The sequence below is a fragment of the Salmo salar genome, chromosome ssa19 (genome assembly GCF_905237065.1).
Source record: "Salmo salar chromosome ssa19, Ssal_v3.1, whole genome shotgun sequence".
Taxonomy (NCBI): Eukaryota; Metazoa; Chordata; class Actinopteri; order Salmoniformes; family Salmonidae; genus Salmo; species Salmo salar.
In genome coordinates, this window is record NC_059460.1 from 13459108 (window position 1) to 13531196 (window position 72089).

At 42.3% G+C, this 72089-nt stretch overlaps 2 protein-coding genes and 1 long non-coding RNA gene across 4 annotated transcripts; 2 read left to right on the top strand and 1 right to left on the bottom strand.

Moving 5' to 3' along the window:
- Positions 1-12716: 12716 nt before the first annotated feature.
- LOC106578495 (putative proline-rich protein 21) lies at positions 12717-14135 on the bottom strand. Its single transcript, XM_014157358.2, has one exon. It carries the CDS (start codon positions 14133-14135, stop codon positions 12717-12719), a length of 1419 nt encoding a protein of 472 aa, XP_014012833.2.
- Positions 14136-15455: 1320 nt separating this feature from the next.
- Positions 15456-47239, top strand: olfm3a (olfactomedin 3a). The gene is made up of 6 exons (XM_014157337.2): positions 15456-15919; positions 31361-31504; positions 39659-39814; positions 43765-43984; positions 45444-45550; positions 45968-47239. Exons 1-6 carry the CDS (start codon positions 15851-15853, stop codon positions 46643-46645), a joined length of 1374 nt encoding a protein of 457 aa, XP_014012812.1. The 5' UTR covers positions 15456-15850; the 3' UTR covers positions 46646-47239.
- Positions 37189-39596, top strand: LOC123728989 (uncharacterized). 2 transcript variants are annotated; one of them, XR_006760687.1, is made up of 3 exons: positions 37189-37720; positions 37857-37989; positions 38101-39596. It is a non-coding gene; the product is annotated as an uncharacterized lncRNA (long non-coding RNA). The 2 variants fall into 2 exon arrangements; XR_006760686.1 differs by having other exon boundaries at positions 37189-37989.
- Positions 47240-72089: the final 24850 nt, after the last annotated feature.

The window sequence follows — 72089 nt, forward strand, 5'->3', positions numbered from 1 at the left end:
GTGTCATGTAGTAGCCTAAACCTATTGCTGTTACATTGAACTGGGTGAATGGAATATGAATGACAGTCATCCAATATGCTGTAATAGAAATAAGGCCATGCTCATTATAAAAATCGTCCTCCGGCACTGACCGCAACTGGAAGTAAGGTTGGTGTTAGCTATCATACTAACTTTGCAGCATATAGTGTAGTTTGATATTCCAGAAGTGGTTCGTATTGATCATGGTCTTTTTTTGTTCCTCTGAAGTGTCACTGTACTTTACCTCAGTGGGAAAAAAGGTGGACATGTCCTGGTCGATGTTTCTTATTACCGTGTGTGTGTGTGTGTGTGTGTGTGTGTGTGTTTGTGTGTGTGTATGTGTGTGTGTCTGTGTGTCTTTGTGTGTGTGTGTGTGTGTCTGTGTCTGTGTGTCTGTGTCTGTGTGTGTGTGTGTGTGTGTGTGTGTGTAAGGGGGATAGATGATGAAATATAGCCACATTTTCACAGATCAGGACATTCTTTTATCAACTATTTACACTTTTTATCCTCAAAGGTCGCTATATTGTCTTCTTTCATGCTTCCTCTTTAAATAATATCCTCTCTTAAGTTAAACTTTGAGGATGTTCTTTCTCTCACAGTAGGTTAGCTAAGGGAAAACACGTGGAGCTACTGAAGGACTTCAGGAATCAAAGCTCAGTCAAGTTGTCAAGGTCTCAGAGACAGTCAAGTCCCTGTGATGAATTCAACTAAACATTCATGCTGGCTGATCAGAAGCATCATCTACAGTGTTGTCGTGGCAGCACGATCAAACAACAACACTAATAATATGCTACCCTGCTGTTTGTGAGTGCGGGTGTAACGTAGCTAAATGATCATCAGGGATGTGTTCCGTTTCACTTATGGTGACATTTTAAAGCTGATTAACATACTTCCACTATTTTCTCTATGTACATTTGTTCACTACTCTTAGGGGACATGTAACTACGGCCTTTATAAATTATTCGAAGAAGGTATTGACATTCTTCTCATTGGCATCCTCCTCCGCATGAAGTACATAAGGTCCCATTCCATCCCAGTCTGTGGTTGTTTTCCTGACTCCTCGGGTTGGACTTCAAGGGTAACTTTAAACAAGACGGGAGAGCTGATCAGAGAGGCAGACGAAGCGATGCTGAACAAGCCCCGAGGCACACGCCAAGGTTTCCCACTTTTCCTGTCAGAAACCTGAGAGACTGTCAACACGGCCACTCCACCGGGACCGCTAACAAAGGTCCCGACGCCATCGCTTCAAAGACACAAGCTCATTTAAATAACTTCAATCGGCCCTGTTGCTTCACCAACCCAGCCACCACTCCCCACCACCACCCCAGTCGTTATGTGAGGTAAAGTGTGTATCCAGCACCTTATCTGAGCCATATCTCGATGAATCACACTCAGAACAACAGGCTCCATGACCTCCCTATTAATGACTCCAGAGAAAGTGAGAGAGAACGAGGGAGAGAGAGCGAATGAGGAAGCCAGTGCGTTCTTTAAAACTGCAGGTGAAGGAAAAGTGTGGTAATTGTGTTTACCAGCCAAGGACAGAGCTATTGCTGGAATGCCGTGAGCAGGAAAGAGGACAACAGAACAAATAGGTAGTGTACCACACTACATGTAACCAATAACGTGGAGATAAATAAAGAGGAGCATTCTGGAACCCAAACGGTATTCTGGAAAATGTGAAGAGACCTTAGAATCTAAGGACAAGAGAAGACTGAGTAATTAGTTTGAACTGGTTTTGAACCGAAGACATAATTAGATAAAGTGATATTTAATTGAATCCCCCAGTCCTCAAACTAAAAACTAAAACCCCAGAATCTAAGTGTCTTTTTTCACATTTCTTTTCCACATGTTACATTATTCCAAATCTTTTTGAAGGCCTGAAAGCCCTGACAACTAAACAATCTGCCAAGAAAAATTGCAACTATAATGATATAATATTTTCAATATACTGCTCTGTTGCAAACCCTGCCTGTCTCGGAACGGCTTGTAATTGATACTAATTCCATGGATATCGTGTGTTTAGATGGGTGGGCAATTATCTGTGTGTGTGTGTGTGTGTGTGAGAGAGAGAGAGAGAGAGAGAGAGAGATTGCTAGAGACAAAAAATGTAGTTTACAGAAATTAGCATACCTAGTATTTTGAAGTTATCATAGTCTATAGCTCAGATAATATAAAGTTGTCCTTACTTGAAAATACCATCATTTAAGACAGCCAGGACAGGTGTTAACATGTCTGGTCCCATCCACAAGGGGTATAGTGCATACAGTACAGTAAAGCACAGTTATATTACAGCACTCACTCCTGCATTCATTGGAGTGTCTCCTGCTTAGCACATGATTGAGTCATACAGGATCTTGGAATCCCCAGGACACACATTAAAGGGGCATGTAGTAATATTGGCATCACCTTCCTTCTTTACTTCTATCTTCTCTTCCTCACCTCAGTGCGGTGCAGGGTAATACGATTAGTTTGTGATGGGCCCATATATCCTAGACGTAGTTATGTCAGAGCAGGCGAATAGGAGGAGTGAAAAATCAATTCTGTGTTTAGTAGACACGATGTGACTGGAATGCAGCAGTGTTTTTATGTATATGACGTGATTGCAGACTCTGAATCTATCTCTCCCATTCACATGTGCAGTGTGCAGTGGCAGCTACAGTGCCTTCAGAAAGTATTCACACCCCTTGACTTTTTCCACATTTTGTTGTGTTACAAGGTGGGATGAAAATTGATTGCGTTGTCATTTTTTGTCAATGATTTACACAAAATACTCTGTAATGTCAAAGTGGAAGACAAATTCTAACATTTATTTTAAAATTATGGAACCCCCTATGTCAGTGATTACAGATGTGAATATTTATGGGTAAGTCTCTAAGAGCTTTGCACACCTGGATTGCACAATATATGCCCAATATTCTTTAAAACATTCTTCAAGCTCTGTGAAGTTGGTAGTTGATCATTGCTTGACAGCCATTTTCAAATCTTGCCATAGATTTTCAAGCCGATTTCAGTCAAAACTGTAACTAGACCACTCAGGGAACATTCAATCTCACCTTGGTAAGCAACTCCAGTGTATATTTGACCTTGTGTTTTAGGTAATTGTACTGCTGAAAGGTGAATTTGTTTCCCAGTGTCTGGTGGAAAGCAGACTGAACAAGGTTTTCCTCTAGGATTTTGCCTGTGCTTATCTCCATTCTGTTTCTTTTTACCCAATAAAAACCTCCCTAGTCCTTGCTGATGACAAGCATACCCATAACACGACGCTGCCACCACCTTACTTGAAAATATGAAGAGTGGTACTCAGCGATGTGTTGTGCTGGATTTGCTCCGAACATAACGTTTTATATTCAGGACAAAAGTTAATTTCTTTGCCACAGTTTTTGCGGTATTACTTTAGTGCCTTATTGCAAACAGGATGCATGTTTTGGAATATTTTTATTCTGTACATGCTTCTTTCACTCTGTTATTTATGTTAGTATTGTGGAGTAACTACAATGTTGTTGATCCATCCTCAGTTTTCTCCTACCACAGCCATTAAACTCTGTAATTGTTTCAAAATCACCATTGGCCTCATGGTGAAATATGTGAGTCCTTTAGTCCTTTGTCTCCGGCATCTGACTTAGGTCTTCCCTGTGGCTCAGTTGGTAGAGTATGGTGTTTGAAATGCCAGGGTTGTGGGTTTGATTCCCACGGGGGGCCAGTATCGAGTATAAAGAAAAAATATGAAATGTATGCATTCACTACTGTAAGTCGCTCTGGATAAAAGCATCTGCTAAATGACTAAAATGTAAAGGAAGGACGTGTGTATATTTGAAGTGACTGGGTGTATTGATACACCATCCAAAGTGTAGCTAATAACTGCACCATGCTTAAAGGGATATTCAATGTCTGCTTTTTTTTTACCCATCTACCAATGGGTGCCATTCTTTGCGAACCACTGGAAAACCTCCCTGGTCTTTGTAGTTATATCCGTGTTTAAAATTCACTGCTCGACCGAGGGACCTTGCAGATATTTGTGTGTGTGGAGTACAGAGATGGGGTGGTCATTTAAAACTAAACGCAACTTATTATGTGACTTGTTAAGCACATTTCTACTTCTGAACTTATTTACATGACATAACAAAGGGGTTAAATACTTATTGACTTAGATCAGTGACACAAAATCTCAATTTTATCCATTTGAAATGATGTCTGTAACACAACAAAATGTGGAACAAGTCAAGGGTCGTGAATACTTTCTGAAGGTACTGTATATAACTATCTGAGGGGGAGAATTAGAGTGTCTTCACCGAGAGAACCCCCCCCCCCCTCCCTGGACAGAAGACGGAGCACATCTTGCTCACATTTCAATTTTAATATGACGACACATTTTCTTATGAAGGCTAGCGGTGAGTGGGTTCATGGCTACCTGATGCCCACAGTAGACATGTATTATTATTATATTATTATTATATCATTATTTCAATTGTACATTTACATTTTAGTCATTTAGCAGATGCTCTTATCCAGAGAGACTTAGTCAGTGGATTCATCTTAAGATAGCTAGGGGGGACAACCACACATCTTAGGCATAGCAAGTACATTTTTCCTCAATAAAGTAGCTATTAGCAAAGTCAGTGCTAGTAGGAATAAAATGTACACATGAAACTGCCTCAGCAGTAAAGATGCACAGGAGGTGGAATCAGTGGAATGGTATCAAATACATCAAACATATAATGAACATTCGTTTTGATCCATTCGCTCCCTTTCAGCCATTATTATGAGCCGTCATCCCTTCAATAGCCTCCACTGTTGAGATGAATTGGCCATTACAGAGTATGTGACCCTAAGCTGGCAAAGTTGACATTTTCATGACATGTTTAAGGGATAATTTGAGCCTTGTGTGGGTGGGTGACAGAAGTGGATGGTCACTTTCCTGCAGAAAGGGCTTTTTGTGAGGAGGAACTGACTTGAACTTCAACACACGCGCACACAGGCATGCACGCACGCACACACACACACACACAGACATGCACACTAACACACACACACAGACACACAGACAGACTCTCTCATGCACTCGCCAAATACACGCACTGCGCGCGCGCGCACACACACACACACACACACACACACACACACACACACACACACACACACACACACACACACACCAGAACTTTGTACGAATGAAAAACACCACAGGTGCAGACTCTCTCATGCACTCGCCAAATGCACACGCACATACTCACACACTGCGCACACACATACTCACACACTGCGCACACACATACCCACACACACACCAGAACTTTGTACGAATGAGAAACACCACCAGTGCACCTTATCACAGAGAGCTACTATGCATTGTCTGTAGGCCATAGAGAGAAGAAGGGAAGAAGGGAGAGACGGTGAGAAAACAAAAGGAGGATGATGAGTCAGTGTCCCTTACTAAGTTGTGGTGAAGGCCAGTCTCAGTGGGGGAGGTACAGCAGTACTGTTTAACATGAGCCTTTATTGGGACTATAGTACTGGGCGGTATCCCGGTGTTGAGAGAGGGTTGGCCGGTGGACAGTAGATGTATGCCATATGATAGGGGAGAGCGGGGGCATTTGTATCACTTTTAATCTGTACTCTTATTGCTCAGAGACTTGAACTAGGCAAGTCATTTTTATATAATACCATTCAATAGTGGGGTCACTTAGAAATGTCCTTGATTTTGAAAGAAAAGAAACAAAAAAAATGACCATTAAAATAACATCAAATTGATCAGAAATACAGTGTAGACATTGTTAATGTTGTAAATGACTATTGTAGCTGGAAACGTCAGATTTTTAATGGAATATCTACATAGGCGTACAGAGGCCCATTATCAGCAACCATCACTCCTGTGTTCCAATGGCACGTTGTGTTAGCTAGTTTATCATTTTAAAAGGCTAATTGATCATTAGAAAACCCTTTTGCAATTATGTTAGCACAGCTGAAAACTGTTGTCATGATTAAAGAAGCAATAAAACTGGCCTTCTTTAGACTTTGTTGAATATCTGGATCATCAGCATTTGTGGGTTCGATTACAGGCTCAAAATGGCCAGAAACAAATAACTTTCTTCTGAAACTCGTCAGTCTGTTCTTGTTCTGAGAAATGAAGGCTATTCCATGTGAGAAATTGCCAAGAAACTGAAGATCTTGTACAACGCTGTGTACTTCTCCCTTCACAGAACAGCGCAAACTGGCTCTAACCAGAATAGCAAGAGGACAAGCACATTTGAGTGTCTAGTTTGAGAAACAGACGCCTCACAAGTCCTCAACTGGCAGCTTCATTAAATAGTACAGGCAAAACACCAGTCTCAACGTCAGCAGTGAAGAGGTGACTCCGGGATGCTGGCCTTCTAGGAAGAGTTGCAAAGAAAAGCCATATCTCAAACTGGCCAACAAAAAGAAAAGATTAAGATGGGCAAAAGAACACAGACACTGGACAGAGGAACTCTGCCTAGAAGGCCAGCATCCCGGAGTCGCCTCATCACTACTAATGTTTTAAAATGATAAACTACGATTAGCTAACACAACGTGCCATTGGAACACAGGAGTGATGGTTGCTGATAATGGGCCTCTGTACGCCTATGTAGATATTCCATTAAAAACCAGCCGTTTCCAGCTACAATAGTCATTTACAACATTAGCATTGTCTACACTGTATTTCTGATCAATTTGATGTTATTTTAATGGACCAAAAAATTGCTTTTCTTTCAAAAACAAGGACATTTCTAAGTGACCCCAAACCCTTGAACGGTAGTGTAAGAAACGATCATCTGTCTCCTATTCATGCATATCATATAAGTCTGTTAAGGAATTAGCATATTATCATAAGCATATGTAATGATTTTGCAGGAAATATACACATTTTTATGAAAGTATGTAACATTTACAGTAACAGCTGTTTGTGCATGGCCAATCGATTCATTCCAAAACCTCTTGAATAGTCTGAAGGTGCCCATATTATGTATTTTTACAACTTCTATGGCACTCTACACAGGACCCCAATGCTATTTAAAGTTAGTGTTTGTATAATTCATGAAATGTATATAATTCATGTAAGTTAAAATCACTGGTTTTCATCATTTGACTGCTTGGCTCAGGGTAATTTTAACACTGCGTTACATGTGCCCCCAACCCAATTTTCCTAGCAAAATGAAACAATAGTGCCAATCATGCCAATGTTTATCCAACATATAGTCATGAAAATGATGCTAGTTTGAATTCTTGGACATTAATGCCCCCTAAGTAATGACATTTCAAACTGCTCATATTATTCTGCTATGTGTAACTGGACAATCAGCATAACCCAGTCTCATTGACATGTTGGTTTGATACTGACAACATTCTGCCATGCCCCCGTGGAAGCATGGAACGTGACTCGCTGTCTCTTCCTTTCCTTCACAAAGCAGAAACACAAAGACAAACTCACGCTGTTGGTGTTGGCTTCGGGCTGGCACTCCCCATCTGGCCCGATACGTCTAGCTGTCTGGTGCAAACCTGCCCAGCCACCTGCCCCATTACCAGTACCATACTGACAACATGACTGGGTAAGATAATCATCCTTGGCCTCCTTCTAACATTTTCGTCTCCACTCCCTCCCTAGTACAGCGAACGGTTGGTGAAGGCCAAATATACAGCTCTGCCACTCTGTCTCCATGCCTCTGCTGTCCAGGATGATAGAGACGGTTCCAGTGGGGAAAACTGGTTGGAATAACGCAATTACAACCTCATTACTACCATAATGATGTTATTTCAACCAGCTTTGTCTGCTGGCTTCTCTGCAGATGGATGGAGGCATTGGGGTCAGCTGAGGTTCCTGGCATGGGGCATGGCGTGAGGTTGGATGATGCCCTCTAGTTTGTCTTGGCAGGGAATCAAACACACACACACACACACACACACACACACACACACACACACACACACACACACACACACACACACACACACACACACACACACACACACACACACACACACACTCACACACAGATGTGGGCAAGCATGATGTGAGGTTTAATGATGCCCTCTGGTTTGGCAGGAGATGTGGAGCCTGCCAAGTCTGCTGCCCATCCAGGCAATGTGGCAGCCTCTACCATCTCTACCATCCACACTCCACAACAAATCACCACCCACACTCCACAACAAATCAGATTTAAACAGAGACACTGACAACCGACAGCGTCCCGAGACAGTTGAGTGGTCTGGTCAGAAAACCCTGATGACTGCACAGACGGTCACAGACAAAGAGAGAGAAATGAAGCATTCTTGGGAGATCAAATATTATCGTGATGGAGAGAGTTGAGCAGAGGCATACTGTATGCTTCACATCTGTAGGGTGTGATTTGTATTCAGACTACAGACACTCCAGGAAGGCATTACTTAACTTGAGAGACGTACTAGAGACTGAGAAGACAATCAGGAGTCTACTGAATGAGGTAATTGACCAGGTACTTTCTGATTGGTCTAGTAGGCTTCTCCATCTTCAAGCAGGACTTGTGTTTCAATGAGAGATGAAGCTGGTGGTCTCTTAAGTATTGTCTTTTCTCTCATTGCCTTGTCTTTGACTCACCTCTATTCTTCCCCTGTCTCTCTGCCTCTTGCTTTCTCTCGTTCAGCCATGTTGAACTCTTTCTTCCCCTGTCTCTCTGCCTCTTGCTTTCTCTCGTTCAGCCATGTTGAACTCTTTCTTCCCCTGTCTCTCTGCCTCTTGCTTTCTCTCGTTCAGCCATGTCGAACTATTTTTTTCCCCTGTCTCTCTGACTCTCCTTCTACCCCACGCTACCCCTTCAATGGCTCCCTCTCTGGCCCTCTCCTGCCCTCCCTCTCTCACCCGCTCCCTTTAGCTGACTCCTATGCCTCTGCTTGCAATCTCCCTAGCTCCATTGCCTGAGATTAAATATTGAAGGAGATTTACATTTTTACATTTTAGTCATTTAGCAGACGCTCTTATCCAGAGCGACTTACAGTAGTGAATGCATACATTTCATTAAAAAAAAAATCCGTACTGGTCTCCCGTGGGAAACAAACCCACAATCCTGGCGTTGCAAACACCATGCTCTACCAACTGAGCCACACGGGACCACTGTTTTCATTCCATGAGAATGAACAAGCTTTGGAAAACTAATTCAAACAACCATAGGAAGCTAGTCCCAATGAAACGGAGTTGTCTTTACCTTTTAACCTAGAGTCGATTGTTCGCGCCCGCATGTTAATCTAAATGGCATGATTTAAAAAAAACTCCCCATCAAAATCCGTCTGTTTAAACCAATGACTGTATATACAGTGTGTGTATGTACAGTGGGGAGAACAAGTATTTGATACACTGCCGATTTTTGCAGGTTTTCCTACTTACAAAGCATGTAGAGGTCTGTAATTTTTATCATAGGTACACTTCAACTGTGAGAGACGGAATCTAAAACAAAAATCCAGAAAATCACATTGTATGATTTTTAAGTACCGGTAATTAATTTGTATTTTATTGCATGACATAAGTATTTGATCACCTACCAACCAGTAAGAATTCCGGCTCTCACAGACCTGTTAGTTTTTCTTTAAGAAGCCCTCCTGTTCTCCACTCATTACCTGTATTAACTGCACCTGTTTGAACTCGTTAGCTGTATAAAAGACACCTGTCCACACACTCAATCAAACAGACTCCAACCTCTCCACAATGGGCAAGACCAGAGAGCTGTGTAAGGACATCAGGGATAAAATTGTAGACCTGCACAAGGCTGGGATGGGCTACAGGACAATAGGCAAGCAGCTTGGTGAGAAGGCAACAACTGTTGGAGCAATTATTAGAAAATGGAAGAAGTTCAAGATGACGGTCAATCACCCTCGGTCTGGGGCTCCATGCAAGATCTTACCTCGTGGGGCATCAATGATCATGAGGAAGGTGAGGGATCAGCCCAGAACTACACGGCAGGACTTAGTCAATGACCTGAAGAGAGCTGGGACCACAGTCTCAAAGAAAACCATTAGTAACACATTACGCCATCATGGATTAAAATCCTGCAGCGCACGTATGGTCCCCCTGCTCAAGCCAGCGCATGTCCAGGCCCATCTGAAGTTTGCCAATGACCATCTGGATGATCCAGAGGAGGAATGGGAGAAGGTCATGTGGTCTGATGAGACAAAAATAGAGCTTTTTGGTCTAAACTCCACTCGCCGTGTTTGGAGGAAGAAGAATGATGAGTACAACACCAAGAACACCATCCCAACCGTGAAGCATGGAGGTGGAAACATCATTCTTTGGGGATGCTTTTCTGCAAAGGGGACAGGACGACTGCGCCATATTGAGGGGAGGATGGATGGGGCCATGTATCGTGAGATCTTGGCCAACAACCTCCTTCCCTCAGTAAGAGCATTGAAGATGGGTCGTGGCTGGGTCTTCCAGCATGACAATGACCCGAAACACACAGCCAGGGCAACTAAGGAGTGGCTCCGTAAGAAGCATCTCAAGGTCCTGGAGTGGCCTAGCCAGTCTCCAGACCTGAACCCAATAGAACATTTTTGGAGGGAGCTGAAAGTCCGTATTGCCCAGCGACAGCCCCGAAACCTGAAGGATCTGGAGGTCTGTATGGAGGAGTGGGCCAAAATCCCTGCTGCAGTGTGTGTGCAAACCTGGTCAAGAACTACAGGAAACGTATGATCTCTGTAATTGCAAACAAAGGTTTCTGTACCAAATATTAAGTTCTGCTTTTCTGATGTATCAAATACTTATGTCATGCAATAAAATGCTAATTAATTACTTAAAAATCATACAATGTGATTTTCTGGATTATTTTTTTTTGATTCCGTCTCACAGTTGAAGTGTACCTATGATAAAAATTACAGACCTCTACATGCTTTGTAAGTAGGAAAACCTGCAAAATCGGCAGTGTATCAAATACTTGTTCTCCATATATATATATGACACCATTCATTCCTATGTTAAGACTCAATAGCGCATTGACTCATGAAGACATTACATGAGCAGTGTGAGCTACTACAGGAAGTGATGTTGCAGGCTAGCTCAGTGCTGCATCCTCTCATTGAGTAACTCAAGTTGATTTGATTTGTAGATTTCATGTTTAATTCCCGTTAGTTGACAATTCAACCAAATGTAAATCACAACTAGACGTTGAACCGAGGTCTGTACCCAGTGGGATCCTGTTTACTGCTAACAATGCCTGCAGGTACCGTGGTCGGCCTTGAACTTCCGGGGCTTCAATGAGAGGGGTTAGTCGTTCTCCCCTGGTTTAAACTATAGAGATCCGTTTTTTTTGGTTTCTGCCGATGTTGGCCCTCCACAGCTGTGGTGGAAGGTGGCAGAGCTACATGTATGAATGTGTTATTCAATGCCTTTCTATGGGCTAATAGAAGTAAGACCTTTTATAAATATATTTTTTGGGGGATACCTACAGGGCTCGTAAGATTCCAAGTGGAGTAGCTAAATGATCCATGGTATGAGTACTTTAAAACAATATGTTAGCTTAGTAGAACCCCCATCCACCCCATCCCAAAGGCTTAAACGCTTAGACGTTAATGTATCCTGCTGTCCATGATAAAACTCTCAAAGCACAAATCTGAATGTAATTAGTGGCTGGCTAGATACACATACTCCCACGCTGTAAGATGCAAGTTCTGTATGAAAGTACTTTTTGTAGTAAGAAGTGAACAGAGAAAGGACTTCTCAGTCAAAAAGTTATCTGTTCTCCTAATGTGAGCTATCGGACAGAGGGGTGTAATGTTGGGGAGAGGGGAACAGAGAGAGGTCAGATAAAGACAAACTGAATTGGGGAGGGGGAGCGAGAAGGTGGACAGAGACGGGAACAGAGAGAGGTCAGAAATAAACAGACTAAATGGGGGAGGGGGAGAGAGAGGGTGGACATAGAGGGGAACAGAGAGAGGTCAGAAATAAACAGACTAAATGGGGGAGGGGGAGAGAGAGGGTGGACATAGAGGGGAACAGAGAGAGGTCAGATACAGACAGACTGAATGGGGGAGGGGGAGAGAGAGGGTGGACAGAGAGGGGAACAGAGAGAGGTCAGATACAGACAGACTGAATGGGGGAGGGGGAGAGAGAGGGTGGACATAGAGGGGAACAAGTTAACGACAAGGTAGTGTGGTCCCTGAAGAGACAGAAGGAAGGTGAAATGGATGACTGTGTGTGTGTGCGTTTTTGCCCCAGCCAGCTGCTTACTGTGCACTAAGACTGACTCCATGGCAGCTGATCCACCCTCCCCAGACTGCTCATTAGAACTATGACCCCCCCCCCCCCACCACAACATGCACCTGAGTCACTACCGAGAGAGAGAGAGGTGTTAGCAAAGGCCAATAATACTGCTTTAGCAAATCCAATACTGTCAGATAAATAGGCAGTAATGGACCTGTGAATTATTCAATAGGTATGTGTATGGGCAAATGGCATCACATCTACAACAACACAGAAGGGAAGGCTCATCTAACAGATTTATCTGGGAATGTGGAGGTTGCCCACATGTCCTCAATGCCTCCTCAATATAATGATTTAGTGTGAATCCGTGCTCATGTTGCCTTCTGAACCAGGGCTCATAATTAATGGACTCATGTTAATGTATTCATTGTAAGTGAGGATGGAAAGGGCATCGTTAAAATACTGATAATAATCAGGAAAAACACAGTTACTGTTCAAATTTGTGGCCGATCAATAACCTTATTCAGTTACGGTTATTGTAGTTATTACGCAGGAAAAAAGCAGTTGGGCCGTTCTGTTGTGCCCGTTGTAGTGAGCAGGTTGTAGTGAGCAGGTTGTAGTGAGCAGGTTGTAGTGAGCAGGGTGTAGTGAGCAGGTTGTAGTGAGCAGGTTGTAGTGAGCAGGTTGTAGTGAGCAGGTTGTAGTGAGCAGGTTGTAGTGAGCAGGTTGTAGTGAGCAGGTTGTAGTGAGCAGGTTGTAGTGAGCAGGGTGTAGTGAGCAGGTTGTAGTGAGCAGGTTGTAGTGAGCAGGTTGTAGTGAGCAGGTTGTAGTGAGCAGGTTGTAGTGAGCAGGTTGTAGTGAGCAGGTTGTAGTGAGCAGGGTGTAGTGAGCAGGGTGTAGTGAGCAGGTTGTAGTGAGCAGGTTGTAGTGAGCAGGTTGTAGTGAGCAGGTTGTAGTGAGCAGGGTGTAGTGAGCAGGTTGTAGTGAGCAGGTTGTAGTGAGCAGGTTGTAGTGAGCAGGGTGTAGTGAGCAGGGTGTAGTGAGCAGGTTGTAGTGAGCAGGTTGTAGTGAGCAGGTTGTAGTGAGCAGGTTGTAGTGAGCAGGGTGTAGTGAGCAGGTTGTAGTGAGCAGGGTGTAGTGAACAGGTTGTAGTGAGCAGGTTGTAGTGAGCAGGTTGTAGTGAGCAGGTTGTAGTGAGCAGGGTTGTAGTGAGCAGGGTGTAGTGAGCAGGGTTGTAGTGAGCAGGGTGTAGTGAGCAGGTTGTAGTGAGCAGGTTGTAGTGAGCAGGTTGTAGTGAGCAGGGTGTAGTGAGCAGGTTGTAGTGAGCAGGTTGTAGTGAGCAGGTTGTAGTGAGCAGGTTGTAGTGAGCAGGGTGTAGTGAGCAGGTTGTAGTGAGCAGGGTGTAGTGAGCAGGGTGTAGTGAGCAGGGTGTAGTGAGCAGGGTGTAGTGAGCAGGTTGTAGTGAGCAGGGTGTAGTGAGCAGGGTGTAGTGAGCAGGTTGTAGTGAGCAGGTTGTAGTGAGCAGGTTGTAGTGAGCAGGGTGTAGTGAGCAGGTTGTAGTGAGCAGGGTGTAGTGAGCAGGTTGTAGTGAGCAGGTTGTAGTGAGCAGGTTGTAGTGAGCAGGGTGTAGTGAGCAGGGTGTAGTGAGCAGGTTGTAGTGAGCAGGGTGTAGTGAGCAGGGTGTAGTGAGCAGGGTGTAGTGAGCAGGTTGTAGTGAGCAGGTTGTAGTGAGCAGGGTGTAGTGAGCAGGTTGTAGTGAGCAGGGTGTAGTGAGCAGGTTGTAGTGAGCAGGGTGTAGTGAGCATGTTGTAGTGAGCAGGGTGTAGTGAGCAGGGTGTAGTGAGCAGGTTGTAGTGAGCAGGGTGTAGTGAGCATGTTGTAGTGAGCAGGTTGTAGTGAGCAGGTTGTAGTGATCAGGGTGTAGTGAGCAGGGTGCCTGCATGGTGGTTCATGGTTGTTCATATGGCCTTTTCTTTCGAAGCGTCACCAAGGACATCAGCTGCCAAGTGTCAATACTAGAACAACGCCGAAAAATACCCGAGGAGGCCATTCACATTAGGACACATTCTCTATTATAATGTCTAAAAAGGATACATCCGCTGGTGAACATGAGTCTCTCTCGGGTGTGAGAGGGGGACAGAAGCAGAGCGACGGGGAGAGGGAGAAAAAGGGGAAAGAAGATGGACATTTAGAGCAGGGGAGATGAAGAGAAAGTGAGGAGAGTGAGAGCAAGAGAAACAGGGAGCGATGGAGTGAGAGAGCTGAGAAGAAAGGAATCACGATCTCCCTATATCATACCCATCTGCATATGCAACACAAAAAGAGGATTGTGTCCTCCTCTCCTCCCATGTAGGCTATACAATGCATCGTCTCTCAGTCCGCTACAGAGCGGCAGGAACCCTTTCATCAAGCCAGCTCAGTACGATGTCTCTCTCCTCCAAGCACCAGATCTTCTCCAGCTGTAACTGTGGTGGTCGCCACTGGCAATCAAGCTCACTGGCATCTCCCGATCAGCCCTCCCTCCCTCTCTCCTGATGCGCGGCATGCGCCGGCCACATCCCACCTCTCTACCACTGCTCTGACGAATAGATTGAGAAATATCACAGGGAGAGGGAAGAAGGTAACTGTCTGATGTGTGATAGCCCTCCTGCTGCTGCTGCTGCTGTGGTAAACAAACCCCATTGGGCTTCAGCTTCAAACGTCAATGATTCATGAACACATAATAACACTTCATCTGTTTCAAATGCTACAGTTACACATTTCACCTGCCACACTAAATATGGCTGTTGAAGAAAGAAACTGCTTATCCATTGTAGCATGAGGTATGACCATGGTCTCTCCTCTCATTCTAGTGCCATCCCGCTTCTGGAAGGGGGGGTTGGTCTGACTGGAATTCAAACCAATTTCAGTTTGCTTTCATAGTAGTACTGTAAATGGAGGTACATGAAGTTTGGTGTGTGTGGTATGTGTATGCCTGATTGCACAGTCAATTGATGCACTGCACATTTCCATCTGAAGGTGGTGCGTTCTGAAAATTGGGACACTTGTAATGTATCACTTCATGCTTCATAGGATCGATTCATTTCAATACGGTTTATACCATCCTATACAGTTTGTTATGCACCTGTAATCATTAACAGTCAACGCACATGTTATATTTTCTTGCTACAAGTGGTGTCATGTTTTGGTAGTGAAAGCTCCAACACATACTAGCCTATCACAGAGGAAGGGTGTGTGTTTTGTAACTGTTGCCTGTTCTAATCTGTTGCCTATTCTCCGGGCACTGCGTGGGGAGTGGCAGGTCTTGGCACTGATCAACATCAATAAAAATGTCTTCCCAACACCCAGGACACACACCAACTGATGTCATATCCGTTGCGCGACTCCCCTGCAGCCTCGTACATCTGTCTCGTCCCCTGGCATAAACTTTTCTCTGTGGTGTCACTGGTGTGTGTTGATCAGACCGGCGCGTTGGCTCTGCTTCACACAAGAGTCCTCGGAGCGTTGGGAATGAACGCGGATCTATCCGTCTTGTTCCATTGGAGCGCTCTGAACGGCGGTGGGCACAGCCAATACGGCAGCGACGCGGACGCATTCCTGCAACCAGGGCTGTGCGTGAATAAAGCGAGAAAAGTGTAACTGTTCCGGATAGACAGAATGCGTGCTCTATTTAGTGTCCTGTACCCGGTGATTTCAATCACGGTCTTCGGATTATATCCGTCAATGGTGAGTTTCCCTCATTATTTTTCGGAATGCCATGCGGTCTTTGCATGTTTCAGTGTCTGTGTTTCAGGATCTGCTGTATTGTTCATAATTGCACCTGTATTAAACATAGCATTGTGTAATTGAGGTAAAGAAAATACATCAAAACAGTTCCAAATGATTTGATGTCCTCAATTATGCATTCTGCGTTTAATGGCATTCGATTTGTTTTGGCTTTGCCTGCAAATCAGTGTCGGAAAATATTCCAAATATGTAAACCATTCACAATATGAGTAAGTCGAGAAAGTCTTTGTTTTAGAGTGATTGAGAATTATGGAATAACTCGCATTTGAGTCTCCTGAATGTTTGGGAGAAAACAGTAGGCTGAAGCAGTGCATCCCTTTATGATGTTATGCATCGGAGCGCACCGGAGACAAACTTTACAGTGATTAAAAAAGCTTACTGCGGTATTTAAATACATCTCAAGAATTGAGGCGTATATGCATTATGTGTGCTACATCTAAACCAATCAACGGCCACAGTTTATGTATCTAGCTTTCCTTGAATTCCACGTTAGGCTGCTGTATTGTCCTCCCTTTCCCAGAGCATTTTGTTAGTAAACAAATACTTGCTTTGATAGTGAATCTGTGTAGTCTATGGAAGCTGTTTTCTTGTTTTATGTCGCATCTAAACCTTCACACACCATTCCCCATGGGGCGTATTCAAGTCTTGGATTTTAGGTGAAAGAGTGACAGTTTATCCCCTTCATGGATCATCTCTGTTAAAACTTCCGGCGAATAAGAAACGCGCTTGTTCTCTCGGGCACGTGTTTGCCTGATGCTGTCTGTATGATGATGATAGGTGTGGAACGGTGTGGAGCTGTCCACTACTTCGTGGTGCTGAAACCATTCCCTCGTCAATAGGGGGCGCGGGCGGTGAGTTGTATTTCATGTCGATTCCCTATCTCATTGAAAAATATCAATATTTTCGGCATCTCTAGAGCACCAATTTCAATTTCAACTGAGACACGTCAATGTATTACTCCATACATACATGTATGTTCCCATTAAACTAGCATTTTATTGATAGCCTAATACAAGTGACACTTAACCTTTGGCTAGATTAATTAAGGTATCGTATAAGCCTTACTCAAACAAACGTTTTCATAAATATGCACCATGGGCCACGTTTTAATATGGGCCTGTATAGTAGTAAAAAAACATGTCACCATTTACAGCAGGCCTAGTTGAATCATTTGATGGCAATTTTGTGACAGACAGGCCATTCTTAACCAAACCTCTAGCATGATTAAACAACCCAGGGTAATGTGATGATCTTCACCATCAGATGGCACCCCGCAGTGTGCCTAAGTAGATCCCGACACCCACAGAGAATGAAATATAGGCCTAAATATATTCATTCCCCTCTGATTGTGCGCCAGGCAACTAATTGTAATGTCGCTGATAAGGGTTGGCAGATTCATGATTAAAACGATGCTGGGGAATTTGTGTTTTGATTGCAAATGATATTACCCACCTGGAGGATATATCGATAGCGGGTGATGGGACTTGATTAAAGATTGAAGGGGGCTAATATGCGCGCACACACACACACACACACACACACACACACACACACACACACACACACACACACACACACACAGCTGTCAGTGGCTCTCCGTATGTCTCTGTTTTCAAATGTTAATTGACTTATTAGCTGCACAATTTATTGAGACTAGAATACAGCTTATTTAGGTGTAAGGCTGAATGACATACATGTCTCTCTTGGTACAATAAATCTGTAGATAGGATCAGATGATTGTGTTTTGTCCCTTGAATGTATTTATTAGATATGACATTGGGTTCCTTCATTATACCACAATGTGAGAACATTATTTCATGTGAAAATTGAATGTGCAACTAAGAAGGGACAGAGACTTGCCAACAGATGGTGATATTTTCCACCAAAAAATGGATTATCTTCTGTTCCCTCGTAGACATGAAATATTCATTGTTCAGTTCAGTAGGCTTGGCATGGCAAAGACTTTCATTCAAGCTGAATATGAGATGAGGATGCAGTCGAACAGAGAGGACAGGATACACACACCTTAGGGATGAAAACCCTTGACATGCATCTCTCTCACTCTCTTTCTCATGTCTCTCTGTCTCTCTGTATATGTCTTTCTGTCGGTCTGTTTCTGCCCCTCTGTCTCTCTTGCTCCCCCACTCCTATCTCTCTGTGAGTCAGCACTACAGCTCTCCATTTTCTTCTGAATTAAAGATGACACGCCTAACGATGTGACAACAAAAACAAAACAAACCCACAGCAACACAGCGGCGACAGTGTAAACACAACCATTAGTTATAATACATGTCCGTTTTCGCTGGGTCCTTGTCTTCAAAGCTCAGAGGTATTGAATCGGAAATAAAGAAAATAGTGCATTATTTTGTTACACTGGGGATGGTATGCACTTAGCGTTGTTTACTCTTTCTCCATTTCTTAGCCCTCTCTATATTAGAGTTCTAACAAGATGAGAGTGACAAGCTAGTTGGGAATTTACCCAACATCTTTCACTGTGATGCTTTTTGACAATGTGACAACTGGCCCTAATCACTGCTGTCTTTGTAGTGTGTGATGATGTGTGTGGGGTTGTGTGTGATGATGTGTGTGGTGATGTGTGTGGTGATGTGTGTGTGTGTGTGTGTGTGTGGTGTGTGTGATGATGTGTGTGGTGATGTGTGTGTGATGATGTGTGTGGGGTTGTGTGGTGATGTGTGTGGTGATGTGTGTGTGTGTGTGGTGGTGTGTGTGATGTGTGTGATGATGTGTGTGATGATATGTGTGTGTGATGATATGTGTGTGATGATATGTGTGTGATGATGTGTGTGGGGTGATGTGTGTGGTGATGTGTGTGGTGATGTGTGTGATGATATGTGTGTGATGATATGTGTGTGATGATGTGTGTGGGGTGATGTGTGTGGTGATGTGTGTGATGATGTGTGTGATGATGTGTGTGTGGTGATGTGTGTGTTGATGTGTGTGATGATGTGTGTGGTGATGTGTGTGGGGTGATGTGTGTGGTGATGTGTGTGATGATATGTGTGTGATGATGTGTGTGGTGATGTGTGTGGTGATGTATGTGGTGATGTGTGTGGTGATGTATGTGGTGATGTGTGTGGTGATGTGTGTGGTGATGTATGTGGTGATGTGTGTGGTGATGTGTGTGGTGATGTATGTGGTGATGTGTGTGGTGATGTGTGTGGTGATGTATGTGGTGATGTGTGTGGTGATGTATGTGGTGATGTGTGTGTTGATGTGTGTGGTGATGTATGTGGTGATGTGTGGGGTGATGTGTGTGGTGATGTGTGTGATGATGTGTGTGGTGATGTGTGTGGTGATGTGTGTGGTGATGTGTGTGGTGATGTGTGTGGTGATGTGTGTGGTGATGTATGTGGTGATGTGTGTGTTGATGTGTGTGGTGATGTATGTGGTGATGTGTGGGGTGATGTGTGTGATGATGTGTGTGGTGATGTGTGTGGTGATGTGTGTGATGATGTGTGTGGTGATGTATGTGATGATGTGTGTGATGATGTGTGTGGTGATGTGTGTGTGATGATATGTGTGTGATGATGTGTGTGATGATGTGTGTGGTGATGTGTGTGTGATGATATGTGTGTGATGATGTGTGTGGGGTTGTGTGGTGATATGTGTGTGGTGATGATGTGTGTGGTGATGTATATGATGATGATGTGTGTGGTGATGTGTGTGTGGTGATGTATGTGTGATGATGTGTGTGTGGTGATGTGTGTGTGGTGATGTGTGTGATGATGTGTGTGTGGTGATGTGTGTGTGTGTGATGATGTGTGTGTGTGATATGTGTGTGGTGATGTGTGTGATGATGTGTGTGGTGATGTGTGTGGTGATGTGTGTGATGATGTGTGTGGTGATGTGTGTGGTGATGTGTGTGTTGATGTGTGTGATGATGTGTGTGATGATGTGTGTGGTGATGTGTGTGGTGATGTGTGTGATGATGTGTGTGGTGATGTGTGTGTGGTGATGTGTGTGTGTGTGTGATGATGTGTGTGTGTGTGATATGTGTGTGGTGATGTGTGTGATGATGTGTGTGTGGTGATGTGTGTGTGTGTGATGATGTGTGTGTGTGATATGTGTGTGGTGATGTGTGTGGTGATGTGTGTGGTGATGTGTGTGGTGATGTGTGTGTGTGTGATGATGTGTGTGGTGATGTGTGTGATGATGTGTGTGGTGATGTGTGTGGTGATGTGTGTGGTGATGTGTGTGGTGATGTGTGTGGTGATGTGTGTGGTGATGTGTGTGGTGATGTGTGTGGTGTGTGTGTGATGATGTGTGTGGTGATGTGTGATGATGTGTGTGGGGTTGCTGTTGTTGAAAATAAAAATCACGCAATGCAGGGGATCAAAGAAAGACATGTAGTATCCCCTCAGTGTCTCCCACTATAGCTATCTGTATTACTATCCATATTACTATCCGTATTACTATCCGTATTACTATCCGTATTACTATCCGTATTACTCACACAATTAAATAGATAAAGACTCCAGTCCATTGACAAATATGAGAAAATTATCCAATTCAAGGAAGTGGTATCACTCTCTAAATTAAAAATGTCACTTCATTTGACATAAGACTTTCTTTAGATTGCAGCTTTACCGACATCTGTGCGATTATGACTCTACGGACAATTCCAGACACAAACAGTCATCACATTATTACGGACACAGGCAGTGTGTTCAGCCCACCACCGACATAGCTATCTTATGTCTCTTTTCTTCCACACCCCCACTGTCAGGCTATCGCTAGGCATAGCTCTCCCTCTCTTCTCTCCTCCGTCTCTCCTTCCATTATTAATTACAGTAATTGTGGCCCTGAGGGGTGATGCAGACAGTCCACATATCAGACACATATCACTGCACACTACCCACGGCCTATAATAACAGAGAAGAATAGATTAAAAGTTTTGGTCTCAGTAGACTTCCACTGTGCAGTAACAGCAAGCAAGATAATTATGTGGCAGGCTTGTCAATAGCTATCACTCAATATCAGTTAGAAGTACTCTTTTGTCTTTCTTGTTTCCATCGTCATTAAATGCCACTAAATGTTAGTTGATTGTTTCCGGAAGGTGTACGTAGGTTGAACGTCTGTATGTGTGCTGTCTAAATGTACTGTACTGTACCTATTTATGCAAAATGCTAATCCATGCAGACAAGGTCAGTACATAGTTGAACGAGGTAATAGGATAGGAAAATGTCTCCACGTCGTAATGTATCACTCCAGAGTGTTAATACCATTAGTCAATTTCAGTCCTTTTATTGATTATCTTGCTTGTAACACCATGGATGCAGCAAATCTTGATAATACATTCTTTCACTTTACATAAACCAGCCCTCATAATCAGAACCACATAATGAGCCTGTATGAATGAATGAATGAATGAATCTTTTATTTTAAAGTCAAATCACCTTATTGGCGACCCATCCCTTACGGGTTCAATTCACACTTTAAACAAACATTACAATGGTGCGAACAATGAGACCTCTGGTGTACTGCACAGAGCGCACCGCGTTCAGAGAATAACACATATCAACATGATAACAAGTAATGTTAGCCAAGCCATAAGGACAACCTCCAAGCCTTCAAACTAAGAGATCATATTTGATCGCTCGCTCATTATCTTCCATTCGTTGTGATTAAGACAAACACTGTGGCTGGCTGTTTCGTCTAAGTGATCCATTGCAGTACATTCACAGCAGGAAGATGTGAGTGTGTGAAAGATAATGAGGTGGAGTAAAAAGAGGATGTCCGTGGAAGAATGTTTGAGACCGTGTGCTGCAGTATCTCTTGTGCACTCTCTCTCTCTCTCTCTCTCTCTCTCTCTCTATATATATATATATTTCTCTCTTTTTTTCTCTTTCTCTCTCCATTTTATTCTCTCTCCATATATTTTTCTCATTCTCTCTCTTTCTTTCCCTCTTTCCATATATGTATCTCTCTCTTTCTTTCTCTGCATATATTTTTCACTCTTTTTCTCTCTCTCATATATGTATCTTTCTCTCTCTCTATCTTTCTTTCTCTCCTCTTTCTCTCTCCATATATTTTTCTCTCTCTCTTTTTCTTTCTCTCTCTCTTTCTCTCTCATACTTCTCTCTCTCCATATATTTCTCTTTCTCTCTTCTTTCTCTCTCCATATATTTCTCTCTTTCTCTCTTCTTTCTTTCTCCATATATTTCTCTCTATTTCTCTCTCTCCATATATCCATATATTTCTCTCTTTCTCTCTTCTTTCTCTCTCCATATATTTCTCTCTCTTTCTCTCTCTTTCTCTTTCTTTTTCTCTGTCTCCATTTATTTCTCTCTCTCTCTCTCTCTCTCTCTCTCTCTCTCTCTCTCTCTCTCTCTCTCTCTCTCTCTCTCTCTCTCTCTCTCTCTCTCTCTCTCTCTCTCTCTCTCGCTGACTCACACACCTTCTTCCCCGTCAGCACCAACACCAATCAGTCATGAATCAAAGCCTCCTTAACGTCTCTCTTCCCTGTATATCTCTCATGTTCGCAGTGCTACACTGGTTGTTGTTGTTATGTTTGCAGGTTGCCATTTGTCATTTTGAACCATGGCTGACTTAAATGTCTGTCTCTATCTTGTTATGGAGATCTGTGGAGGCACACACATATATATACACTCACTCACACACACACACCACACACACACACACACACACACACACACACACACACACACACACACACACACACACCACACACCACACACCACACACACACACACACACCACACACCACACACACACAGCAACTCCGACTTCATCTTATCCACCATTAGACCAGAAATGTTAACTCGTTTCAGGAGTATGATCATCAATTCCAAGACAGACATGTGCATTCCACTTCAGTTGCTCCCAATATCTCATAGGTTTTATAGAGACAGTTTGATCGATTTAATGTAAATGAATAGCGATGTGGGCTATTTTGTTGGCTTGTTTGTTCAACATCCTTTATACTGATAGGCCAGAGCTAGTTTAATTTGTCATACGGTGTGTGTGATGCAATCAGTCCCAATATCAGACATCTGTGTGTGTGTGCATGTGTGGGTGTGGATGAACGTGTGTGTGTGTGTGTGTGTGTGTGTGTGTGTTCAGTCATTTTATCTCGGTTGCATCCCAGGGTTAACTTCAGACCACTACAACTCTAACTGAATAGATCTCAACCTCACTATCAACTGTCTGTGCATTTGTTTTTACCCTGCTGCGGGCGGTTAGGTGTTGAAGTTGGCTCTGCTACAGGACTCATCTTGCATAGTAAAGCTCCATTCAAACTGTACATCAAAGTAACACGGTTATGGGACAGAGTTCACATACGTTTCATGCACAGAGGATTACAAAACATTAATAGCAACATTTCTGTCTCACATACACACTACAGTACAGTGTACAGTACCTGTCCAGCCAATACACAGTACAATCTAATACAATGTTTATTTGTCACATGCTTCGTAAACAACAGGTGTGGACTAACTCTGAAATGCTTACTTACGGGTCCTTCCCAACAATGTAGAGAGAAGAAAATAGAGAAATAATATAAATGTAAAACACGTAATAATAAAGTAATAATAGATACACAATGAGTAATGATAACTAGGGGTACCAGTACCGAGTCCATGTGCAGGAGTATGAGGTAATTGAGGTATAAACACTATAAATACAAAGTATGTGGACACCCCTTCAAATGAGTGGATTTTTCTATTTCATCCACACCCGTTGCTGACAGGTGTATAAATTCGAGCACACAGCCATGCAATCTCCATAGACAGACATTGGCAGTAGAATGGCCTTACTGAAGAACTCATCGACTTTTAAAGTGGCACCGTCATAGGATGCCACCTTTCCAACAAGTCAGTTCGTCAGATTTATGCCCTGTTAGAGCTTCCCTGGTCAACTGTAAGTGCTGTTATTGTAAAGTGGAAACGTCTAGGTGCAACAACGGCTCAGCCACGAAGTGGTAGGACACACAAGCTCACAGAACTGGACCGGCGAGTGCTGAAGCGCGTAGAGCTTAAAAATCGTCCTTCCTCGGTTGAGACACTCACTACCGAGTTCCAAACTGCCTCTGGAAGCAATGTCAGTTCGTCAGGAGCTTCATACAATGGGTTTCCATGGCCAAGCAGCCGCGCACAAGCCTAAGACCACCATGCGCAATGCCAAACGTCGGCTGTAGTGGTGTAAAGCTCGCCGCCATTAGACTCTGGAGCAGTGGAAAAGCGTTCTCTGGATTAATGAATCACGCTTCACCATCTGGCAGTCCGATGGACGAATCTGGGTTTGGCGAATGCCAGGACAACGCTGCCTTTTCATGGCTTAGTGAAGGGAAATCTTAACGCTACAGCATACAATGACATTCCAGACGATTCTGTACTTCTAACTTTGTGGCAGCAGTTTGGGGAAGGCCGTTTCCTGTTCCAGCATGACAATGTCCCCGTGCACAAAGTGAGGTCCATACAGAAATGGTTTGTCGAGATTGGTGTGGAAGGACTTGACTGGCCTGCACCGGGACCTCAACCCCGTGGAACACCTTTGGGATGAATTGGAACACTGACTGTGAGCCAGGCCTAATCGCCCAACATCAGTGCCCGACTTCACTAATGCTCTTGTGGCTGAATGGAAGCAAGTCCCTGCAGCAATGTTCCAACATCTAGTGGAAAGCCTTCCCAGAAGAGAGGAGGCTGTTATAGCAGCAAAGTGGGGACCAACTCCATATTAATGTCCATGATTTTGGAATAAGATATTCGAAGAGCAGGTGTCCACATAATTTTGGTCATGTAGTGTATGTACATATAACTAGGAATAAAGTAACAGATAATAAACAGTAGCCGCAGCAGATGTGATTATTAAAAAAAGTGCAAAGAGGGTGACTTTCACAGCCTCCCGAGGAGGAAGATGCATTGTTGTGCCCTGTTGAACTCTGTGTTGGTGTGTTTGGACCATGATAGATCATTAGTGATTTGGACACCGAGGAACTTGAAGCTTTTGACCCGCTAAACTACAGCCCCATCGATGTGAATGGAGGCATGCTCTGCCCTCCATTTAATGTTGTCCATGATCAGCTGCTTTGTCTTGCTGACGTTGAGAGGTTGTTGTCCTGGCACCACACTGCCAGGTCTCTGACCTCCTTCCATAGGTGTTCTCATCGTCGGTGATCAGGCCTACCAACGTTGTGTCTTTGGCAAACTTAATGATGGCCATGCAGTCATGGGTGAACAGGGAGTACAGGAGGGGACTAAGCACTCACTCCTGAGAGGCCCCCGTGTTGAGGGTCAGCATGGCAGATGTGTTGTTGGCTACTCTCACCACCTGGGGTATCCAGTTGCAGAGGGAGGTGTTTAGTCCCAGGGTCCATAGCTTAGTGATGAGCTTGGAGGGTTCAATGGTGTTGAACGCTGAGCTGTATTCAATGAACAGCATTCTCACGTAGGTGTTCCTTTTGTCCAAGTGGGAAAGGGCAGTGTGGAGTGGAATAGATATTGCGTCCTCTGTGGATCTGTTGGGGCGGTATGCGAATTGGAGTGGGTCCAGGGTGTCTGGGGTGTTTGGTGGTGTTGTGAGCCATGACCAACCTTTCAAACCATTTCTTCGCTACAGAACTGAGTGCTACGGGGCGATAGTCATTTAGACAGGTTACCTAGGTGTTCTTGGGCACAGGGACTATGGTGGTCTGCTTGAAACATGTAGGTATGACAGACTGGGTCAGGGAGAGGTTGAAAATGTCAGTGAAGGCACTTGCCAGCTGGACAACGCATGCCCTGGGGCCTTGTGAATGTTAACCAGTTTAAAGGTCTTACTCACGTCAGCTATGGAGAGCATAATCACATAGCCGACCGGAAAAGCTGGTGCTCTCACGCATGGTTCAGTGTTGCTTGCCACGAGGGGAGCATAGAGGGCATTTAGCTTGTCTTGTAGGCTCACGTCACTGGGCATCTCTAGCCTTTAGGTCAGTGCGGATGTTGCCTGTAATCCATGGCTTCTGGTTGGGATATGTAGTACAGTCACTGTGGGGATGACGTTGTCACTTATTAATGAATCCAGTGACTGATGTGGTAAACTCTTCAATGCCATCGGATGAGTCCCAGAACATATTCCAGTCTGTGCTAGCGAAACATTCCGATAGCTTTGCATCCGCTTCATCTGATCACTTTTGTATAGAGCCCATCACTGGTACTTCCTGTTTGAGTTTTTGCTTGTAAGCAGGAATCAGTAGGATAGAGTTATGGTAAAATTTACCAAATGGAGGGCGAGGGAGAACTTTGTATGCATCTCTCTGTGTGGAGTAAAGGTGATCTAGAGTTTTCTCACAGGTGACAAGTTGGTAGAAATTAGATAAAATGGATTTCAGTTTTCCTGCATTAACATTTTCTTGTTAGCGTATGGCCCTATACAGTTTGTTGTGTGTGGTCATAGTGCCAGCATCGGTTTGTCGTGGTAAATAGACAGCTACGAAAAATATGGATGAAAACTCACTTGGTAAATAGTTTGGTCTACAGCTTATTATGAGGTATTCTATCTCAGACGAGCAGAACCTCGAGACTTCCTTAATATTGGAGATCGCGAACCAGCTGTTGTTAACAAAGAGACACACACCACCCCCTTGAGCTTACCCGACGCTGCCATTCTGTCCTTCCAATGCACAGAAAAAACAGCTAGAATATTATCCATGTCCTTGTTCAGCCAAGTTTCCGAGAAACATAGGATATCACAGTTCTCCAGGTCCCATTGATGGGATAGTTTCGAACGGAGCTCGTCCAGTTTGTTCTCCAGTGATTGTACATTCACCAATAGAACAGGTAGTAGAGGTGGATTAGCTACTCCGTAGTTTCATCAGGGTACCCGCACGTCGGCCCCTGTATCGCTGTCTCTTTCTCTTCCGAGTGTTGGGGATTAGGACCTATGGTTCTAGGTCTCTGTAAGTTAGATAGAGAAGCATCTGCTACAAGGCTACATTGGTTTCACACAGAGATGCACTCCAAAGGCTGGTCATTAATCATTCTTACAAAATACCATTCAGTGGAGCCATAGAGCCATCCCCAGTGGACCAGCACTGTTTTACTCCCTGCACAAGCATCTGTGGTTGTGTATTTCTCTCCCCCCTCTCTCTCTCGCTCTCTCTCTCGCTATCTCTCTCGCTCTCTCTCTCTCTCTCTCTCTCTCTCTCTCTCTCTCTCTCTCTCTCTCTATTTCTCTTTAACCCCCTCTCTCACATTAGTTCTCACCACACATCTCATGTTTGACACTCTCTCCATTTTCTCTCTCTCTCTCTCTCTCTCTTTAACCCCTCTCTCCCTTACCTTCGCTCTCACCACACATCTCATGTGGTGAAATTTGAAATTGTGTTTTTTACATCGGATAAAAGCAGAGACTCAGAGCTAGAAAAGTATATATCATACACTGCAGTTGAGGAGCAATGGGAAGGTAATTCTGCTTTGAAAGTTAATGAACTTGTAACCCCACTTTTGAGAAAATGGCCCGTGAATGTTTTTAGTATACACCCATCAAGCATCATTCACCCCCTCTGAAGTCTTTGCCCCACCCATCTCTTTAAGGATTCACAGTGTAGTAAACAACCAAAGATTAACAATCAAGACTAAAAATTGTAAAGTAGTAGCAAAAGATAGTAATAAAAATAAACTGTATTTAGTCCTTGGCCTATATCCTAATCTGATTTTGGTGCAGCTCATGTTGTTCTTCACATTACCGTCTCTGGTAAACACACACGATATCAAATGAAATCTAAGTTGATTTGTCACATGCACAGGATACAGAAGGTGTAAACAGCACAGTGAAATGGCTACTTGCATAATGGAGTCTTTTGTTTAGACATTTAGCTAGCTATCTAAACAATGAACCATAATCCCAACTCTAATGCCACATTCAAAACAACTGGGAACTAGGAAATCTCCAACTTCCGACTTCAGTGTGTTCAAAACAACTTGGAACTCAGAAAAAAAAACAGCTCCGACTGGGAAAAATCGATTTCAACGGTCATCCTACTCGGAATTCCAACTCGGGAACATGGGCCTCTTTCTAGTGCTCTGACTCTCCGACCTGAAAATCACTGACGTCATGATTTGACCTCGTATTTTTCATAGTTCCCAGTTGTTTTGAACGTGGCAATACACCCATACATGAATCTGCAGGTAGCTAAAGCTAACCAACTAGGTTTTATGTTAACTAGCTAACTAACATTAGGCTATAACTGCAATGCACATGACTTCCTGAGATACTAATAATATTACAACACAGATCATAAACATAACGTTCGCTAGCGAGCCAGCCAGCTAACTTTAGCTAGCTAGCTAACAGTACACTTTTTAACTTGCAATGAAAACTACTTTCTGTCTAAATTATAAATGTATAATACCTGAAAATGTAGCTGGACTCTTACCTGTATACATGGATGAACGCTTCTCCCTCTCTGTCATGGATGCCATGGTTGCCCTTAATATAAAGATGTAATCCAGAGACAGGTGTTTTATACAACAGCCTTCTTTCTGTGTTCTCCTTTTGGACTCTCTCCGCTTTTGACAATCATCTCTCTACTTCCACTGGGCATTCCACTGATTTTGAAACTCTGTCAACTTCTTCCGTGACAACGACACCATTTCTTCTCCACCGTTTACATCTGAAGACCCTACAATGTCTGGTTACATTTTTTTTTTACCTAAATCAAGGATTTCATAATTGTCTGATTCATTTTCAGAGAATCAGCATTGCAGGATCATCCTCCAGAAAGTAGTCCATCACAACTTTTTCCCACTAAGCTTTGTCAATAGCGCTATTAACTTCAGCGCAGCAACGTTGAGATTAGAAGCAAAGTTCTTCATGATATCTTTTTAAAAAAGCAGTGGTAGAAAGGATTATCCACACTCATTTTATAGAGAGAAGCATGCTACACGGCAGACCAATCCGAACTCATCTCTCGGCATGTCCAGCCCATCCATTATCTCAGCCAATCATAGCTAGCGGGAAGGTACTTGTATTTTTCCATGGATAAACCAACTAGGGTCATAATTTTCTTTGTATGTACAGATGGCATACAAGTTTGTTATTAAGGCACATGAAAGTTCACATGTTCCAGAAGGCATTTCTGCAACAACAAGTTAAAATGCCTCTCCTGTGAAGTAGTGACGTGTGGCATACGCCAAGTTTTTGAAACGGGTCACTCATGTTCGACTCTCCATCTCTCTCCCTTTCATTTTCTCTCTTCCTGGCTCTCTCTCTTTCTATCTCTCTCTCTCTCTCTGAAGTGAAACAGCAACATAAATATGAGTTTATAGTTCAGCCTTGAATGGGAAGGTCATCAGAGAGTTGCACTTTTAAAGGAATGGAGAAAAATAAAACGTAGCGGTGTGATTGGCTGTATTCAAGGCTCTGGTTACAGAGGCAGAAAGAACTTGTTTTAATATAGAGTGGCCTTGTCCAATGTCCTTAGTTGCTGTTGGTTGTACATGGCATGAGCATGACTTATATTTCCTATTTTGCGGAAGATATACAGACCATTCAAAAGTTTGGATCCACCTACTCATTCAAGGGTTTTTCTTCATTTGTACTATTTTCTACATTTTATAATAATAGTGATGACATCACAACTATGAAATAACACATATGGAATCATGTAGTAACCAAAAAAGTGTTAAACAAATGAAAATATATGTTATTTTAGATTCTTCAAAGTAGCCACCCTTTGCTTTGACAGCTTTGCACACTCTTGGCATTCTCTCAACCAGCTTCACCTGGAATGCTTTACCAACAGCCTTGAAGGAGTTCCCACATATGCTAAACACTTGTTGGCTGCTTTTCCTTTTCTCTGCAGTCCAACTCATATCATACCATCTCAATTGGTTTGAGGTCGGGTGATTGTGGAGGCCAGATCATCTGATGCAGCTCTCCATCACTCTCCTTCTTGGTCAAATAGCCCTTACACAGCCTGTTGGTGTGTTGGGTCATTGTCCTGTTGAAAAACAAATTATAGTCCCACTAAGCGCAAACCAGATGGGATGGTGTATCACTGCAGAATGCTGTGGTAGCCATGCTGGTTAAGTGTGCCTTAAATTCTAAATAAATCACAGAAAGTGACACCAGCAAAGCACCCCCACACCATCACACCTCCTCTTCAAGTCCTCACGGTGGGAACCACATATGCGGAGATCATCCGTTCACCTACTCTGCATCTCACAAAGACACGGCGGTTGAAACCCAAAATCTCAAATTTGGACAGATTTCCACCGGTCTAATATCTATTGCTCATGTTTCTTGGACCAAGCAAGTCTCTTCTTCTCATTGGTGTTCTTTAGTAGTGGTTTCTTTGCAGCAATTCTACAATAAAAGGCCTGATCCACGCAGTCTCCTCTGAACAGTTGATGTTGAGATGTGTCTGTTCCTTGAACTCTGTGAAGCATTTATTTGGGCTGCAATTTCTGATGCTGGTAACTCTAATGATCTTATCCTCTGCAGCAGAGGTGACTGTGGGTCTTCCTTTCCTGTGGCGGTCCTCATCAGAGCCAGTTTCATCATAGCGCTTGATGGTTTTTGCGACTGCAGTTAAAATTTTCCGCATTGACTGACCTTCATGTCTTCAAGTAATGATGGACTGTCATTTCTCTTTGCTTATTTGAGCTGTTCTTGCCATAATATGGACTTGGTCTTTTACCAAATAGGGCTATCTTCTGTATACCACCCCTACCTTGTCACAACACAACTGATTGGCTGAAACGCATTAAGAATGAAAGAAATTCCACAAATTAACTTTTAATAAGGCACACCTGTTCATTGAAATGCATTCCAGGTGACTACCTCATGAAGCTGGTTCAGAGAATGCCAATAGTGTGCAAAGCTGTCATCAAGGCAAAGGGTGGCTACATTGAAAAATCTTAAATCTTAAATATATTTTGATTTGTTTAACACTAATTTGCGTACTACATGATTCTACAAATGTGTTATTTCATAGTTGTGATGTCTTCACTATTATTCTACAATGTAGAAAATAGTAAAAATAAAGAAAATCCCTTGAATGAGTAGGTGTGTCCAAACTTTTGAATGGTACTGTATATATCTATACAGTGGGTTCTTTATATCAGTGGGTTCTGTCTGGAGTACCCCTGAAGTCCCCGCTCATGTGCATTTTGCCAGTAAGCCTAGGGTCTCATGAGTCTTCTCAAGTACCATCTGTGGATAGGCCAAGTCCCCCCCAGGAGTCCTTGTACCCCTGGTTGGAACCACTGCTTTCTATCACTAGCTATATGATAATCTAGCTACCAGCTCACATTGAAAAATGTTGTCTGTCGTCCAACGGCTTTTACCCAGATCAAGGATTCCCTTCACCAATATTTTTCTGTGTGTGCGTGTGCGCGTGTGTGTGCGTGAGTGTAGACAATTGGGCCTAAGGAGGGTTGGCAGGTGTACAGCTCTGCCCAGGATGCCGATGGTCGGTGTATCTGCACGGTGGTGGCACCTGAACAGAACCTCTGCTCCAGAGATGCCAAGGGAAGACAGCTCCGCCAGCTACTGGAGAAGGTACCCCGCAAACATGCATGTACTCACACACACACACACACACACACACACACTAATACAAACTAACCCTTAGTCTCTCTTTATCGTTCTCCCTCCCTCTGTCTCTCTCTCTTTCTCTCTCCCGCCCTTTTTCTCTCTCTACCTTTCTCTCCCTCTCTTTCTCTCTCCCCCCTTTCTCTCCCTCTCTCTTTCTCGTTCTCCCTCCCTCTGTCTCTCTCCCTCTCTCTTTCTCTCGGTCCTCTGCTTTCACCTGCTTTTAGCTCTTTCCAGGAATCAGCTGACCTTCATCGGATGTGTCAGATGAACACACAACACCTACCATAGAATGAACACACAACACCTACCATAGAATGAACACACAACACCTACCATAGAATGAACACACAACACCTACCATAGAATGAACACACAACACCTACCATAGAACGAACACACAACACCTACTATACAATTAAGCAACTAGCTCTCAGTGTCACATCAGAATTAGACATTCATCCATGTTTCGCAAACGTCACATTTGTAAGTGTTTAAGGTTAGAGTTAAGTTTAGGCATTAACTCTGAACATTTAAGGTTAGAGTTAAGTTCAGGCATTAACTCTGAAATCCTGAGGTTAACTGTGAATGGTTAAGGTAAGGGTTAGGGTTTGAGATAGGCTTAACCCTTTGACACGTACCAACAAACGGGTGTGATCATTCTACAGTGGTCCCTGCAGCGTACGCTCAAACCGGTGTGATTAGTAAGGCTTATTTAGAACGTCCAGTTTTCATTGACACAACAGTCAGCGTTTGAGCTGGCCACACTGTTATTTCACAAAAGCATTTTGCACAAACACAGTCCTTACAAAGTTATGTCCTGAATGTGACCAGTTTATTTTTGGATGCAATGTTCAGACATTCACAGAAGTAGCGAGAGCATAGCAGAAACATCCAAACTCAGAAAATGTGGGCTACATTAGTCCTAGCGCTAACTGATGAAAGATTGATGTAACTCAAGCGGTCATATTTAGCTAACTCTTTTGCTGACACAAACCACAATATGAATTAGCTAATAGCAATTACTATTTACAATTCATCACATCACGGGTGAGCTCACCATTGATACAAATAATTGAGTAAAACAATCCGACGATGGGTAGTTTTTGCACGCCACCATGTTTGTTTTTCACGTCAACCAAAGATATTAGAAGAGGAGATGATATGGATTTGGGTCTGTTTGCACTATGCATGATGAAGGGGGTGTGTCATCTACGAACATTCACCTCCCTTTATTCACTTTCAGGAGTTTACTCTAAAGATGAGGGAACCATTCCTTCACTTCATTACAATATCTTTGGTCTGACAGATTTTTACGTTACACCCAGAATGCAGTGTATAATGTCAACAAACATGGCGCCACACATAGCTAGCAAATAGCTAAGCATTAGCCCATCATAATCAGTACAACCTTCAAGAAATGATTTTACACGCATCATAGGTGTCCATTACAATCTATGCGATAATCGGAATGCATTATTTGTCACCAGTACTTGAAAACATGTGAATAAAACTGTAAATACATTATTCTCCATACATACATACTGTATCCTACAGTAGAAATGACAACACTATATACAGAAAATAAGGCACTTACTTTGATAGGAACGCACACATGTCCAAAGTTATTATTTGTAAGGAAAACAACAATGAAGGCAATGCAAGCGCCAGCCAGAAAATGTGCAAGACTGCGCAAATGTCTCCATACTTGATATGCGGAAACACTGGGGAAGTGCTTGGGCTCTCCTCGAAGAGAGAAGTTGGTCTGGCTCAGTAAAGCCTCAAACATAAATTGTCTGCAACAGTGATATGGGCTACTTCTATGTGAATTAATGAGGAGGCAGCACACACCTCAATTCTGTTGTTAGAAAATAAAACTTGTTAGAAAATAATTAGAAATTGACAAGTTGAAACATACTGTAGCCTATTGATAATTAGCAAGCAGCGCATGTTAACTGTCCTGTTGCGTAACAATCACATTTCAGTGCATTCTGACATCATGTGCATAAATCAACTGACGCTGGGGGCGACCGTTAGAGATATTTGGATCTCACGCATGAAAAGGTTATAAAACAAAAACCTCAAAAACGACTTTCTATCGCTGGATTCAAACATGCAATGTTCGGCAAGATGCTTGCCCATCCTCCATCCCCGTCCACAACATCCTAACAAAACCGAAACCTACTTAAAGGTAACAGCGCTCGCTGTGGCCCCTAGTGGACAGTTTCCAACTCGTCTCCAGACATCCTCAGACATGGCTGGACGTCGAATACTGACTTGTATCACAGGTGACCTGGCTGCAATTAACACCTACCATATAATTAACACACAACACCTATCATAGAATCAACACACAAACACCTAACATAGAATCACCTAGAAGCAAAGTTACAGCACTCTGCAACATCTTAGGAACACCTGTTGTGATAGGGTTAAAAGTCACGGTACACTTCAAAGGGAGTTTTATCTTTTTACAGTGAAAGATCCCTTATAAAAGATGCTGTGTGTATTAAGTGCTGGACCTCAGTATATACAGTTATCTTCACTCTGAAGTGATCTATCATACACATTACTGGACCTCTACGATGCCAGCGCATAAGTAGAGTGATTTAAGAGAATGTCATTTATACCTGTGTGTGTGTGATGAATGGCTAGGTTGTTAATCATATGGGAGGAGAAGCTAATCATATTATTAATATGCAGATGTAGGCATCATTTTGTATCTGCTGCTGTCTGTTGAGGAGGATCGTGTTGTTAACTTGTGATTCATGTTTTCCAATGCTTCAACATGGTATACATATAAGAAAAGTAAGGCACAGATGGATAATGTCTTGAATAATTGTATTCTTTTTTTTCAACATCCATTTCAGGTGTAGGGATACATGTTTAAATAGAGTTTTCAAACAGGTCTGAATTCCAACTTTTCCTGAGGTGTGTGTATGTAATTCAAACTTTCACATATATGACAGTTTTTTACAATCGCTAACATCCTTTTGTCCAATCTGTAGTCACACTTTCAAAACTCTAAACACAATTAGCACAACATCCATCTGTTGTGGACCATCCCATTAACACAATCCATGTTGTTTTCACAGAATATGCAGTCAATTAACAGGTTTCTAAAATGCTTATACACTGCTCAAAAAAATAAAGCGAACACTTATTAAACAACACAATGTAACTTCAAGTCAATCACACTTCTGTGAAATCAAACTGTCCACTTAGGAAGCAACACTGATTGAAAATATATTTCACATGCTGTTGTGCAAATGGAATAGACAACAGGTGGAAATTATAGGCAATTAGCAAGACACCCCCAATAAAGGAGTGTTTCTGCAGGTGGGGACCGCAGACCACTTCTCAGTTCCTATGCTTCCTGGCTGATGTTTTGGTCACTTTTGAATGCTGTCGGTGCTTTCACTCTAGTGGTAGCATGAGACGGAGTCTACAACCCACACAAGTGGCTCAGGTAGTGCAGCTCATCCAGGATGGCACATCAATGCGAGCTGTGGCAAGAAGGCTTGCTGTGTCTGTCAGCGTAGTGTCCAGAGCATGGAGGCGCTACCAGGAGACAGGCCAGTACATCAGGAGACGTGGAGAAGGCCGTAGGAGGGCAACAACCCAGCAGCAGGACCGCTACCTCCGCCTTTGTGCAAGGAGGAGCAGGAGAAGCACTGCCAGAGCCCTGCAAAATGACCTCCAGCAGGCCACAAATGTGCATGTGTCTGCTCAAATGGTCAGAAACAGACTCCATGAGGGTGGTATGAGGGCCTGACGTCCACAGGTGGGGGTTGTGCTTACAGCCCAACACCGTGCAGGACGTTTGGCATTTGCCAGAGAACACCAAGATTGGCAAATTCGCCACTGGCGCCCTGTGCTCTTCACAGATGAAAGCAGGTTCACACTGAGCACGTGACAGAGTCTGGAGACGCCGTGGAGAACGTTCTGCTGCCTGCAACATCCTCCAGCATGACCGGTTTGGCGGTGGGTCAGTCATGGTGTGGGGTGGCATTTCTTTGGGGGGCCGCACAGCCCTCCATGTGCTCGCCGAGGTAGCCTGACTGCCATTAGGTACCGAGATGAGATCCTCAGACCCCTTGTGAGACCATATGCTGGTGCGGTTGGCCCTGGGTTCCTCCTAATGCAAGACAATGCTAGACCTCATGTGGCTGGAGTGTGTCAGCAGTTCCTGCAAGAGGAAGGCATTGATGCTATGGACTGGCCCGCCCGTTCCCCAGACCTCAATCCAATTGAGCACATCTGGGACATCATGTCTCGCTCCATCCACCAACAGACTGCACCACAGACTGTCCAGGAGTTGGCGGATGCTTTAGTCCAGGTCTGGGAGGAGATTCTTCAGGAGACCATCTGCCACCTCATCAGGAGCATGCCCAGGCGTTGTAGGGAGGTCATACAGGCACGTGGAGGCCACACACACTACTGAGCCTCATTTTGACTTGTTTTAAGGACATTACATCAAAGTAGGATCAGCCTGTAGTGTGGTTTTCCACTTTAATTTTGAGTGTGACTCCAAATCCAGACCTCCATGGGTTGATAAATTGGATTTCCATTGATTATTTTTGTGTGATTTTGTTGTCAGCACATTCAACTATGTAAAGAAAAAAGTATTTAATAAGATTATTTCTTTCATTCAGATCTAGGATGTGTTGTTTAAGTGTTCCCTTTACCCAATACCAAAATTATGGCTCTTTCTTGTCTTATTTATAAATGCTTGCACACAGCATGCTAGAAATGAAGACCTAATGTTCGAAACCTTAAATATAGTATAAAGCCTCTACTTCTGCAACAACAGCAGCTCAAAAGCTATGTTGAAACAGCTATTAAGCATTTTTTCATGAACAGATCATTGAAACATTGGAAATATCTGATTTACTGTAAGTTGTGTAAAATAGACCAACTGCAGCTGATTCCAATCTCAATCGGAGACATCGCCAGGTGTTGAAGTTCTTTCAATTACATGGACATACACAGTGAAAAGGGGACTCTTTGGATTGATTTTGTTCAATGTGGATACAGAACAACACAGAGGAGCAGAGAGAGAAAAAATAATGTATGGACAAGGAAGAGGTGTAGTTGAACCAGGGAGAGGAGTAGCTGGACCAGGCAGAGGAGCAGTTGGACCAGAACTAGGGAGAGGAGAGGTAGGGGGAGAGGAGTATGAATGTGTGGTGGTGTTCAAAGGAGAGTAAGAGCTGTTGTCACTGATGAAATAAGAGCCACCATCATAGACCATGAGATTAACCATGGTCTGTCACTGAGAGAGGCTGGTGAAAGAGTTCAGCCTAATACCATGGTCTATCACTGAGAGAGACTGGTGAAAGAGTCCAGCCTAATACCATGGTCTATCACTGAGAGAGACTGGTGAAAGAGTCCAGCCTAATACCATGGTCTATCACTGAGAGAGGCTGGTGAAAGAGTCCAGCCTAATACCATGGTCTATCACTGAGAGAGGCTGGTGAAAGAGTCCAGCCTAATACCATGGTCTATCACTGAGAGAGGCTGGTGAAAGAGTCCAGCCTAATACCATGGTCTATCACTGAGAGAGGCTGGTGAAAGAGTCCAGCCTAATACCATGGTCTATCACTGAGAGAGGCTGGTGAAAGAGTCCAGCCTAATACCATGGTCTATCACTGAGAGAGGCTGGTGAAAGAGTCCAGCCTAATACCATGGTCTATCACTGAGAGAGGCTGGTGAAAGAGTCCAGCATAATCTCAGACGGTCAACCGTGGCTTCCACTATCTGGAATTTTCAACAAACCAACAGGTAAGTAATGCATTTCACAAAGGCTTGTTTTATCATTACTGTTGCTATGTCCCACAGTAACTGTAGGCCAGCAGTCCCAATGCAATACATATGTTGTATTTTTGTTCCTCTAAAGGACGCAACGTCTTCCTCCCTCTGGGGGAAGAGGAAAGCTCCTCAGTGAAGACCTAGAGCATGCCATTGTAGGATTGGTCATTGCTAACAATGCAATAAAACTGAGAGAAATTCAGACCAGAATTGTAGAGGACAAGCTGGTATTTCCCAATGTGGAAAGCATCAGCCTGACTACCATTGGCTCGGACTCTGACCAAACACAGAGTTGGAATGAAACAGTTGTACACAGTTCCTTTTGAAAGGAACAGTGAGCGGGTCAAGGAACTCCGGCACCAATACGTCCAGGTATGGTGTCTATCCAATATGTCTTGTTCTATAGTGAGTTTTACACTATGCTACTCTACATGTTAACATGGGTTACAGTACATACAGTAGGACATACTGAAAAGCATTGACACATACTATGTTTGATTTCTTTCAGAGAGTCATGGAGTTGGAGGTTAATCACACCCCACATGAAATCATTTATGTAGATGAGGCAGGGTTTAACCTGACAAAAACACGTCGGAGGGGAAGAAACGTCATCGGGAAAAAGGCCACCGTTGATGTGCCGGGTGAGAAAGGAGCAAATATCACAATGTGTGCTGCAATCTTGAGTGCTGGTTTGGCCCTGCAGAAATGCCAGATTGGTCCCTACAACACTGAGCGCTTTCTTTTGTTTTTAGATGACCTCCACCAACAACTGGTGCCAGAAGCAGAAAGGGAACAGGTGGGAGGAAACATGAGGACATTTGTGATTGCATGGGACAATGTAGCATTCCACCATTCACATGTAATCACAAACTGGTTTGCAGCCCATCCAAGAATGCTTTCCCTTTTCCTCCCCCTTACTCGCCTTTCCTCAACCACATAGAGGAATTATTTTCTGCCTGGAGGTGGAAAGTGTAGGATCATCGGCCACATGACCAAATGTCCCTCCTGGATGCAATGGATGCCGGCTGCAGAGACCTCTCAGCTGAAGACTGCCAGGGGTGGATAAGGCATGCCAGGCGTTTCTATCCACGGTGCATAGCGAGAGACGACGTAAGATGTGATGTGGACAAGAACATGTGGCCAAATGCTGATGATCGTATAGATTAGAACGGGACTGTGCATTTTAGTGTTTTTTTCCCTTCTCTGCCTTTTTTTACTGTAATTGTGTTTTATTTGTACACATTTGGAACCACAGGCCATGTATGTTGGATTTTTTGTTGATCACTGGCAGCAATTTCATGTTGCTAATAAAGCTTTGACTGCAGCAATTCTGTCGCTATTATTTTCTATTGTACATTCTATAAAATAAAGATGACTCATTCACTTTTAGATAGTATGTTGCCAAAAATGCACACAATTGACACTCAACCAAAGAATGTAGAGTGGTTTACAGCAAAAGGAAACTGAATTATAAAGAACAATGGATTCCATATTGTCTATTGTATGCAGGTTCTGAAACATGAAAAGCATTGCAGTTTTTGTAATGCCATCAACCGTTAGTATTTTGAAAGTCGTTGTGCTATGATTGACTATATTCTCCTCTTGGATAGAAAACATGTGCTAGTGTTTTGACAGAATGATTAGATATTGAGTCGGGTTTGTCGTGTTTTGATAGAGTTAGTGTACGTAGAGAAAGTTTTTTATCATTTTGAAATGTAGAGATGGTATTTAATGAACAAAATTTGGTTTTTAGCAGAAAATGAACTGTTTGACTAATTGTGTGATGTAGGTGTGTTATTGTGTTAAGAGTTTATAAAAAGTACCTTAAGTATAGGTAAACGCTTGTTAGCAATTGTAAAAAAAAAAGAAAAAAAAAGAAAACTGTAAGCCATGCTTTGTTGTCAATGGGAGAATGGGAACGTTACACCTAAATCCGAGTTAACATAAGGATCTCAAGTTAGGAGTCAGTTCAGGAGTCCGTGTTGGCCCAGTGCTGTTTGAGACGGTTATATAGATTTGATTTAGCCTGGTCCCAGATATGTTTGTGCTGTCTTGCCAGCTCCTATGGTCATTGACATGCACAACACAAACAGATCTTGGACCAGGCTAGATGTGCTTGTCTTATTTGCTGTGGTCTAGGTGCAGGACATCTTTCAGATGGTTGTTGGACATGTGTTTGTCTTGTTGGTAAAACTTTACGATGATGGTATGTAACATTCATAAAGTATTCATAAAACCTTTATATCCATGACGTGTATGTCTCTACGTCTCTGTTACAACATATACAGTATTTACCCTACTCTGGTCCAGGTGCAGAACATGTCCCAGTCCATTGAGGTGTTGAACCTACGGACTCAGAGGGACTTCCAGTATGTCATGAAGATGGAGAATCAGATGAAAGGGCTCCGGACCAAGTTCAGACAGGTAGAAGATGACAGGAAGACTATTATGGCCAAGAACTTCCAGGTACAGAACATTAAAGCACCAGAATACATTGAAGGAAGAATACATTAAAGTACAGCACATTACAGCACTAGAATACATTGACATACAGCACATTACAGCACTAGAATACAATGAAGTACAGAACATTACAGCAGTGAAATACATTGAAGTAAAGAACATTACAGCACTAGAATACATTGAAGTAAAGAACATTATAGCACTAGAATACATTGATGTACATAACATTACAGCACTAGAATACATTGAAGTACAGAACATTACAGCACAAGAATACATTGAAGTACAGAACATTACAGCACTAGAATACATTGAAGTACAGAACATTACAGCACAAGAACACATTGAAGTACAGAACATTACAGCACAAGAATACATTGAAGTACAGAACATTACAGCACTAGAATACATTGAAGTACAGAACATAACAGCACAAGAATACATTGAAGTACAGAACATAACAGCACTAGAATACATTGATGTACAGAACATTACAGCACTAGAATACATTGATGTACATAACATTACAGCACTTGAATACATTGAAGTATAGAACATTGCAGCACTAGAATTACAGCACTAGCAAACATTAAAGTACAGCCCATTTTTTATAAACAGGCCCAGGTGTTTTTTCTGACCACATGACCTGACCAGAGACATTTACTTACAATGTTATACACTGTGAGAGACACACATAGGGAAATATGTTAGATCAATTAAACAATATACAGTACCAGTCAAAAGTTTGGACACACCTAATCATTCATTGGTTTTTCTTTTTCTTTCTTTTTTACTATTTTCTACATTGTAGAGTAATAGTAAAGACGTCAAAACCATGAAATAACACATGGAATCATGTAGAAAACAAAAAAGAGTTAAACAAATAAAAATGTTATATTTGCGATTCTTCAAAGTAGCCACCCTTTGCCTTGATGACAGCTTTGCACACTCTTGGCATTCTTTCAACCTGCTTCATGAGGTAGTCACCTGGAATGCATTTAAATTAACTGGTGTGCATTAAGAATTTCTTTCCTTCTTAATGTGTTTGAGTCAGTCAGTTGTGTTGTGACAAGGTAGGAGTGGTATACAGAAGATAGCATATTATGGCAAGAACAGCTCAAGTAAGCAAAGAGAAATGACAGTCCATCATTACTTTAAGACATGAAGGTCAGTCAATACAGAACATTTCAAGAACTTTGAAAGTTTCTTCAACTGCAGTCGCAAAAACAGATCAAGCGCTATGATGAAACTGGCTCTGATGAGGACCGCCACAGGAAAGGAAGACCCAGAGTTACTTCTGCTGCAGAGGATAAGATCATTAGAGTTACCAGCCTCAGAAATTGCAGCCCAAATAAATGCTTCACAGAGTTCAAGGAACAGACACATCTCAACATCAACTGTTCAGAGGAGACTGCGTGAATCAGGCCTTCATGATCGAATTTCTGCAAAGAAACCACTACTAAAGGACACCAATAAGAAGAAGAGACTTGCTTGGGGCAAGAAACACGAGCAACGGACATTAGACTGGTGGAAATCTGTCCTTTGGTCTGATGAGTCAAAATGTGAGATTTTGGGTCACAACCACCTTGTCTTTGTGAGACGCAGAGTAGGTGAACGGATGATCTTCATGTGTGGTTCCTACCGTGAAGCATTGAGGAGGAGGTGTGATGGTGTGGGGGTGCTTTGATGGCGACACTGTCTGTGATTTATTTAGAATTCAAGGCACACTTAACCAGCATGGCTACCACAGCATTCGCAGCGATAAGCCATCACATCTGGTTTGCACTTAGTGGGACTATCATTTGTTTTTCAGCACGACAATCACCCTCCAGGCTGTGTAAGGGCTATTTGACCAAGAATGAGAGTGATGGAGTGCTGCATCAGATGATCTGGCCTCCACAATCACCCAACCTCAACCCAATTGAAATGGTTTGGGATGAGTTGGACAGCAGAGTGAAAGATAAGCAGCCAACAAGTGCTCAGCATATGTGGGAACTCCTTCAAGACTGTTGGAAAAGCATTCCAGGTGAAGCTGGTTGAGAGAATGCCAAGAGTGTGCAAAGCTCTCATCAAGGCAAAGCGTGGCTACTTTGAAGAATCTAAAATCTAAAATATATTTGATTGGATCATCACTTTTTGGTTTCTACAATGTTGAAAATTGTAAAAAAAAAAAAAAAAAATGAATAGGTGGGTCAACATTTTTTACTTGTACTGTATATACACTACTGTTCAAAAGTTTGGGGTCACTTAGAAATGTCCTTGTTTTTTAAAGAATAGCAAATTCTTTTGTCCATTAAAATAACATAAAATTGATAAAAAATACTGTGTAGACGGACGGTCTCAACGTCGACAGTGAATAGGCGACTCCGGGATGAGTTCCTTTGTCCAGTGTCTTTGTTCTTTTTCCCATCTTAATCTTTTCTTTTTATTGGCCAGTCTGAGATATGGCTTTTTCTTTGCAACTCTGCCTAGAAGGCCAGCATCCCGGAGTCGCCTCTTCACTGTTGACGTTGATTCTGGTGTTTTGCGGGTACTATTTAATGAAGCTGCCAGTTGAGGACTTGTGAGGCGTCTGTTTCTCAAACTAGACACTCTAATGTACTTGTCCTCTTGCTATTCTGGTTAGAGCCAGTTTGCGCTGATCTGGGAAGGGAGAAGTACACAGCGTTGTACGAGATCTTCAGTTTCTTGGCAATTTTTCGCATGGAATAGCCTTCATTTCTCAGAACAAGAATAGACTGACGAGTTTCAGAAGAAAGTTATTTGTTTCTGGACATTTTGAGCCTGTAATCGAACCCACAAATTCTGATGCTCCAGATACTCAACTAGTCTAAAGAAGGCCAGTTTTATTGCTTCTTTAATCAGAACAACAGTTGTCAGCTGTGCTAACATATTTGAAAAAGGGTTTTCTAATGATCAAATTAGCCTGTTGTAAACTTGCATTAGCTAACACAACGTGCCATTGGAACACAGGAGTGATGGTTGCTGATAATGGGCCTCTGTACGCATACGTAGATATTCCATAAACAATCAGCTGTTTCCAGCTACAATAGTCATTTACAACATTAACAATGTCTACACTGTATTTCTGATCAATTTGATGTTATTTTAATGGACAAATAATGTGCTTTTCTTTCAAAACAAGGAAATGTATAAGTGACCCCAAACTTTTGAATGGTAGTGTATATACTTCTCCATGTACCCATATTTCACTTTATTTTCAACAACCCCTTTTTTCCTCTACTCCACTTTTCCTCTTCCCTCTGGCTCAGCCTGGCCTCAGCCATACAAAGCATACTATATGTATTTATTTAGACCTCCAAGATGTATGATAATGTGCTAATGGTCTAGTTAATTTAACAGAAACGAAAGTAGGGAGGTTTGTCAGGGGGATGGTTGGGTGCATATTGCGACTGTCTAGCAATACAAATGTTCTGTGTTCGAGAAGCGTAGGGGACAAGTGTAACATCATAGCTAACCCTTCCTCTAACCCTTATTCTAACCTTAACCCATTTCACCTAACCTGCTACTTGAATTATCCTAACCTTTCTCATTAGTTCTTCTAACCACCAACATAAATTCCCCCCTTAATTCTCCTTTGTCGTTACCACGCAACACGCAACCTGGTCTCAGAAAAAGACATATAATACTATACATCAATAAGTTACATCATCCAATTAGTATGCTATTGTACTACTGGGTAAGACATATGATACTATAAATCCTCTAATTTCAATCTTAATGTAACATAATGTAACGAAATACAGTATATCATACTAAATGGACAAATATACGTACCAAATCCCACAAATTTCCATGAGACAAGGTTGCATGGCTTCCTATCACCGCTCAGAAGGTGTGTTAAGTGTGTCTTAAGTGGTTTCTATCTCCCCTCTGGGATTTCTCTTAATCCAGGCCATTCTGTCTCTGTCCTGTGCCTGTCTCTGCTCCAGGAGCTCAAGGAGAAGATGGATGAGCTGCAGCCTCTGATCCCTGTGTTGGAACAGTACAAGACAGACGCCCAGCTCATCTCCTCCTTTAAAGAGGAGATCAGAAACCTGTCCATGGTGCTCACAGCTATCCAGGAGGAGATGGGGGCATACGACTATGACGAGCTCTACCAGAGGGTGCTGAGACTGGACAGCAGGCTCCGCAACTGCATGGGCAAACTCAGTGAGTAGAACCAGATCAATGCATGGGCAAACTCAGTGAGTAGAACCAGATCAATATCAACTGCATGGGCAAACTCAGTGAGTAGAACCAGATCAATATCAACTGCATGGGCAAACTCAGTGAGTAGAACCAGATCAATGCATGGGCAAACACAGTGAGTAGAACCAGATCAATATCAACTGCATGGGCAAACTCAGTGAGTAGAACCAGATCAATGCATGGGCAAACTCAGTGAGTAGAACCAGATCAATATCAACTGCATGGGCAAACTCAGTGAGTAGAACCAGATCAATGCATGGGCAAACTCAGTGAGTAGAACCGGATCAATATCAACTGCATGGGCAAACTCAGTGAGCAGAACCAGATCAATATCAACTGCATGGGCAAACTCAGTGAGTAGAACCAGATCAATATCAACTGCATGGGCAAACTCAGTGAGTAGAACCAGATCAATATCAACTGCATGGGCAAACTCAGTAAGTAGAACCAGATCAATATCAACTGCATGGGCAAACTCAGTGAGTAGAACCAGATCAATGCATGGGCAAACACAGTGAGTAGAACCAGATCAATATCAACTGCATGGGCAAACTCAGTGAGTAGAACCAGATCAATATCAACTGCATGGGCAAACTCAGTGAGTAGAACCAGATCAATATCAACTGCATGGGCAAACTCAGTGAATCATCCGTTGTGTATTTATGGCTCACTCCACAATAACTGTATATGGAGAAAATCAAGAATTCCTCACATAAACAGTGTTGTATTCCAATGGGTTTGGAGACTCTGAAGAGACAAAATCAGGATGAGATCTTTTAATGAGATCAGTTTTACCTGCTATATATAATCTACTATTTTACTCTACCTGATCTTAATGGGAAAAGGGATGAAAGGATCTGATTTATAAAAGGTAATGGCATAATCGAGATCAAAGATTGAGTATCTTGATATAAACGTAATATTGAACAACATAAATAAATAACTGAGAGCTAAGCATAGATAATATGATAGAATCTTTTATCGCTGCGGTTTCCATTCTCAAGCACAGTTACACTGTAATATCCATAAACAAGAAAATGACTATGTTCTTTCATCTGTGAATTAGTTGGAACCTCAAACACATTACTATGCATGTGCGTTTGCATACGGTGTTATGTGTGTGTTTGCATATTTCTGCAACTCTGCAATACCATGTGGGATACGACAAATAGTACTGTAAAGCCCAGTATTAGTAAACAGCTTTCGCATGTAGTCAATACCTACTGCCAATTGATTGAGTCCGATATGATTGCCTTAGGCCTTAGACTTGAGTGTACGTGTTTCTGCCAGCCTGGTTTTAATATGCACAGTGTTGTTGAGTAAACTCTCCGGTGGCACAGGCATGAAATTGGCTTGAGAAATCTATTTAGAAGAGGAGGAAAAAACAGTTCATCTTATCGCTGCATTTCTTTATTAACAGCATGTGGGAAATTAATGAAAATCACTGGACCTGTAACAATAAAGACATCTGGCACCCGGTTTGGGGCATGGATGACTGATCCACAGGCCTCTCAGAGAAACAACAGGGTGAGTTATGGGATGGGAGTGGAGGAGGTGGAAGGTGACTGGGCGTCTATGTTGGTGATAGCTCTTTTTCTGTGCGTGTCTCTGTTGACTACATCTCGGTTTTGTTTTCAGAGTATAGGGCAGGATTTATAACAATAATCTAATATTGTCATGACCAAACATCATGGTGTTGATTTTCATATAAGGCTGTTTCTGGGGATATTTAATTGCTTCTCTGATGCAGAGTATAATAAAATTTGATTTATAAGGCATGTGAAGTGGTTCATATGTTATATTCATAAGGGAGATGGAGGAAAAGGTGACCTTTTCGTAAAGATATTTTTGCATGTTTGTTGCATGTTTATTCAGTCTGTGTTCAGTGTGATAGACAGTTTGTGGTTTTGACTAATTCCTGCTTTTCATCTTTCTTTGACATAGGTCTGGTACATGGACAGCTACACCAACAGTAAGATTGTCCGTGAGTACAAGACCATGGAAGACTTTGTGGCTAATGTGGTGTCTCGAACCTACAACCTTCCATTTAAATGGGAGGGAACCGGTCACGTGGTATACAATGGATCCCTGTACTACAACAAGTATCAGAGTAACATCATCGTGAAGTACAGTTTTGAGACGGGTCGGGTGCTGGCTCAGCGGGCTCTGGAGTACGCCGGCTTCCACAATACCTACCCCTACTCCTGGGGCGGATACTCCGACATCGATGTCATGGCCGACGAACTGGGCATGTGGGTGGTGTACGCAACCAATCAGAACGCGGGAAATATCGTCATTGCCCAGATGGACCCGGACACCCTGGAAGTCCAGAAGACATGGAACACGGAATATTCCAAACGGAATGCGGGGGAATCCTTTATGATCTGCGGAACACTCTACATCACCAACTCTCACCTGACTGGTGCTAAGGTTTACTACTCATATTCCACCAAGACCTCCAGCTATGAGTACACAGACATCCCCTTCCACAACCAGTACTTTCACATGTCCATGTTGGACTATAACGCCAGGGAGAGGGCGCTCTATGCCTGGAACAATGGACACCAGGTGCTGTTCAATGTCACTCTGTTCCACGTCATCAAAACCGAAGATGACTCCTAGAAGAGAAATGAGAACAAATGTCAATGTCCTCATATGGATACCATACAAATGAGAACAACAACTCTCAAAGAGAAAGCACCATCGTTTGTGATATACAAGGGACCTTGTACTAACTCCCTTGTTCATGTTTTTTCTTCTCCGCCCTAAAATGAACTGGGCTGTCTTTACATTGCCATTACTTGAAGAAATCACCTTTTTGTATTTTCTGGGCCAGAACACTTGAACACGGACAGAATGGCATTCCGTTTCCATTCTTCCTTTTTTAACTTCTTACATCGCTGCTGAAAAGACGACTTTTACTGTATGGCCTTACTCACTGCTGTCTTTTGGATCGGTATCAGCCGAAGGCTCTAGATTGCTTTTGTGCATGAATGTCTGACATTTTGTCTGATGTAGTTTCTGATGATGTATTAGCTACGTTTCTGTTCTAGACCTTTAGTTGTCACAGTGTTTGTGCTGATGTCTATTTAAAGTATTTTAACCGGGGAGGTTGAAGATCATCCCCTCCAGACTATTTGCTGCCATGTATGTAGAGGTCATTTATAGCATAGCAAAATGGACAGTCTTATCAACTTATTAAAAATCTTGCAGTAACAATTTTATGTCTCTATGTGAGAGTTAAGTCCATATTTTTTATAAAATACTGTATCATAAAAGCGTATCCGTTTTTATTTGTCCATGTTTAATAAGGCAGTACATACTCTTATAGTAAAAACTGAAATGAACCAATCCAGCACCAAATAAATCCTATGCTTTTATCTTGGCCTGAAGATGTTGCATTTTGATATCTATTGTGCCTGTAACATTTTTTGAGATAAGTGTGACCAAAAATATAACTGAAAAAGGAAAATATCAGAGGAAAACATCAACATCTCTATGCCAAGATAAAAATAGCTAAGCTGAAAGAAATCATATTATGAAGGCCCCATTTATGAATGATGATGATGGTGGGGATGAAGGTGATGTCTTGCGAATATTGAAATTGTAATGTTTCCATTTCTGAGGCTTTTTCATTTTTAACGTTTAACATTTAAGTCATTTAGCAGACGCTCTTATCCAGAGCGACTTACATCTGATGGGTTGAGTGCTATCCTATGGCATTCCAATCAGGAAGTTCAGGAACAGGCAGAAAAAAGCTGGGATGATTCCCCACTAGTCTCCACCCTCTGCATCCACTCATTAACTGTAGCTCGTATTCTGTCACCAATACTGATGGACACACACCATTTCTGACAAAAATCACAAATCTGTCTGGTTTTACAGTAGTAGGCTTACCACTTGGCCATGAGACGGACTATGTAATTTACCACCTCTCTCCCTCCCCCTGCCCAAACAGTAAAGTGCCTACCACAATCATGAATCCTTATCGATTCCCCATCTAGAGTCCTTGGCTACAAGTGTCACCCAGGGTGAGCATCTCTTCTCCCCGCTGTCCCCGCTCCCACCGCACTCAAAGGAAGAAAAAAAATCCCCACACATCAGCAGCCCTGTATTAAATCAGAAATTGCTCTTCCAGAAAAGTTGATTAGCATAGATTTTCCCACCTTTTCCCCTCTCTATGTGTCTATGTCTGGTTCTGTGGGAGGGAGGGATGAATGGATAGAGGGAGGGCTATCGTTCACAGCGTTGGGATCGTAACGTCAAACGCTGTCAGTTTGACTGCTCATGTCTCTATCTGTGCTCATCAAGGTACTCAGTAAAAAACACCATGCATCAAGATGCTCAGTAAAAAAAACACCAGCGTCAAGATACTCAGTAAAAAAACACCACGCGTCAAGATACTCAGTAAAAAACACCACGCGTCAAGATACTCAGTAAAAAACACGTCAAGATACTCAGTAAAAAACACATCAAGATAGTCAGTAAAAAACACCACGCGTCAAGATACTCAGTAAAAAACACCACGCATCAAGATGCTCAGTAAAAAACACCACGCGTCAAGATACTCAGTAAAAAACACCACGCGTCAAGATACTCAGTAAAAAACACCACGCATCAAGATACTCAGTAAAAAAAAACACGCATCAAGATACTCAGTAAAAGAAAACACGCATCATGATACTCAGTAAAAAACACCACGCATCAAGATACTCAGTAAAAAACTTGGACCGCTCGCTGGGTGCTATATCTAGCGGGATCATTGAGTCTTTGTTCTCTATTTTCTCAGAGAGAACAGTAATCTATTACATCTAAAGTTTGTCATTCTTTATGGGGTTGGATGGAAGTCTAAATGACCTATACTATAAGTAAAAGCCATTGTCAGCATTGAGGCAAATACTACAAACCCACACTCACTAAATGGCACTCTGTTCCGCAATCAATTCTGTAATGATAATTCTCCCCAAGTGGAAGAGTTCTATCATTCATCTTTGATTAGTTGGATCACATATTGCTTTTCATCTGATACTCGGAAATGAAGTTGAATAGATCCTACTCGGCAGATCAGATGGACACTTTGCATATCCTCAGGTTACCTACCTGACAGACAAGAGACTTTGAAGCACTGTATGATAATGACAGAGCGAGGTAGACATCAAAATAAGATCTCCCCTAGCTGCCTCTCCTGTATCAACAACCCTCATCACAATTCTTGAGGCAACAGAAATACATGTAGGTCTATCTGGCATCGGGCCATCTTATTGATGTATGCTGCCTGGCGTATACTCAAGTTGTTGACCACAGGGCAGGGTCTACTCCCGTATAGCCTCTCAATGGACAGACTTGGACTCGTCAGTATGAAAATTGCATGGTTACTGTATCTTATGACATGTCTATATTTTTTTCTCTCTACATGGACAAACAGTAGTAGTCTAAAGTGGGTCCTTCATTATGATTATGTAGTCCCTCTTCTAAGCCTGATTGGACACACTTCCCGCCAGGACGATGTCAGGTGTGAGGAGAGTGTTGTGGAGAATATCAATTTGCATTTATCCGTTCATTTGGAGGTGCCTTTGCAGACGAGGCTTCGCCTGCTTGCTTGCTGTTCCATTTCAGCTAAATGAATAGTTCTCAGGAAAAAAAGTAATTTTGTTCACCGGCGGTAATGACTATCTGATATCTGTCAATAGTCATACAGGCTTCATAATTCATCTTCAGAAGTCCTGATTCCACATCAGCGAGAGGGAGCAGAAGTCCTGATTCCACATCAGTGAGAGGGAGCAGAAGTCCTGATTCCACATCAGCGAGAGGGAGCAGAAGTCCTGATTCCACATCAGTGAGAGGGAGCAGAAGTCCTGATTCCACATCAGTGAGAGGGAGCAGAAGTCCTGATTCCACATCAGATTGAGGGAGCAGAAGTCCTGATTCCACATCAGTGAGAGGGAGCAGAAGTCCTGATTCCACATCAGATAGAGGGAGCAGAAGTCCTGATTCCACATCAGTGAGAGGGAGCAGAAGTCCTGATTCCACATCAGCGAGAGGGAGCAGAAGTCCTGATTCCACATCAGTGAGAGGGAGCAGAAGTCCTGATTCCACATCAGTGAGAGGGAGCAGAAGTCCTGATTCCACATCAGATTGAGGGAGCAGAAGTCCTGATTCCACATCAGTGAGAGGGAGCAGAAGTCCTGATTCCACATCAGATAGAGGGAGCAGAAGTCCTGATTCCACATCAGCGAGAGGGAGCAGAAGTCCTGATTCCACATCAGCGAGAGGGAGCAGAAGTCCTGATTCCACATCAGATAGAGGGAGCAGAAGTCCTGATTCCACATCAGCGAGAGGGAGCAGAAGTCCTGATTCCACATCAGATAGAGGGAGCAGAAGTCCTGATTCCACATCAGATTGAGGGAGCAGAAGTCCTGATTCCACATCAGTGAGAGGGAGCCCAAGGAGTTGCTCCAGATGCTTCACAAGTTATCTACCACAATCTCTCCACAAAAGTTTGATGATAGATCTAGTAGCTTGAAGGACTCTTTCTGAAAACCCCTAGGAATCTTTTCCACTTTGCTTTATTCTTTTCAGTATGGTGTGCCCCACATTCACTAGCTTTGGGGCCTCGCCTCACAAATTGCTTCAAAAGTAGGGTTGCTAATGCTATTGGGGGAATAGAGTGATTTTATGAGCCTGTCATTTTCTTGAAAGGACAGAGGGTATAGTGTGCTGGCCAACCAGCTGGTGGTGGTGAGGTCTGCTTTAATGACAAACCATCCATTCCCTGATCTATTGAGAATCAAAACGAAAGGAAGAATCGAAAGATTTCTTTGATAAAGGATAATCACATTCTGAATCCTCTTCTCATCCCCAAAGCCCTAACGTAATACACATTTTATTACTGGAACCCAGTACTGAGACACTGTGAGAGACGCCCACGAGTTTTCCCCCCTTTTCAAACTGCAACAACGCTATTAACTGTCTGGGTGCTGTAGTCTAGAGAAATCAAATGCTAAATCCTCTCTTTTTTTTATCCAAAATGCCTTCCCTTTCCCTTCCGTAGTAACCTGGGAGTTTCAGAGCTACAGACAACAGCAGGGAAAATTACTCTCGCGGAGAGAAATAACCCGAATAGACGGAGGGTCTTTGTACTGTGTAATTACCATGTCATTTGGTGGAGTTGTGTGTCTGCTCTGACTTGACAGGCTGCTGGCATAATTGAGACGGGATATGAATACTGTCCACCTTTGACAGAAAGATGAGAGAAGAGCTGTTGGGAAGGAGAGGGAACAGAGGGGAGTAATGAAATATCTCACTACATATAGGCAGGACATGAGTTACATATCACACTTCAACATACACATGTAAAAGATTCATGACAAGTGTTTGGGTGAGTGTGTGTTGTGTTGTGTTGTGTGCCTGCGTGTGTGTGTGTGTGTGTGTGTGTGTGTGTGTGTGTGTGTGTGTGTGTGTGTGTGTGTGTGTGTGTGTGTGTGTGTGTGTGTGTGTGTGTGTGTGTGTGTGCGTGTTATTGTTTTTGCTGTGTTGACTTCACCATTAGCAGTTGAGAGAAACAAAGAGTTATCTGAAATACCCTTTTAGCCGAGGGCACAATCCAACACCCATTATAAATGTAATTTTTGATTGACCTAACGCTGATTTTCACTCATTAATTTGACTAAAAACAAGGGAAGCACAGAGGCAGAAAGGCCAGTACACCGTCATGATTATTCTCCTGTCACCCCATGTTCCGTAGCTGTGGTGTTCAGGCAATTGCAGCAATTCAATCACACCAGCTAACCAAAGCAATTCAATCACACCACACCAGCTAGCCACAATCATTCAAAACTAAATCAACAGCAAGGCTGCATTTCATTTCATGTTGAAAAGCGGTTTGAAAATCCAACTCTGATTACCATATCAATCATAGGACCTTGCTAGTTTTCTTTCTGCTATCTAGACTAAGTTCGCTTGGGTTTGTGTTAATGGTATTGTATTCTTTGTGACGCCTTCCTTTCAACCTAGTCTTGGTTAGGGGGTGGACTACTGTCTGCAGTACATATCAAGTTATGTTCTTTACTGGCGTGAAGGAAAATACGTCTTCGGAAATGGAGAAAAATACGTTTTAGTTCAGCAACCAATATGATATGATGAAAGAACTGAGCTTCCACTGTGAGGAAGAAAGACCCCTCACAAGAGGTTTCACAATCCAAGCAATAACCACAATTCTAATGGCCTATTAGTGTTGTTATTAGTAGTACTGTAGCGCAGCATTCTTTCTCGAACTGTCCATTATATCTTTGAGGCCATTGTCGGTCTTCCTGTTAGCCAAGAGGTGCCTTGCCCTTGAGTGTGTGGTAGAGATACTATGTGATGAGAAGATGAATGTGTGTCCCCTCAGTAGGACAGCCAGGTGATGAGATTTACATCATTAAAGAGCCAGAGGGGAGAATGAATTAACCCAACACACACTGACTGGTCATAAATCACTGTCTATACAGGCCATCTACACGCCAGTCACTCTAAAAATACGCAGACACCTATACCCAGAAGAGTCTTTTCATTTCAGAGGGACGCTGTTTATCATGTATGTTTATGGTTTAAAACAGTTATAAGCACACCCAATAAAGTAGTCACCAATATTGTGAGGGGAAATAACAGTATAGTCTATTCTACCATGGAGTTGACAGTTTCAGTTTAATATGAAACAGCACATTAAAACGCATCTCAATCCCATTATAACAACAGGCCAATGCTGGCTAATTCATCCCATTTAGATGCATTAGATTTAAGATCCTCTCAATTAAATAGAGTTTTATGAAGTATTTTCTTCCTGCTTTGTATGGCTGTGGAGGGGTTGCTGGTAAGCACCTGGCACCAGTTCAGCAATAGGCTGATGTCGGAGAGGCTGGATACTTAGAAATACAATTACTAGAACCGAACATTCCCATTCAAGTCAAACTGTGGTGGTCCGAAGGGCTTTAATATAACCACTCTAGTTAGTATAATTCTATGCATCTAGCCTCTCTTTCTCTCTGTAATATAATTACTGGAAATATAATTACTTTAATTACCATAGTAATAGTAATTAATAAAATTACTAGAACAGACATTACCATGCAAGTCAAATTGCCATGGTCTGAGAGGCCCGTTCTAGAAATTATATTTCTACGGCTGGATGGATGCTGGAGGAGGTCCAGCAGGCAGCGTCCAACGTTGATGATGTCAGGGCAATTGCAGCCAGAGGGAAAATCAATGGCGGGTCATGAGAGGTCACTGGTGTCTGTTAAACAAGCTTGGATTCTACTAGCCACATATCTGTTTCTGTCTTGCTGTACATTGTACAACACTGTTAGCTGCTACTTGTTTTAACTTTAAATTTGACTTTCTCCAAACGTACGTTTCCACTTAGTTGATTGGAGGAGAGAAATACAGATATCACTATAATTAATTACAATGTGACTACAAGGCTACGGCTAACCATATTTATCAGTTTTTCTTCTTGCCATTATAAAGTTGAGCACACATGGGCTTTTCTCACCGGTATTTTGCTTACCTCTCTACTGCCTCTTGATGAAGATGTACTGCAGTACAGAGTAGTATCCTGATAATGTAACTAACCAGCAGGTTATAAAAGTATGGCCATATAGATAAGACTACAGTGTGAGTTGATTAACCTTTTGGCCATGGCTTTATCAGCAGAGTAATAGCAGCAGGGAGACAGTAATAACAGCTGGGAAATAGAGTAATAGCAGCAGGGGGACAGAGTAATAACAGCAGGGAGACAGAGTAATAACAGCAGGGAGACAGAGTAATAGCAGCAGGGAGACAGAGTAATAGCAGCAGATAAATCAGAGTAATAGCAGCAGGGAGACAGAGTAATAGCAGCAATAAATCAGAGTAATAGCAGCAGGGAGACAGAGTAATAGCAGCAGGGAGACAGAGTAATAGCAGCAGGGAGACAGAGTAATAGCAGCAATAAATCAGAGTAATAGCAGCAGGGAGCCAGAGTAATAGCAGCAATAAATCAGAGTAATAGCAGCAGGGAGCCAGAGTAATAGCAGCAATAAATCAGAGTAATAGCAGCAGGGAGCCAGAGTAATAGAAGCAAGAAGACAGATCAATAGCAACAGGGAGTCAAAGTAATAGCAGCAAAAGAACAACGTAATAACAACAGGGAGACATAGTTATATCAGCATGGAGACAGAGTAATAACAGTGTCATGACGTGGCCCTTTCTGGGTATAGATAATGGCTTCCCCCTCACTCTCTCCTACACCCAGGTTCTGTTATCTCAAGCCATAAATTCTTGGCAGAGACTCTCTCCCCCTGGTCATGCAGAGAAAGATACACAGAGAGAACAAAAGATTTCACGTGGCGAACTCCTAAATCCCCAAAACCTGAATTTGAAACAAAATGTCCACTTGTGAGAAGGTGGGAATGGTCCGTAGACACTTAAGGGACGGGTATGACGAGTGTGTTTCTTCTGGTGACCTCAGAGAGGACAGGAAACACACATAACTATATCTCTGAATGTGTACATTCCTCAATTATGAGGTTAGCATCTAATTGTTGTATAAAATGACTGAGTAAAGATGAAACTATTTGTGAAATGATGTAATGTGATGTTAAACTTTTAATGTGAGAGAATTGTATTCCCTTTAAAGTTTAACTAAGTCATTGGCCCGCCCCCGTGAGCATAGACATGATCAGGCGTCATAGAACCGCCTTTTCTACTGTTACGAATAAAACCCCCTCCTGAGGAAATCCTCTTCAGACCACGCATACCTCAGTGTCAGCTGAGGTGGAACAGGTTTGAGTACCAAGACTGAGCAAACCCACAGCGTGAGCTGTGATTGTGAATAGTTTAGACTAAGCAAAGCTTTGATTGCGAATAATTATTGAACTCCTAACCATACCACGTGGAGCATTGGCTACGCGGCTGGAAATTGTTAAAGTCTGAGACTATCAATCCTAACAGAATAAGAGCAAATCTTACATACTAATGACTAGTCTGCAGCTAGAAATTATGTAAACCTGGGATGCTATTACCGACAACCGCCGAAACATCTATTCTATGAGAACATTTCTGAATGGTACTCTGAAGTATCCATCCTAACCATGAAAGGCTTTGATCTTCAGGGAAGCAGAGAGAGAGCGAAAGAGACACGGATGAACTGACTCTCCAGCAGACGGACCGGATTCCAACAGAAAAGATCACGACACATGGGCGTAAATATATATATTGATTGCAATTATTCCCGAATGAGTGAGCGTTCATGTGCAAAGGCTTAGCCTTTCAATTAATGTAATTACAGTAATACAGTGTGTAGTGATCCCTCTGGTCTTTCCCGCTCTTGCTCAGTCCACACCCACTTCCCTTTGTCCACCAAGCCGTCATATCGGCTTAGCCAACTAGGGAATCTTCCCTACCCTTGTTAGTAACATATACAGTTGAAGTCAGAAGTTTACATACACCTTAGCCAAATACATTTCAACTCAGTTTTTCACAATTCCTGACATTTAATCCATGTAAAAATTCCCTGTCTTAGGTCAGTTAGGATGACCACTTTATTTTAAGAATGTGAAATGTCACAATAATAGTAGAGAGTGATTTATTTCAGCTTTTATTTCTTAAATCACATTCCCAGTGGGTCAGAAGTTTACATCCATTCAATTAGTATTTGGTGGCATTGCCTTTCAATTCTTTAACTTGGATCAAACGTTTCGGGTAGCCTTCCACAAGCTTCCCACAATAAGTTGGGTGAATTTTGGCCCATTCCTCCTGACAGAGCTGGTGTAACTGAGTCAGGTTTGTAGGCCTCCATGCTCGGACACGCTTTTTCAGTTCTGCCCACAAATTTTCCATAGGTTTGAGGTCAGGGCTTTGTGATGTCCACTCCAATACCTTGACTTTGTTGTCCTTAAGCCATTTTGAAACAAATTTCGAAGTATGCATAGGGTCATTGACAATTTGGAAGACCCATTTGCGACCAAACTTTAACTTCCTGGCTGATGTCTTGAAATGTTGCTTCAATATATCCACATAATTTTACTTCCTCATGATGCCATCTATATGAAATGCACCAGTCTCTCCTTCAGCAAAGCACCCCCACAACATGATGCTGCCACCCCCGTGCTTCACGGTTGGGATGGTGTTCTTCAGTTTGCAAGCATCCCCCTTTTTCCTCCAAACATAACGATGGTCATTATGGCCAAACAGTTCTATTTTTGTTTCATCAGACCAGAGGACATTTTTACAAAAAGTATGATCTTTGTCCCTATGTGCAGTTGCAAACCGTAGTCTGGCTTTTTTATGGCGATTTTGGAGCAGTGGCTTCTTCCTTGCTGAGCGGCCTTTCAGGTTATGTTCATATATGTGTTGTTTTACAGTGGATATAGATACTTTTGTACCTGTTTCCTCCAGCATCTTTACAAGGTCTTTTGCTGTTGTTCTGGGATTGATTTGCACTTTTCGCACCAAAGTACGTTCATCTCCAGGAGACAGAACGCGTCTCCTTCCTGACCTGTATGACGGCTGCGTGGTCCCATGGTGTTTATATTTGAGTACTACTGTTTGTATAGATGAACGTGGTAACTTCAGGCATTTGGAAATTGCTCCCAAGGATGAACGAGACTTGTGGAGGTCTACAATTGTTTTTCTGCGGTCTTGGCTGATTTATTTTGATTTCCCATTATGTCAAGCAAAGAGGCACTGAGTTTGAAGGTAGGCCTTGAAATTAATCCACAGGTACACCTCCAATTGACTCAAATTATGTCAATTAGCCTATCAGAAGCTTCTAAAGCCATGACATCATTTTCTGGAATTTTCCAAGCTGTTTCAAGGCTCAGTCAACTTAGTGTATGTAAACTTCTGACCCACTGGAATTGTGATACAGTGAATTATAAGTGAAATTGTCTGTCTGTAATCAATTGTTGGAAAAATTACTTGTGTAATGCACAAAGTAGATGTCCTAAGCGACTTGCCAAAACTATAGTTTGTTAACAAGAAATGTGTGGAGTGGTTGAAAAACAAGTTTTAATGACTCCAACCTAAGTGTATGTAAACTTCCGACTTCAACTGTATCTACTGTTGTTTGTTTATGCATTTCTGTGATTATTTAGTTAGTTAGTAGATACATTATTAGCCAATTGGTGTATGGATGATTCAGTAAAGGCTGGGTTCGTGCAGATAACCAACAATTTACGATGTTTGGAATGAGACTGACGTGAGGTAAATAATAATTCATTAATAAGAAGACTAATTGATCAGATACTAAAATATCTGAAGAGTTATATTAGAAAAATTCTAACTTTGTAATCTGAAGATTTTCCTTGGTGCCCGACTTCCTAGTTAATTACATTTACATAATTTGTTTAATCACGTAATAACAATTATAGAGAATTGATTTGATAAAATAACTGTCTTCACTTATAATGATGCCAAAGACACAACATATTATGGTGCCCCCTATGAGGACTCTAAGATAGAACTGGACTTTGCTGTTGAATTGTATGTTTATCAATTGTACAAACAGACTGTGATGTGTTCATATTGGTTGCATGTGTTTTTCCATTTGAACAAGCTATTTGGATGCGCCTCCAGTCGTGTGTCGATAGTGTCAGAACAATGGGGCGGCAGGTAGCCTAGTGGTTAGAGCGCTGGACTTGTAACCGAAAGGTTGCAAGATTCGAATCCCTGACCTGACAAGGTCAACATCTGTTGTTCTGCCACTGAACAAGGCAGCTAACCCACTGTTCCTAGGCCATCATTGAAAATAAGAATTTGTTCTTAACTGACTTGCCTAGTTAAATAAAGGTAAAAAAAACTTTTTTAAATGAGTTGTAAATCCCAGATTTAGTCCGTTAGGTCAAACGGTACTATTTCTGTTGGTCAATATTAATTTCTAGAGCAAGGGCATAGAACCAGTAAAATTAGAGAGATCTCTTCGGTGACCGAGCCAAAGTTATCTGTCCGCCTACCGCGCTAAGCCAGCGTGGGTAGGCCACAGGCGTATCTGTTTTTATGTACTGTGTGCTACGGTAATATAATGCTAGCAAATAGTTGCCGAATGGGTTAATGTGAGACGTCACTAGTAAACCCCCCTTTCCATGGTGAAGGGGACCCTATTTTGTGCTTGGAAGTAAAATTTCCGTACAAAGTAGGATTAGCTTGCACGAGATGCTAAGCTAACCAAGGGAAACAGCATTATTTTTTTCCTGTGTCAAGTTGAAATTCCTCCGCTATGCGCGACAGAAGTCCCGCCCTTTGTACTTCTGTATGATTTCAGTTTCTGCGATCAGTGACCCCTGGTGGTGAAGAATCACCAGAACCTTTTCTTCAAAAGGAATTAGGTGACACCCAAACGTGGATCACGTTCAGTAAGTGGGTACTTAGGATATCCAGCCAATCAATTGATTGAATATCGACGTCTCATTCAATTTAACTGACAAGTGAAATTGTCAGATTCATTTTTTTCAGGTGGATCTTTTAATAATATCCAAATTAATTGGTTTTCTACAATGTGACAATTTAAACTTTTCACAATAACCTAGATGAAGCAATGCTCTCAGGTTAATTTAAAGCTTTGTTCCCATATGGCTATACAGGTTTGATTTATCATTAAAATTGATCAATCAGTAAAATTTGCTTTTGCAAAGCACATTCAGTAAAACCCAGTACTGACGGAAGTTCCGCCTCCAGCGGGAATCCCATGTGGCTTCTGCCTTAGGGAGAGGTGAACCTAGCAGTGAATGTAACCTAACATTTAAACTACTGTTTACACCTTTTTGATAGTCCAGACAATCCCAATTACTTGGATATTATTGTCTCATTCAATTTAATAGGTTAAATTGTCAAACATAGGTTCTTCCGATTAAATGAGACATTTTAAACTTTCCAGTAGTAACCTAGATGAACCAATTAACCAGGTTAATTAAAGTGTAATTGCCAGATAGCCTATCCAGGTATGATTCATCATTATCATTGATTAATTCATTCAATTTGCTTTTGCAAATTCATTGACGTCCAACTCCCACAGTACTGGTAAAGCTTGGCTTCTCCTCTTGGCCTTTTGGCCCCAGTTTCCCCACAGGATGAAGCCAACCCTCTTTGAAAATAGAATTCAGTGGTTATGCGGCTCGCAAACATGATAGCTCACTGGCTAACACCGTCAAACAAGCTCTGAAGGAACACCCACAAGCTTACTATCATAGGCTTCGTTCAGCTTACTTTGGCCTACTCACTGAAATAGGAATGGAAGAGCTATTACCATTCAAACAAATGTTTCTGTCGAACATGTATCCCACCTTCATTACCTGCTTGGGCCCTGCAGCCCACGTTGGCTTGCCTTTCTTGCAACTCAGAGAGCTTGCAAGCACAGCTTTTGAGGCATCAAAAGTTCACAACACTAAGAGCCCTGACCACTCGGTTTTGAAGTTTGACCAGGAGCACTCACTCCAGTTAGAGGGCGCATTATCAGGTATTGGAGCATTGAGAGATGACGCACAACAACGGTTTCTACCACGAAACCACGATTCCAATAACCTCCGTGGTCGGAATAACTGTAAAGTACGTCGCCATCAAACAACTACCGCTACAATTGACCTGTTCGCTACTTTCCTGCACCCAACCTACACGAAGTGTCAGAGCACAAAGGTAACAAAGGGTTAAAGGACGATCAAAACGTAGACCAATGTTTTACAGAAGTTCCACTACGTGAAGAACTAAAGCGAGAAAAATTCGAGAAAAGGGTCAAAGATAAGTCAGAAGGACTAGACGGGGAATTACCGGACACCTGGTCCGCAGGAATTAACACTCATAGCAAGAACGTTAAAATTCAAATATCTCCCGCTCTCACTCGAGACCCTATCCAGGACCCGCTTGATCAAGAAACAAGCCCACAGGCTCCGTCTCTAAACTCTGATACAAAGGTTGCGAAGAAAAAGGTCAAAAGCTTCGTTAAAGCCAAGCCCACTCAAAACCCGAAAAGTCGATCTGCTTTCTCCTTGAACAGAAATGGCACATCACGTCATTGTGAACAACCACTCCACTTCGTGGGGAATATGTCAACTAAACAAGAATATAAACCCCCATACCTGGAAACAGTCCTGGAGGACTGTTTAATTTGTCATGCGCTAATTGATTCGGGCGCGGCAATATCGCTCATCTCTCAAACATTGTTCGATGATCTCAAAAGGGCTTTGAAGCCAACTATACGTTGGTTAAAAATGGAACGATGCGACACTACACTTTGAGGTTTCACTCAGACTACCTCGGCTCTCACATTGAGAGTCATGCTGAAACTACACTTCTGGGACGTATCGCTCGTTCACCCTGTGTATGTTACCAGCCTCGAATCTGAACCCCTGCTACTTGGAGCATACTTGATGGATTGGTTACTCCCACTGATGGATTGGAAAACCAACCATGTATGGTCACAGGCAACAGTGCCTTCTCCACTGACCACACTGTCTTCCCCTAACTCTAGCTGCAACGCAGTCATTCACGACGGGTATCTGTCGAAAGCACCCCCTGAGAAAAATAAGTTTTGAAACCTCTTGGTGCAGAATCCGATCCAAAGAGATATTACGATATCTCGACACATTCCATCAGCAAACCTGATTGACCATTCTTTTCATGATTTTGAACCAGCTGTCTCTGTGAATGAGCAACTTCCCTCCTCCTTGCAGTTGTGCAATACGGTAGTTGAGATGAACATCTCTTGCCCTTCGGACACTTCCACAAGCACTGCGGTAGTCTCAGCAAGAAAAACATTGTTGCGCAGAGTGTACTCTGCTTCCGATGATACACCTTCCGCTTTGTGGGGGACTGTTACCCCTTACAATGACACTAATGGCATCAGTCCAGCAACTGACCCGATGACTCCCACTGCTGAAACACTTTGCGATATCACAGATATCCTCATCTCAGTTCGCAGGAACTGAAGAGGTTTCCACACGCGGAAGCGGTGGTGAATGACAGTCCTCGACAGCCACTGAGCGTTTTAAAGCACAAACACCAGGAGATTTGGTTAAAAGGTTACAGCCATTCACATAACAACGAGGCCGCTGACAACTCGTACATAGGGTCCGACCTTTTTGTTTGTGCTTCGTATACCAACGCCACCCCCTGGTGGGGGGGTCCCGAGACACAAAGGGGGGGAATAGACGCCCAGACCCATGATGAGCCTCATCGAGGCATGTGGGGGGGTTGAGACTACGTGCAACACCATACGAGGCCGCCAGAGCATAAAACAAAACTAGTTGTAAACCCCTATGAGAACAGTGAGGAGCAGACAGGCCCCTAGACGGGGATAATCTTAGAACACATCTAAGATATTACTGAGGTGTACCACACTGGTCGTAGAAGAAGTCCAGTGGACTTCCACCTCAAACAAATGGCAAAAATAGTCATCCCTTGCCATGTGTAGGTTCAACAACAATACAACTAGTAAAATGCTCTAATCATGTGTTCCGGTAGGATAATATTTCAGAATAAATCGGTAGGATAACTGGTCCCCTTGAGTACCAGCACCAATGCCAGCAACAGTCAGACCAGCTAAAATCAGTAAGAAGGTTAGAGACCTAATCAATCAAATTACCCTTGACAACAGCGACATAGTAGTTAGGAGTCACTCGGAGTGCAACACGGGGAAGGGAATCTGCAGAGCACTCTTCCAATGGTTAACACACAAGCCACTAGTAAATAGAACCCTCCATTCAGAAGGAAAGTTATTAGAAGTCATGAACCATGATCACACTGCGTATGACTGGCCCAGTGCTTACAGAGTACTTCCGTCGTGAGGTTAGCCACTCCGTGGATAACATAGTTATGAAATAGACTTCCTCATACCTATCGCCACATACCTATAGCCACTACAATAGTGGAAGATGCAGTGACTTGTAGTAAAACCACTACAGACTCCCTCGACACCAATTCTGACTGACCTCCAGCCATTGACCTGAAAATTACCTGATTACGTCAGACTCATTCTGAACAAGTTGTAGTCTGCCGGGATACTTGGTTTTCTTCCCTTGACATGTGCGCTTGTATAAGCATAAACGTACATGTATAATGGAACATACAATTACGATTTATGCTAGGATCACTTAAAACCTGTTGGGGCTAGGGGGCAGTATTTGCACAGCTGGATAAAAAAACGTACCCGATTTAAACTGGTTACTACTCTTGCCCAGAAACGAGAATATGCAGGAGTTTTTGTGAGTGGTCAGGCAGGGAACAATGACACTGGAGATGCGCGTTCATGTGAATTCTCCATTTTTTTCTTTCAGCCTTTGAATGAATACAACGTCGCCCGGTTGGAATATTATCGCTGTTTTACGAGAAAAATTGTATAAAAATTTATTTTAAACAGCGTTTGACATGCTTCGAAGTACGGTACGGTAATGGAATATTTGAAAAAAAATTGTCACGAAATGCGCTCGCGCGTCACCCTTCGGATACTGACCTGAACGCACGAACAAAACGGAGCTATTTCAATCTAACTATGGATTATTTGGAACCAAAACAACATTTGTTGTTGAAGTAGAAGTCCTGGGAGTGCATTCTGACGAAGAACAGCAAAGGTAATCCAATTTTTCTTATAGTAAATCTGAGTTTGGTGATTGCCAAACTTGGTGGGTGTCAAATTAGCTAGCCGTGATGGCCGGGCTATCGACTCAGAATATTGCAAAATGTGCTTTCGCCGAAAAGCTATTTTAAAATCTGACACCGCGATTGCATAAAGGAGTTCTGTATCTATAATTCTTAAAATAATTGTGATGTATTTTGTGAACGTTAATCATGAGTAATTTAGTAAATTCACCGGAAGTTTGCGGTGGGTAAGCTAGTTCTGAACATCACATGCTAATGTAAAAAGCTGTTTTTTGATATAAATATGAACTTGATTGGACAAAACATGCATCTATTGTATAACATAATGTCCTAGGAGTGTCATCTGATGAAGATCATCAAAGGTTAGTGCTGCATTTAGCTGTGGTTTTGTTTTTTGTGACATATATGCTTGCTTTGAAAATGGCTGTGTGATTATGTTTGGCAGGGTACTCTCCTGACAATCTAATGTTTTGTTTTTGCTGTAAAGCCTTTTTGAAATCGGACAATGTGGTTAGATTAACGAGAGTCTTGTCTTTAAAATGGTGTAAAATAGTCATATGTTTGAGAAATTGAAGTTATAGCATTTATGAGGTATTTGTAATTCGCGCCATGCGATTCCACTGGCTGTTGACGCTTGCGTCCCACCTTGCCCAGGGAGGTTAACCTGTTGGGTCTAGGGGGCAGCATTTGCACGTCTGGATAAAAAAAATGTACCCGATTTAATCTGGTTACTAATCCTACCCAGTAACTAGAATATGCATATACTTATTATATATGGATAGAAAACACTCTAAAGTTTCTAAAACTGTTTGAATGGTGTCTGTGAGTATAATAGAACTCATTTGGCAGGCAAAACCCTGAGACATTTTCTGACAGGAAGTGGATACCTGATGTGTTGTGTTGACTTTAAACCTATCCCATTGAAAAACACAGGGGTTTAGGAATATTTTGGCACTTCCTATTGCTTCCACTAGATGTCACCAGCCTTTACAAAGTGTTTTGAGTCTTCTGGAGGGAGATCTGACCGAACAAGAGCCATGGAACGATGATGTCCCATTAGACACCTGGCGCGCGAGTTCATGTTGGGTACCCTCGTTCCAATACGTTATAAAAGAGTATGCATTCGTCCACCTTGAATATTATTCATGTTCTGGTTAAAAAGGCCCTAATGATTTATGCTATACAACGTTTGACATGTTTGAACGAACGGAAATATATTTTTTCCCCTCGTTCATGACGAGAAGTCCGGCTGGCTTACATCATGTGCTAACGAGACGGAGATTTTTGGACATAAATGATGAGCTTTTTTGAACAAAACTACATTCGTTATGGACCTGTGATACCTGGAAGTGACATCTGATGAAGAGAATCAAAGGTAATGGATTATTTACATAGTATTTTCGATTTTAGATCTCCCCAACATGACGTCTAGTCTGTATCGCAACGCGTATTTTTCTGGGCGCAGTGCTCAGATTATTGCAAAGTGTGATTTCCCAGTAAGGTTATTTTTAAATCTGGCAAGTTGATTGAGTTCAAGAGATGTAAATCTATAATTCTTTAAATGACAATATAATATTTTACCAATGTTTTCTAATTTTAATTATTTAATTTGTGACGCTGACTTGACTGCCGGTTATTGGAGGGAAACGATTTCCTCAACATCAATGCCATAGTAAAACGCTGTTTTTGGATATAAATATGAACTTGATAGAACTAAAAATGCATGCATTGTCTAACATAATGTCCTAGGAGTGTCATCTGATGGAGATTGTAAAAGGTTAGTGCATCATTTTAGCTGGTTTTATGGTTTTGGTGACCCTGTCTTTGACTTGACAAAACATTACACACAACTCTTGTAAATGTACTGTCCTAACATACTCTAAATTTATGCTTTCGCCGTAAAACCTTTTTGAAATCGTAAAACGTGGTTAGATTAAGGAGATGTTTATCTTTCAAATGGTGTAAAATAGTTGTATTTTTGAAAAATTTGAATTTTGACATTTATTTGGATTCAAATTTGCCGCTCTTGAAATGCACCTGCTGTTGATGGAGTGCACCACGGGTGGCACGCTAGCGTCCCACCTAGCCCCAAGAGGTTAACTTGTTGGTGACAGGGGGCAGTATTCAGAAATTCAGATGAATACGTGCCCCAATTGAACTGCCTGCTTCTCGGGCCCAGAAGGTAGGATATGCATATTATTAGTAGATTTGGATAGAAAACACTGAAGTTTCTAAAACTGTTTGAATGATGTCTGTGAATATAACAGAACTCATATGGCAGGCAAAAACCTGAGAAAAAAATCCAACCAGGAAGTGACTTGTAGTTTTTCTATCTAATCCCTATTCAAACTACAGTGTCTGTGGGGTCATTTTGCACTTCCTAAGGCTTCCATTGGCTGTCAACAGCCTTTAGAAAATTGTTTCATCCTTCTACTGTTACTGGGCAGAGAATAGGAGCTCAGTCAATCAGTGGACTGCCTGGGACCAGTAAGTTGTTTACTGCGCAGGCACGCTGGCGTGCCGCTCCTTCTTTTTCCTCTGTAATGAATACGCTATTGTCCGGTTGGAATATTATCGAAGTTTTATGTTAAAAAGACCCTAAGGATTGATTGTAAACATCGTTTGACATGTTTCTACGAACGGTATTGGAACTATTTGACTTTTCGTCTCTGGTTTTGCGCTTGGATTAGTGATCTGAACGCGCAAACAAAACAGAGGTATTGGACATAAATATGGAGTATTTCGAACAAAAATAACTTTTCTTATGGAAGTGGGAGTCCTGGGAGTGCATTCCGACGAAGATCAGCAAAGGTAATGGAAGATTTATAATACTAATTCTGAGTTTAGTTGACTCCAGGCGGGTAACTGTATAGCTTGCTTTGATGGCTGAGCTCTGTACTCAGAATATTGAAAAATGTGCTTTCGCCGTAAAGCTATTTTAAAATCTGACACAGCGGTTGCATTAAGGAGAAGTCTATCAATAATTCTTTCAATAACTGTTGTAAATTTTATCAACGTTTATGATGAGTATTTTTGTAAATTGATGTGCTCATTCACCAGAGGTTTTGGTGGGAATACATTTTCTGAACATCACGCGCCAATGTAAAATGGGGTTTATGGATATAAATATGAACTTTATCGAACAAAACATACATGTATTTTGTAACATTGAGTCCTGGGAGTGTCATCTGATGAAGATCATCAAAGGTTAGTGATTCATTTTAGCTGTATTTCTGGTTTTTGTGACGCCTCTCCTTTCTTGGAAAATGGCTGTGTGGTTTTTCATGTTTAGACGCTAGCGTCCCACATGTCCCAGAGAGGTTAATGCAACCGCTGTGTCAGATTTCAAAAAAGCTTTACGGTGAAAGCACACCATGCAACAATCTGAGTACAGCGCTCAGCCACCAAAACAAGCCATACAGATACCCGCCATGTTGCGGAGTCAGTAAAAGTCAGAAATTGCGTTATAAATATTCACTTACCTTTGATGATCTTCATTGGAATGCACTCCCAGGAATCCCAGTTCCACAAAAAATGTTTGTTTTGTTCGATAAAGTTAACCTGTTTAGGATAGGGGGCAGTATTTTCACGGCCGGATAAAAAACGTACCCGATTTAATCTGGTTATTACTCCTGCCCAGAAACTAGAATATGCATATAATTATTTGATTTGGATAGAAAACACCCTAAAGTTGCTAAAACGGTTTGAATGGTGTCTGTGAGTATAACAGAACTCATATGGCAGGCCAAAACCTGAGAAGATTCTATATGGGAAGTGCCCTGTCTGACCATTTCTTGTCCTTCTATAGCCTCTTTATCAAAAATAGAGGATCTCTGCTGTAACGTGACATTTTCTAAGGCTCCCATAGGCTCTCAGAAGGCGCCAGAACGGGGAATGATGACTCTGCAGTCCCTGGGCGAAAAACAGTAGGGGTTTTGGAAAGTGGTCGTTCTGAGAACAATGACACTGGCGCGCGCATGCATGTGAAGACTCCATTTTCTATTTTCAGTGTTTGAACGAAAACAAGGTCTCCCGGTTGGAATATTATAGCTATTTTACGAGAAAAATCGCATAAAAATTGATTTTAAACAGCGTTTGACATGCTTCGAAGTACGGTAATGGAATATTTTGAAAATTTTTGTCACGATACGCGCCGGCGCGTCACCCTTCGGATAGTGTCTTGAACGCAAGAACAAAACGCAGCTATTTGGATATAACTATGGATTATTTGGAACCAAAACAACATTGGGTGTTGAAGTAGAAGTCCTGGGAGTGCATTCTGACGAAGAACAGCAAAGGTCATCCAATTTTTCTTATAGTAAATCTGAGTTTGGTGAGTGCCAAACTTGGTGGGTGTCAAAATAGCTAGCCATGATGGCCGGGCTATCTACTCAGAATATTGCAAAATGTGCTTTCACCGAAAAGCTATTTTGAAATCGGACACCGCTATTGCATAAAAGAGTTCTGTATCTATAATTCTTTAAATAATTGTTATGTTTTTTGTGAACGTTTATCGTGAGTAATTTAGTAAATTCACCGGAAGTTTTCGGTGGGTATGATAGTTCTGAACGTCACATGCTAATGTAAAAAGCTGGTTTTTGATATAAATATGAACTTGATTGGACAAAACATGCATGTATTGTATAACATAATGTCCTAGGAGTGTCATCTGATGAAGATCATCAAAGGTTAGTGCTGCATTTAGCTGTGGTTTTGGTTTTTGTGACATTATATACTAGCTTGAAAAATGGGTGTGTGATTATTTCTAGCTGGGTACTCTCCTGACATAATCTAATGTTTTGCTTTCGTTGTAAAGCCTTTTTGAAATCGGACAATGTGGTTAGATAAAGGAGAGTCTTGTCTTTAAAATGGTGTAAAATAGTCATATGTTTGAAAAATTGAAGTTTTTGGATTTCTGAGGTGTTTATAATTCGCGCCACGCTCTATCATTGGATATTGGTGAGGCGTTCCGCTAGCGGCACATCTAGATGTAAGAGGTTAACCTGTTAGGGCTAGGGGGCAGTATTTGCACGGCTGGATAAAAAAATGTACCCGATTTAATCTGGTTACTAATCCTACCCAGTAACTAGAATATGCATATACTTATTATATATGGATAGAAAACACTCTAAAGTTTCTAAAACTGTTTGAATGGTGTCTGTGAGTATAACAGAACTCATTTGGCAGGCAAAACCCTGAGACATTTTCTGACAGGAAGTGGATACCTGATGTGTTGTATTACCTTTAAACCTATGCCATTGAAAAACACAGGGGCTGAGGAATATTTTGGCACTTCCTATTGCTTCCACTAGATGTCACCAGCCTTTACAAAGTGTTTTGAGTCTTCTGGAGGGAGATCTGACCGAACAAGAGCCATGGAACGATGATGGCCCATTAGACACCTGGCGCGCGAGTTCATGTTGGGTACCCTCGTTCCAATACGTTATAAAAGAGAATGCATTCGTCCACCTTGAATATTATTCATGTTCTGGTTAAAAAAGGCCCTAATGATTTATGCTATACAACGTTTGACATGTTTGAACGAACGGAAATATATTTTTTCCCCTCGTTCATGAAGTGAAGTCCAGCGGGCTTAGATCATGTGCTAACAAGACGGAGATTTTTGGACATAAATGATGAGCTTTTTTGAACAAAACTACATTCGTTATGGACCTGTGATACCTGGAAGTGACATCTGATGAAGAGAATCAAAGGTAATGGATTATTTACATAGTATTTTCGATTTTAGATCTCCCCAACATGACGGCTTGTCTGTATCGCAACGCGTATTTTTCTGGGCGCAGTGCTCAGATTATTGCAAAGTGTGATTTCCCAGTAAGGTTATTTTTAAATCTGGCAAGTTGATTGCGTTCAAGAGATGTAAATCTATAATTCTTTAAATGACAATATAATATTTTACCAATGTTTTCTAATTTTAATTATTTAATTTGTGTTGCTGACTTGACTGCCGGTTATTGGAGGGAAACGATTTCCTCAACATCAATGCCATAGTAAAACGCTGTTTTTGGATATAAATATGAACTTGATAGAACTAAAAATGCATGCATTGTCTAACATAATGTCCTAGGAGTGTCATCTGATGGAGATTGTAAAAGGTTAGTGCATCATTTTAGCTGGTTTTATGGTTTTGGTGACCCTGTCTTTGAATTGACAAAACATTACACACAACTCTTGTAAATGTACTGTCCTAACATACTCTAAATTTATGCTTTCGCCGTAAAACCTTTTTGAAATCGTAAAACGTGGTTAGATTAAGGAGATGTTTATCTTTCAAAGGGTGTAAAATAGTTGTATGTTTGAAAAATTAGAATTTTGACATTTATTTGGATTCAAATTTGCCGCTCTTGAAATGCACCTGCTGTTGATGGAGTGCACCACGGGTGGGACGCTTGCGTCCCACCTAGCCCATAGAGGTTAATCGTTATGTCCAAATACCTCCTTTTTGTTCGCGCATTTAGTTCACTATTTCAAATGCACAAGGCGCGGGCACTAAGTCCAGACGAAAAGTCAAAAAAGTTCCATTACGGTTTGTAGAAACATGTCAAACGATGTATAGAATCAATCTTTAGGATGTTTTTATCATAAATCCTCAATAATATTCCAACCGGACAATTCCTTTGTCTTTAGAAATGAAAGGGAACGGAGCTGGTGCTTACGGCCGCGCGCGTGACTAAACTAAAGGCTTTCAGCCAGACCACTGGTTCAAACAGCTCTTATTCGCTCTCCTTTCACAATAGATGCCTGAAACAATGTTCTAAAGACTGTTGACATCTAGTGGAAGCCTTAGGAAGTGCAATCTGACCAAATGTACACTGTATATTGGATAGGCAATCACTTGAAAAACTACAAACCTCAGATTTCCCACTTCCTGGTTGGATTTATCTCAGGTTTTCACCTGCCATATGAGTTATGTTATACTCACAGACATCATTCAAACAGTTTTAGAAACTTCAGAGTGTTTTCTATCAAACTTTACTAATAATATGCATATCTGAGCTTCTGGGCCTGAGTAGCAGGCAGTTTACTCTGGACATGCTTTTCATCCGAACGTGAAATACTGCCCCCCAGCCCAGAGAGGATATAGAATAAGTCCCCATACAACAATCAATTAGTGCCACAACACCACTCACTGGGGAATTACTGTAATTATAAATATTTCATGAGTGTGTGTGCGTTGTTAAAATCTGTTACTGCCCAGATCTTCCAGTCTGGACGACCAGACGACGGGTCCGGAACGTCAATCCCAAATCGGGACACCTACTGCCCATCCTTGTGGCAGCCTGCCCCGCTGTCAGAGAACCTACCAAGGTAAACCACCAGAGGGGGACTGCAACGATGATCTACAAAGAGGACATCACGTGGTCATTATTTTTATGTGGATTTGTAACTTGCAGGATAATCACAAGAGCCAAACCACCAGGGAGGGACTGTCATGACATGGCCCTTTCTGGGTTAAGATCATGACTTCCCCCTAACTCTCTCCTACACCAGGTTCTGTTATCTCAGGCCATAAATTCCTGGCGGAGACTCTCTCCCCCCGGTCATGCAGAGAGAGAGAGACACAGCGAGAACAAAGGATTTCACGTGGCGAACTCCTAAATCCCCAAAATGAGGATTTTAAACAAAATGTCCACTTGTGACAAGGTGGGAATGGTCCGTAGACACTTAAGGGACGGGTATGACGAGTGTGTTTCATTTGGTGACTTCAGAGAGGACAGGAAACACACATAACTACAGTTGAAGTCGGAAGTTTACATGCACTTAGCTTGGAGTTATTAAAACTTGTTTTTCAACCACTCAACAAATTTCTTGTTAACAAACTATAGTTTTGGCAACTCGCTTAGGACATCTACTTTGTGCATGACATAAGTCATTTTTCCAACAATCGATTAGACAGATTATTTCACTTAGAATTCGCTGTATCACAATTCCAGTGGGTCAGAAGTTTACATACACTAAGTTGACTGTGCCTTTAAACAGCTTGGAAAATTCCAGAAAATGACGTCATTAAATCAAATCAAATTTATTTATATAGCCCTTCTTACATCAGCTGATATCGCAAAGTGCTGTACAGAGAACCCAGCCTAAAACCCCAAACAGCAAGCAATGCAGGTGTAGAAGCACGGTGGCTAGGAAAAACTCCCTAGAAAGGCCAAAACCTAGGAAGAAACCTAGAGAGGAACCAGGCTATGAGGGGTGGCCAGTCCTCTTCTGGCTGTGCCGGGTGGAGATTATAACAGAACATGGCCAAGATGTTAAAATGTTCAGAAATGACCAGCATGGTCAAATAATAATCATCACAGTAGTTGTCTAGGGTGCAACAAGTCAGCACCTCAAGAGTAAATGTCAGTTGGCTTGTCATAGCCGATCATTGAGAGTATCTCTACCGCTCTTGCTGTCTCTAGAGAGTTGAAAACAGCAGGTCTGGGACAGGTAGCACGTCCGGTGAACAGGTCAGGGTTCCTTAGCCGCAGGCAGAACAGTTGAAACTGGAGCTGAAGCACGGCCAGGTGGACTGGGGACAGCAAGGAGTCATCATGTCAGGTACTCCTGAGGCATGGTCATAGGGCTCAAGTCCTCTGAGAGAGAGAAAGAAAGAAAGAAAGAAAAAGAGAAAGAGAGAATTAGAGAGAGCATACTTAAATTCACACAGGACACCGGATAAGACAGGAGAAATACTCCAGATATAACAGACTGACCCTAGCCCCCGACACATAAACTACTGTAGCAGAAATACTGGAGGCTGAGACAGGAGGGGTCAGTTTTAAGAAGCCTCTGATTGGCTAATTGACATAATTTGAGTCAATTGAAGGTGTACCTGTGGATGTATTTCAAGGCCTACCTTCAAACTCAGTGCCTCTTTGCTTGACATCATTGGGAAAATCAAAAGATAATGAGCCAAGACCTCAGAAAAGAAATTGTAGACCTCCACAAGTCTGGTTCATCCTTGGGAGCAATTTCCAAACGCCTGAAGTTACCACGTTCATCTGTACAAACAGTAGTACGCAAGTATAAACAACATCGGACCACGCAGCTGTCATACCGCTCAGGAAGGAGACGCGTTCTGTCTCCTAGAGATGAACGTAATTTGGTGCGAAAAGTGCAAATCAATCCCAGAACAACAGCAAAAGACCTTGTAAAGATGCTGGAGGAAACAGGTACAAAAGTATCTATATCCACAGTAAAACGAGTCCTATATCAAATCAAATCAAATCAAATCAAATGTATTTATATAGCCCTTTGTACATCAGCTGATATCTCAAAGTGCTGTACAGAAACCCAGCCTAAAACCCCAAACAGCAAGCAATGCATGTGAAAGAAGCACGGTGGCTAGGAAAAACTCCATAGGAAAAACTCCCTAGTACGGCCAAAAACCTAGGAAGAAACCTAGAGAGGAATCAGGCTATGAGGGGTGGCCAGTCCTCTTCTGGCTGTGCAGGGT

Coding starts and splice junctions, on each gene's coding strand:
- LOC106578495 (XM_014157358.2), bottom strand. CDS start 14,135: ATGCAGGCACCCTGCTCACTACACCCTGATCACTACAACCTGCTCACT.
- olfm3a (XM_014157337.2), top strand. CDS start 15,851: ATGCGTGCTCTATTTAGTGTCCTGTACCCGGTGATTTCAATCACGGTC. Junction 31,505..39,658: donor TCCGCCAGCTACTGGAGAAG/GTACCCCGCAAA, acceptor ACTCTGGTCCAG/GTGCAGAACATGTCCCAGTC. Junction 45,551..45,967: donor CCTCTCAGAGAAACAACAGG/GTGAGTTATGGG, acceptor TCTTTGACATAG/GTCTGGTACATGGACAGCTA.